The sequence below is a fragment of the Nannobrachium achirus genome, assembly GCF_963921795.1.
Source record: "Nannobrachium achirus genome assembly, chromosome: 5".
Lineage (NCBI taxonomy): Eukaryota > Metazoa > Chordata > Actinopteri > Myctophiformes > Myctophidae > Nannobrachium > Nannobrachium achirus.
The window spans coordinates 13,562,894-13,631,300 of NC_137814.1; the positions used below are offsets into that span (position 1 = coordinate 13,562,894).

At 42.6% G+C, this 68,407-nt stretch overlaps 2 protein-coding genes across 9 annotated transcripts in view; both read right to left on the minus strand.

The window, feature by feature from the left end:
* The window catches only part of armc6 (armadillo repeat containing 6), a 12,928-nt gene extending 9,875 nt beyond the window's left edge, over positions 1-3,053 (minus strand). Inside the window, exons 1-5 of the mRNA XM_080726479.1 lie at positions 2,857-3,053; positions 2,631-2,760; positions 2,371-2,459; positions 1,706-2,113; positions 881-1,040 (exon numbers count right to left, since the gene is read on the minus strand). Coding sequence (XP_080582605.1) covers positions 881-1,040; positions 1,706-2,113; positions 2,371-2,459; positions 2,631-2,751 — 778 coding nt within the window. The 5' untranslated portion in view covers positions 2,752-2,760; positions 2,857-3,053. The remainder of the gene's footprint in view (positions 1-880; positions 1,041-1,705; positions 2,114-2,370; positions 2,460-2,630; positions 2,761-2,856) is intronic.
* A 7,781-nt stretch (positions 3,054-10,834) lies between these two features.
* Positions 10,835-56,371, minus strand: LOC308285630 (transcriptional repressor p66-alpha-like). Of its 8 annotated transcripts, none has more exons than XM_080726453.1 (11): positions 55,858-56,018; positions 42,643-43,226; positions 37,920-38,052; positions 34,634-34,762; positions 31,868-31,945; positions 30,382-30,501; positions 29,362-29,550; positions 22,051-22,333; positions 16,118-16,557; positions 13,870-14,134; positions 10,835-12,081 (listed from the first exon to the last, which is right to left on the minus strand). In XM_080726453.1, the coding sequence occupies exons 1-11, from the start codon at positions 55,873-55,875 to the stop codon at positions 11,945-11,947; spliced, it is 2,376 nt and encodes a 791-aa protein (XP_080582579.1). In that variant the 5' UTR covers positions 55,876-56,018; the 3' UTR covers positions 10,835-11,944. The 8 variants fall into 8 exon arrangements, with proteins under 8 accessions (XP_080582579.1, XP_080582578.1, XP_080582574.1 ...); XM_080726452.1 differs by having other exon boundaries at positions 10,836-12,081; positions 29,362-29,553; XM_080726448.1 differs by having other exon boundaries at positions 10,836-12,081; positions 29,362-29,574.
* Positions 56,372-68,407: the final 12,036 nt, after the last annotated feature.

Below are 68,407 nucleotides of genomic sequence, written 5' to 3' on the forward strand. Positions count from 1 at the left end.
CAAAGGCCCAGACAGCTGACTCCAATCTAACAAAAGAATGGCCTGTCGATGCCCCGCTGGGACGACACCCTGCATGCCTGTGGGCATGGGGGAGGTAGGCACAGTTTATGACCTATTCCTTGGTTCACTATTTTTAACTCCAAGCAAATGTAATGTAAATGTCTCTTAACATAATGTCTACTTTAATATTCAATGTGTATATGTCTCACGTATATAAACCAAAACCCTTAAAACCATGTGTTTGCGTCTTACAATTTAAAGAGTGTAAACCTTAAATGCTAAAGGTACTACAGTTTAAGAATTACTGTATGTCAAGAAGACAAGATCAGCATGTATAGTCTCTCTTGAATGTCACAGAATCATCACCGATAGGATATGATTAACTCAACTGTGTGTTTAACCACATTTCACCAACTTATCGATTATTTAACTAGTATAAGGTTACCCTGTATTTTGAAATGTGTTCCCAGATAAGACAAGACAAGCTTTTAACAGCTGCTCTGTTGACGCCCTTATCAACATATATCCTGGGGTCTCACTGTCTTTTATGACTTTAGGGTCCACAGGTGGCCATTTAAACAAAGAGCAGGATTTAGAACTCAGTTGAAACACAAACAAGCCTAATCTGGTCTCGTCTTGCCTTGGTAGAGGTTTGGACTAGAGGCTGTCTTAAACAGCCATTTGCTCCAATTCCACACTATTATAATAGTTGATATTATTCTGAATTATTATGCGTTATTGTCTGATCAGATATACTTCACCACCTCTGCTGAAGCCTCGGCTTGTGTCGGCTACAATGCTCTCTCTAAGCAGATGTGAGAGGTGAGCCATGAAAGCCTGCACTACGGCCCTGTTGTACATATTTTCCCTTGTGTCTTACCTTTGGCAGCCTCGATGATGACCTTCAGTCCATTCTGTTCCATTACGATGAGCTTGGCGTGGTCGTGAGCGTGTCCGAACGGAACTCTGACGTCATCATCGAAGGTCATGACCCTGAGAGTTGCACTGGCCTCCTTTACCAGCTCTGCGCTTCCGATGTGCTGCGTGATTCAAAGATTCAACATGTTTTATTTGTCACTCATTATTATGCAGTGAAATATGAGTGGCATGCTATTAATGCAGTGTCAATAAGATCATAATAAATAAAATAAAAGGATAATAAAATAATAAATAAATACCAAGTAATAATAATAATAAACTACTCGTCCTGTGCACGGGGAGGGGAGGGGGGTGCACAGGGGTGTGCACAGTATCTGAGGGATTGAATGTAGAAGTCTCAGAAGTAATGTTGGAGTGTCCGACTGCCTTGGGCAGATCCTTATGCCCATATATGGTGTTCCATGTTGGAGTGCCAGTTGGGCAGATCTTTATGCCCATACATTGTGTTCAGTGTCCAGGCCAGTCTGTGAAGTCAGTACTATGACGTCAGAGTATGACGTCACATGATGTCAGCATGCTGACAGACGGTTACCATGGCGGCGAAACTATGTAGTATCAGTCATGTCAGCATGAGGACAGACGGTTACCATGGCGGCAAAACTGTGTAGTATCAGTCATGTCAGCATGCAGATGGTCAGACAGACATTCAATAAAATTAATAGCTAGATGCATACTATGAGTAAAAACTAAGCATCAATAAATAAGGTAAAAATGTATCAAGTGTATATAGTGTGTCAGGTCCAAGGTGTAGAAAGTTCGAAATAACCTTAGTGATGGCACCCGTCATCAGTGGCAGAACGCGTGCTTTGACCAAGTCCTGTCGGTTCTGCTCATGCTTCAAACAGCAGTGGCGCACGGTGCGAAAGCCTACACGTGTCACAGCAGGGTCTTCCCTGTACTTGTTTAGGATAGTCAAGAGGAGGCTCACGCCCTCACTGTCTAACAAGTCCGGCTGTCCATCTGTCAACATGGCCAGGGCAGCGAGAGCCACCAACAGATCTCCTTGCTCCTCCAAGCTCCTTCTGCAGCAGGAAAGAACGACGGGGTAGGCACCTTTCTGGCCCGCCAGGTACCTCTGTGCAAATCCCACGGAGCACTGCTCAGTGAAGCGTTTGAGGTCCGCCGTCATGTCGGGATTGTCAGAGTCTTGTCCGAGTCGAAGGGACTCCAAGGCCTGTCAGCGGAGAAACAAATAACTGGGATTATTTGGGATGGGATCTACTAGACCCGTAGTTCCTCGAGGGGGTTCCAAATGGACCTTTACAGGTCTGTAACTCTGAGAGTATACAAATGGAACCAAATGCACCCTTACGGGTCCATTCAGTTTCATTTGTAAACTCTCAAGAGTTATGGGGGTCCCTGAAATGAATACGGTTGAGAAACACTTATTTAGACAAATCTGTGGGGGATCGTTTCCCCCCCAACTCTCACCTGCAAGACCTCATGAGTTTGTCCCTCTTGTGTGTCATCATTAGATGATATTGTTGGTACGGCCTTCACTATAAAGCTTAGGTCCACACCTGACAAAACAGGCAGAAAGAACCATATGACTATGACATGTCAAATCACATCCAGTCCATTCAGTACTGTGTTTAATTCACTTTGTATTAAATAAAGATGGTCAATATTTGCATGACACTAAATCTAAGGAGGCAAACAGCAGAGCATCACTGTCCATCCATGGTGGTTACCTTGAGACTCAAACTGCTCCACAGCCTCCTTTAGTGCCTCATCTGGATCCATGTCAAACTCCTCGACGTTCTCCCTGACAACATCGTCAAAGGTCTCCTGTGTGATCCTGCGTATGGACATCTTCAATCTCTGGACAGAAGAGGTTTTATTAACACACAAAAGATGTCATTCAGTTTTTTATCGTGCATGTTATACACACAGTGGCTACAGCGTCAGCTAACTTACCAACGCTAAATGTGTTTCTGCTCCTGATAAAGATAACAGTAAAACGGTTTATATATCAAAGTATAGATAACCAACCAAACAGGGAAATTACTACAATGAGTTAGCACCGCCCAAGTGACAACAGACCTGCCAAACGGATGAGAGAACAATATTATTATTTACGCTGTTTACGTAGCAAGTTCAGTACAGAACACACGTTGTCCAGACACGCACATTTTACAGAATAGCAGACGATGTACAACGGTCCTACTCATAACTGTGCTCGTGTGTGCACAATACTATAGAACAATAGTTCCGTGGAGTAAATATGAGGATAAAACAATCATCAAACATCAGTGGTGGAAAGATTACTCACGTTTACTTTAGTAAATATACTTAGTTACTTTCCACCAGTGCTAACATCTACAAATGAGGCAGAGATACTGTACTGTGTGTGAACTACAAATCCCGCCGCATATTTCAGTCGTGTAGGAACATCAGCTATTAATAAAGCAGGGTTTTTCCAACTGATTGTTAGGGTAAGGGAGTCAGGGACCACTACCCTCAACCTCAATTTATAACAGCTAATTTATTTATTTTCATACCCCATGTCTATATAATGTGTCAATGTGGTATAAACATAGGCACCATAAGTTGCTTATAACACTAGTTTAAGAACATTGGTTCTCAACCTGTGGGTCGGGGCCCTCCAGGGGCTGACAATTATTGATGATAGTGAAGTGACAATTTAAGGACTTTTATTTCAAAACATAAAGGGGGGAGATAGAAAAGAAAAAGACCATTAGGCCTACTGCATCAAAGGTAGGCCTAATCAACAACTATATAAACTGGTCAAATATTGGCCAAATTATCAAATTATATAAGAAAGTAGACAATCTACAAGCTCACAACACTTTGGGGCGTTTTGAGCTCAATGCTATTTTCCACAATATTTATCTGTGGAACCGAAACTAAATTTAATGCCTCGCATCTTACAATTCCAAGTGCTTGTCAGGGTGCTTTATAACACGGTTACTCAATCACTGTTCATGGACATTGATTGGTAGTAGTGGTCCATGGCATAACTTGCAGGTGGTCCTTATGTTTAACCCATTTAGACCTGTGGCCGATTCTAAAAACACCTTCTAAAACCTACGCTTTCTGAATGCCTTCAAATTCTTATTCAAGGAATATAAAATTAATATGTTGCTCTATGTATATAAAATACCAGTAAGACTCCCTAATCGGGAGATAAGCGACCGTCAGGTCACATGTATACACAAAGAGGGCTGTAACTGCCATTGCTTCCTAGTTGTGTGGGCAATGTATAGTTTTGCGTGATTTTAGGGCAAAAATTGTAGGAGCAGTGTCCACAAATGTGTTTTGCAAGAATGGGCCTCATGGTGGCGCTAGAAGAGGGCCATGTGACAAATGAGGGGTGGGGTGTCCGCGTTGCCTTGGCGGACAAATAGGTACCGGCCCCGGCTCTCCCGGACGCTCCTAGCCCGAGTTACGGCATTTTATGTGAGTTGCAGTGGAGGGGGTCCTCCACTGGGGGCGTCACCACTTTTGCATCCGTTCTGGAGCACCAGGAGTGGGTGGTCCCCGGGAATTCCCAGTGAGCAGCCCCGTTGGGGTGGTCATTTGGTCATTTTTGCACATTTGGTCATTTTTTACACTTGGGGGTCCCCCAGGGAGCTGGGGGTCCCTGGAGCTCCGGGGGTCCGTGGAGGTTGTAGTTTGGCAGGTAAGGAGTGCGTGTGCAAAATGTGACATGGATGGGGGCAACGGTTGTGGAGATATGAGCAGGGCAAAAGTGTGACATGTGACGTGTGACACCTGGGGGTCCCCCAGGGACCTGGGGGTCCCTGGAGCTGCGGGGGTCCTTGGAGGTTGTAGTTTGGCAGGTAAGGAGTGTGTGTGCAAAATTTGGCATGGATGGGGGCAACGGTTGTGGAGATATGAGCAGGGCAAAAGTGTGACTGACAGACGGACAGCATGTGACGTGTGACACCTGGGGGTCCCCCAGGGACCTGGGGGTCCCTGGAGCTGCGGGGGTCCTTGGAGGTTGTAGTTTGGCAGGTAAGGAGTGTGTGTGCAAAATTTGGCATGGATGGGGGCAACGGTTGTGGAGATATGAGCAGGGCAAAAGTGTGACTGACAGACGGACAGCCGGTGGAGGTTTTGGTAGTAAATGCGACCTGACGGTCGCAACCAGTAAGACTCCCTAATCGGGAGATAAGCGACCGTAGGTGGACGAATAGGTACCGGCCCCGGCTCTCCCGGACGCTCCTAGGCCGAGTTAGGGCATTTTATGTGAGCTGCAGTGGAGGGGGTCCTCCACTGGGGGCGCCACCACTTTTGCATCCGTTCTGGAGCACCAGGAGTGGGTGGTCCCCGGGAATTCCCCGTGAGCAGCCCCGTGGGGGTGGTCATTTTTGCACATTTGGTCATTTTTTACATATGGGGGTCCCCCAGGGACCTGGGGGTCCCTGGGGCTCGGGGGGTCCTTGGAGGTTGTAGTTTGGCAGGCAAGGAGTGTGTGTGCAAAATCTGGCATGGATCGGGTCAACGGTTGCGGAGATATGAGCAGGGAAAAAGTGTGACGTGTGACCACATTTGGTCAATTTTTACATCTGGGGGTCCCCCAGGGACCTGGGGGTCCCTGGGGCTCCGGGGGTCCTTGGAGGTTGTAGTTTGGCAGTCAAGGAGTGTGTGTGCAAAATTTGGCATGGATGGGGGCAACGGTTGTGGAGATATGAGCAGGGCAAAAGTGTGACTGACAGACGGACAGCCGGTGGAGGTTTTGGTAGTAAATGCGACCTGACGGTCGCAACCAGTAAGACTCCCTAATCGGGAGATAAGCGACCGTAGGTCACTTATCTCCACAAATAGGGCAAAAATGTGTTTTGCCAAAATCTTCCTGATCCATGTTGATGACATGAGTGTAGACATACTGTGTAGTGATTTTCGTGATTTTAGGGCAAAATCTGTAGGAGCAGTGTCCAAAAATGTGTTTTTAAAAATCGGCCTGGAGGTGGCGCTATATGGGAGAGATTCATGTTGATGGGATGAGTGTAGACATACTGTGTACCGATTTGCGTGATTTTAGGGCAAAAATTGTAGGAGCAGTGTCCAAAAATGTGTTTTGCAAGAATCGGCCTCATGGTGGCGCTAGAAGAGGGCCATGTGAGAAATGAGGGGTGGGGTCTCCGCGCCGGCAAGGCGGACGAATAGGTACCGGCCCCGGCTGTCCCGGTCGCTCCTAGCCGGAGTTACGGCATTTTATTTGAGCTGCAGTGTAGGGGGTCCTCCACTGGGGGCGCCACCACTTTTGCATCCGTTCTGGAGCACCAGGAGTCGGTGGTCCCCGGGAATTCCCCGTGAGCAGCCCCGTTGGGGTGGTCATTTGGTCAGTTTAGCACATTTGGTAATTTTTTACATCTGGGGGTCCCCCAGGGACCTGGGGGTCCCTGGAGCTCCGGGGGTCCTTGGAGGTTGTAGTTTGGCAGGTAAGGAGTGTGTGTGCAAAATTTGGCATGGATCGGGGCAACGGTTGCGGAGATATGAGCAGGGCAAGAGTGTGACGTGTGAGGTGTGACAGACAGACTGACTTACACTTTGTGCAGGGTTTGATAGTAAATGCGACCTACGGTCGCAACTAATGAGACACAGAGGTGGCATCCCGTTTGAAAGGTTAAAGTCCAAAAGCTGCAACTTAAAGGGATATTCCACTTTCAACAGGGAGCAGTGGAAGGGCCTCTCTCCACGTACACACTCATTGTAACTTCAAACTCCATTTTAACCATCATAGATTCATTAAAAACACACATTATTTTTTCTGGTGACTCATACTACCCTCCTAATATGTGAGCAGGCCGTGTTTTTTCGATAACTTTTTTCATTTATTTTTAATAATTATTTGGGAAAATGGAAAAAATGAAATACAAAAAAAAATATTATTAAAAATAAATGAAAGAAGTTATCGAAGGAACACGGCCTGCTCACACATTAGGAGGGTAGTATGAGTCACCAGAAAAAATAATGGATGTTTTTAATGAATCTATCATGGCTAAAATGAAGTTCGAAGTTACAATGGGTGTGTGTGGGGAGAGGCCCTGGGCCTGGTAAGATTTACATCAAATATCTAAATATTCAATCAAGCTAATTAAAAACTGTTCAGGGTATTCATAAAAGCCTGATTAGATGATAAAATTACCAAAAGTTTTTTTGAAAGTTAAATATCCCTTTAAAGGGTGGCCCTTGAAGATTTCTTGAAGATTGCTATTGGTCCAGAGCTAAAAAAAAAAAAGGCTGAGAACAAACCACTGATCCATTCCTCTTCCTTTATCCAATATAACCTTCTTTTTGTTGAACTCATGTTATCTATAGGTTATACTGATTTGTAACAATTACGATTAAGTGAGCAGACATGCATTAAATGGGCACACCATTTTATGTCGCAGTTTAGTATGTGAAACGTGTACACCTTTTTACGGTCTATGGGTTTGCCACTCTGACTTCACTGTGATGTCAGGGGAAACACACTAACAGAATCTCTTTTATGCCAATATATGGAGTTCCCTTATGTCATCAATATTATATCTAACAGGACTTCATATGGGGAATGCCCATATATGGAGGCCACATACCACACTAACATAATCCATATATGGCCAAGAAGCCCGTGTGGCTGGTTCTACAGGCAGGGATCTCCATGTATGGGCATAAAAGGGATTGTATGTAGGATGTCAGATGTCATAGACGTCATAGGACTTTCACATAACAAATAACACGTTTGGGCTCTCACAGCATATCTCCATATACAGTAGCTACATTGATCTATATATTTGGGTAACTGGTCCGAAATACATCACTGGCCAGATGGCCAAGACATGGCGCGCAGGGGCGTCACAAGGGGTAGGAAAGTGGGACTGAGTTACCAGGGCCCAAGGTGGAGGGGCCCTAGTAACTTTGGCTATTGAAAAATAGCAGATATACAAGCTCACAGCGCGGCACCGAGTGGCGCGCTGCGAGCTTGTAGATCTGCTATTTTTGAAAAGTCGTGAAAATGTGCGCAAATCTTTGAATATATGTATTTTTTAAGTGAACATTTGTAACTCAAATGTTGCTTCTGGGGGGTCCCTGTAACTAAATATTTTGAGATGTGGGGGTCCTTCACATGAAAAAGTTTGAGCATCACTGACATGGATACATAGGTTTCTTGGCACACATTTTCACGATTTTTCAAAAATAGCAGATCTACAAGCTCGCAGCGCTGTGAGCTTGTATATCTGCTATTTTTCAATAGTTAACATTCATGACAATTAATCGTCATGTAAAATGTCATATCGTGACAGCCCTACTTCCATATATAACACTAGTTCTTAAACCTTCTCATGTCAAGGACCCCCAGATTGATGTATTTGGCCTCGGACCCCCATCTGAAAACCTTGTGCCAGGGACCCCCAGAAGAGAGAGAGAAAAGAAGAATACATTATTCAATATCCTCAATATTTTATTCAAAAATAGATACAGTACGAGCTTGCAGTGTGGCGCCAAATGACACGCTGTGAGCTTGTATGCCTAGATCTACGGTAACCAACATATAAATGGACTATAAAAGTGGTTAAAATGATTGTGATGCTATTTTAACTGATTTTTCCTACCCTGCATTTGGGAAACTTGCATGAAAAATGTATATGCACCCAGTAAGTGATCATTTTAAACTGATGCTTGTGTCTACATGCTGGTCTCATGTGTAAACAAAACAAATGCCACACAGTGATTAAAATTATTTATAGTTTGTTTATTTTATTATCTCTTTAGGAGCTAGGAAACAAAGTAAACCAAATAAATTGTAACATAACTTTGTACAATGCCAGAAGCAGCGGTTATGCAATAGTGTGACGGGAAACAAGGTACACAATGGTGTTCATGTCATCCAGGGAAGCTGTAACAAATCGCACCCGACTGTGTGGCGCGTCAGAAACGGCTGATCTACAAGCTTGCAATGCATCGTATCCGCGGCGCATCGCCAGCTTGTAGATCTGCTATTTTCGGAGTGCCGTGGTGTCGTACGATGGGAGCATAAATTAAGCATAACACTGATTCAGGGCCGGGGACACAGTGGGGACACATAAGGAGAATGGTTGATCAATATCTCAAAATATCTGTGGTTCCAGTGTGTCAGATTCAGCTCCTGCAAGTTTTTTTTTTTCTTATTTTTTCTTATTTTAAATCAGCGATGGCATAACACTCAAAATAATATTACAATGTGGACATTAATATAAAATAAGCAAAATACAGATGGTAATTACAGATGAGTAAAGAAATAACATCGTCGGGCTCTTTCTTGATAAAGGCGCACAACGAACGGAGAGATTTCAGGGTAGGCATGCTCTGTCATACAAAAAAAAAAAAAAAAGGAAAACAACAAAAAAAACAACAATGAAATAGATTAAATTGATCTTTTCCTGTTGAAACCACAAAATATTGATGGTAATTTCTTTTAAACATCAGTCAAAGTAACCAAATAATTTACTGTAAAGTACAAAGAAATCGCTTTTCGCTACTGAGGTTATGTGCTGGAAACTTTACAACTCAGTTCTGTATTCTTGTAATTTTTTACTTAAAAAAAAAAAAAAGAAAAGAAAAAGAAGAAGAAAAGAGATTTGATTTCCTCATATTGTCAACCTGATGAATTATTGAAATGTGAAGTCTGTGTTTACAGGTTAAGTGAGTAAAAGTCCAGTCCTTTTGCATCGCAATGTCCCATCGGGTTTTGTCCGTGATGATCCTTTGCTGGCCTGGGACTAAAATGAGGCAGGAGGCTCTATAGGGTAGCCAGATAAGTCGCCCTCTTTCAAAGTCGCCCCCAAACTCGTTTCCCAACGTGTCTGTGGCCTTAAGCTAGATGCAGAATAGACTAAAATCAAATATTTGCTTCTGGGGGTCCCTGGAACAAAATATTTTGTGATGGGGGTCCGTAGCCAAATACATATCATTCTGGGGTTCCTTCACACGACAAAGTTTGAGAAACACTGATGGCAACATAAGTTTTTTTCAGAAAATTGTTATGATTTAGAAGACATTTGTAGAATGTGCCTATCAGTGGTTAAGGACCCCCAAAATATGTTTTTGGCCGTGGACCCCCATCTCAAAATATTTTCTTCCACGGATGGACCCCTATTGCAAACTTTTTTGTTCCAGGGACCCCCAGAAGCACAGATTTGATTTTAGTCTAATCTGCATCTAGCTTAAGGCCACAGACCCGTTGGGAAACGAGTCTGGGGCGACTTTGAAAGAGGGCGGCTTTTCTGGTATTCCTCTATAGTATATAGACTCTAAACACCCCACAGACTGAGCAGTTCCATCGTTTTCAAATGGGAGACATTTATCCAACATACACCTCAACATTTCATTACAGCAAACATTCTCAAGCTGTCATTTAAAGAACTTGCTCACACTGCAGGGCAAAGCTCACTTGTTTCTCAAATCTGAAGTTTTAGGTCTGTCTACAACTTTGTTATTTGCCAAGACAATCGTGCGACAAAGTATGAATCCGCTGTCAGTGACCCCCCGAGAGTCCAGACTGAGCCACATATTTAGAAATCAGGATTTGAAACACATTTACAGTAAAACAACCTAGGGAATGTGGTTCAAATCTGTTCCACAAAAATCTATTTCCACGTGTGCGTTTATTTTTTTTCTGGTTATTAATAAATCAAATCTCATTCCAATCTGGTTAGGCCCCATAAGATAGTATCGGATTTGGCCTGCCAGTGTGAACCAACAGCTTTAACCCATTTAGGCCTAAAATTATTGAATGCTTTAACCAGTGAAAAATATCAGATAAAGCTCACAGCAAATCTGCTATTTTTGAAAAAGTTGTGAAAATGTGTGCAAATCTTTGAATATATTATGTATTTTCAAAGCGAACGTTTGTAACTCAAATTTTGCTTCTGGGGGGGGGGGGGGGGGGGGGGGGGGGGTCCCTGGAACTAGATATTTTGAGATGCGGGTTCATGGCCAAATAAATATCATTTTGGGGGTCCTTCACATGAAAAGGTTTGAGAACCACTGACATAGTAGTCTCTCAAGAACAGACTCACTGAGCTCCAGTTAAGTGAAAAGGACCTTTTCTTTGACGATGGCTGGCCAGATTTTCAAAAAAACCTTAGAAGGATTCAAAAGACACTTATAGAATCGGGTCAAAATTCTAATTTTCACGATTTTTCAAAAATAGCAGATCTACAAGCTTGCAGCGCGGCACTCGGTGCCGCGCTGTGAGCTTGTATATCTGCTGTTTTTCAATAGTTAAAGCAGTCAATAATCCTAGGCCTAAATGGGTTAAGCGCAATACATGCTCTTTCCGATGTCCGAATTGTATTTACTCAGAACCTTTTTTTTTTCAGACGCCAATTCTGCTCCTCCAGATATTCCAACTTTCCAGACAGTTTCGGAAAGCCTGTCCGAAATAGAACCTTTCAGAAGTCGGAAGGCACATGTATTGACCTTTACTGTCAAAGTGATTGTGGCTGACAACATTAACAAAAGGAAAGCCATTGAAATGTTTTTTTTCCCCCCTGTCTTTTTTTATTTTGTTAGTTTTTTCCAGTCAAATTGAAACAGTTTATGCAAAATGACGAGATTAATGAACACAACAATGAACAGTGATCCTCAAAAATAATAATAATGAAGAAACAGACTCAAAAATTAAAGATTGAAAATTGTAAAAGGTTAAAGAGGGAACGTGTCTTCGCTTGAAGAGAGATTGCATTTCCTTAACCACTTAAACCCTGGAGTCCCTGTTTTTTTTTTTGTCGTTATTGGCGAACATTTTCAAAACATTTAAAGATCATTTTTTAAAAAGGGGAAAGAAATAGCCAATCTACAAGCTCATTATGTGTTGCAGCGCGTTGTGAGCTTGAAGATTGTCTATTTTCACTTTTCCTCATGACAAATTATATTAGGGCTCAAGTGGTTAAAAACGAGATTGTATTTCCTTAACTGTCCACCATGGGGTGCTGTTGACTCTGTAATGGAGGGGGCTGAGGAAACGATGACATGTTGAACAAGAATGAATAGTATGACTAGATTGTTTTCATTATTTCCATGTGTTTGCCGTCTGGGAGATCGAGCGCGAGGGGATCATGTCCAGCAGGTACTCCCTCTGACGGGCATCCACGCTGCTCGAGGACTTATGGCCTGACAGGCTGGGGTTCACATAGGCCATGGTCACGCCTGTGTGACACACACACACACAAAACAAACAGGAGAGAAAGTCAGTCAGTTGACAGCAACTTGACAGTGTTTATAAGTAGGGCATGATTCAGCAAAATAACATATGGTTCCTAAACGCGAGCACGCACACGCACACACACACACACACACACACACACACACACACACACACACACACACACACACACACTTCTAAAGGCATAACGTAATGATACCAGGAGGAAACCAAACCACCAATCTAAGAGGGTCTAAAACAGGAAGATGAGGGGTCATTGGTAGCGGGGCGATATGTTGTGGGGAGCCTCGTCCGAAAACAACTTTGCCATTTCGATTCCTCCTGCCATGTGTCCTATTAGCCCCTTTTCCACAAAAACATCCAGGAACTAGACTAACTATGCACTAGGTTCCTGCTAAACATCCAGGAACTAGACGAACTATGCACTAGGTTCCTGTTAGTCTCGCACAGCCAGAAGACTGGAGATGTCTGCCTACCAAAACGTCTGATGACAATTAAATTCAATGTAGGCGCTTTAGCACAGGAGAAAAGAACCGCAGGCAAACCTGCGCCTACTGCTTTGAAAAGCAATCATGTTACTTGACCAAGTTTGAATGACTGCCTTCCAAATCTCTGCATTGGAATTGGAACTGCAATGCAGTTATTTAATAACTCTCCAAATTGTTGCCATCCAGTTTTAGCCCCTACAGTGACTTTAGATATCACTTGACATACAGTAAAGGTAGACAAAGATCTGGGATTATCTGGCTACACGTAACTGGGTTCATGTGCTGTCCATAAGAAGATAAGAGGTCCTGAGTAGGGTCTTCTTAATGAAATGATGCTCGACCAATCATTGTCACACAAATAATTGCGATTGATTGATTTAATTGTGTTTTTGGCAATGAACATTTGAACATACAAATCAAAATGACAGCTCATGCATTCTGGTTGAAAAGGGGCTACTGAAGACTGATGATCTTTATCAATCTTTTACACCTAATGTATTCACAGTGAATTGTCAAAACAGTCCCGACAACTGGGACTTCTGAAGGATAGGATTGTTTTTGGACCAGACAGAAGTTGAAAAGTAGGAAGAGGACAGACATCACGGTGCAAGTGGCCAGTGTTGCGTCAGGATCTAGTGGGACGCCACCGTTTTTAGTGCACTGATTCTCATCACCACTGTGGGTCCTTAGTGGTTTTAGTGGGACTCTTGTCTACTGGGTTTAGTGGGGAGTCATTCTACTGGGCAGGGCTGGGCAATCAAAAGCGATATTTAGAACCAATAGCAGACTGAATAATCGAGGTTGTTTATATCCAACTAAATAAATGAGTCAGATTAACCACATAATCCCGTAAAGCAGTGTTTCTCAAAGTGGATTCCAGGGACTCTGTGGGTTCCTCTAGGGGGGTCTAAATGGACCCATACAAGTCTTGAACTCTGACAACGTACAAACGGAACCAAATGGACCCGTTAATGTACACTGTCAGAGTTAAGGGGAGACCTTGACATTTAAAAGTTTGAGAAACACTGCCGTAATGTACTTTGTTATACGATGGTGGGGTACAAAAATAGTGAAAGTAGCCGATCTATTGAGCTTGTTGATCTGCCGTTTTTTAAAAATAAAATAAAAATAACAATCATAAAAATTTAAAATGTAACATTCATTCAATTGAGGCAAAAGTTTGAAATGATCACGACACTGATTTGAAGTCATATCGCCCAGCCCTACCACTGGTTTTAGTGGGAGAGAACTGTTGTTGAACTGGTTTCAGTGGGAGAGGTCTACCTGTGTTGCCCGTGCTGCTCTGCTTCCTCCATGCAGTGGCCGAGGCAATGCTGCCTCCGCTGACATTGGTGCCGCCGCCGCTCCCACCACTGCTGCTGCCCTTTGAGCTCTGGGAAGAGGGGCGGGAAACATAGGCGTGCTTACCTGGCCGGTTGACCAAGGCCGCGGCCGCCACGGCGCTCTGCAGCTGAGAGGAGGAGGAGAAGGTGTGGGGTCCGCGACTCATGGACCCCATGGATGAGGAGACACTGCGGGACAGCTGGCCCTGGAGGGGGGGGGGGGGGGGGGAGGGGTTTAATAATCGACTCAATACACACACACAGCAGGAAAATAGAGACAATTCTACACGAGAGAATCAAGAATAGTATGTGAAAAGGTGAGACAACACAAACCTGTAGTTAAAAAGGTATAGTTCACCCAAAATATAGCTTTTTTCCTAGCGTTTATTCACCCCATGGAAACTTAAATTTGTATGTTTTTGTTTCATTCCTAAGCCAATAATTTGATGACAAGTAGTGGTGCCTAGGGATGGCCAAATGGAGATTTTTTCTTAACCGATAACCGAAAGGCCTTATCAGTTAATTAACCGTTAACCGTTAAGGAAATGTCTTCAAAAATGCGTTAAGGAAATGTGTTCAAAAATGCGCTATTTTAGCGATTTAAAAAAGGAAAATACACCCGTTTTTCCCCATAATAAAGTGCCATATTTACACATTACAAACAATAAAACTAGGAGAAAGAAGAATACAAATGTTTTCTAAAAGAAATGTGTTTTTGCAAAGAAACGGTGGCATTGAAATGATCAGTCTGTAATGTGATGCGCTTTCGCCAGGCACGTGCGCACATACAGCAAAGGGGGCTGGAGCCCTTAACTTTTATCAACAGAATTGTCCACCAAAAGGCCATTCAGCCCATGCCTCTCTAACATTCTGTGCACTCTCTGGCTATTGCCTAACTAAACAGCCGCAGCGAGATGCTCGTATGTAGAACAATAACTTTCAATCGTATAACTTTTGGAATGGTTGAATCGGCTAAACGTGATGTCCATTTCATTAATTTTCTTCTCTCTCGCCCGTGTTTTGTGTGTGCTGATGCAGCGATCATTGAATTTGCGACTCTGAGCTCAGCTTTGTTATTTTCGCATATCCTACTCTGTAACCAAGACGACTTTAGCGTTCCTCACGTCATCAACATGTAACATTAGAAAGTTGTGTTTTAAGCTCTTCTTAAACGGGATTCAATGTGACGGGGTCTGTTTTGTAAAATCCAATCGACGACGGAGCATTTGTTGAATAAGTCAGCGTGTACGACTCGCGTCGCAGACTCGCAGTTGCGTGAATGCTGGATGTTACACAGATATTGGTGTCCCAGAAATGTGTGACCACAGCGCGTATAGTTGCATGGTTGATGACTTGATGTTGCGTAGATATTGGTGTACGGGGCTTTTGGTGTGACACATGGGTTGATTTCCTTTTTCTTTTCTTTTTTATCGGTCAAAATTGACCGTTAGTGCGTTGGCCATCCCTACTGCCCTATAGAGACACAGAGAGCCTTCTTTGTTCCCAATGGAGAAACAAAGAGTCTCCTCAAATTATTGGCTTAGGAATGAAAGAATATCTATGAATTTAAGTCTGCTTGGGGTGATTAACTCTGAAAAATCACACTTGTGTGAACTGAGCGGTGGAGGCAATGTGTGTGTGTGTGTGTGTGCGTGCATGCGTGCGTGCGTGCGTGCGTGTATGTGTATGTGTGAATGTGAGTGTGAGTGTGAGTGTGCCTGGCCGGCTGGCCTGAACAACAGCGCCCCTCCCTTAACATGTATGGTCAGAAAAGGTACTGCAGGCTACATACAGAGACAGACACGCACGCACGCATACACACACACACAGCCACGTATAGGAGACGGTGTAACCACCGCTCAAAAAGCTACTCCCCCAGCCAATCAGGTTTAAGAATGAACACACACACGCGCGCTGCATGTGTCGTACAAATAGCACATCTCACTAAAACACAATATCCCACACACAAAGGCACATGACGTTTTACATCGTATTATTGCACATAAAACATATGCACACATAAATGTGCACGTCATCATAAACATTGTCTATTCAATAAATTCACAAAACCCGCGTCTGCTGTGTTGTGCGCCCAAGCAAAATTAAGGGTCCATTTGGACCCCGGACCAGACGTTTGAAAACAGTGGGCTGAACTTGTGCAGAGAAGAGCAACAGTCCTCCTTCCTTACCTGTTTGATGTTGGAGGAGTGGTGGTGAACCATGCTCTGCCCCCTGCTGTGCTGGTGGTGGTGTTGCATGGAGGAAGACCTGGCCTGGGCCTGCTTCAGCTGCTGGGACACCAGTTGCTCCGCCCGCATCGCCAGCGAGGAGGAGGACGAGGAGGAGGACGTGGTGGCGGCGTGGGAGACGGGTGAGGAGGCCGCCTGCTGGAGGATGCGCTGCTCGATCTCCTGCTCCTGCTGCAGCGCCTTGACGAACGCCGCCTTCAGCCGGTTGGTGTGCTCGGCCTTCAAGGCCTTTTTCTGATTGGATGACATACAGTCCTCACAGAGGATGGTCCCGCCTTTGGCCTTGTCCTGCCTCCAGCGGCAGGTGAAGTCAGTGTTGCACTGGATGCAGGTGTAGGGCTCTCTGGCAGCAGGCTTGGACATGGACACTCCCGTCCTTCCTGTGGAAGGGATTCCAAGAGATTTTATTTGACACGTGCACATACAATACACGCATGCACAATGGAATGTTGGCTCGGCAGACTCCGTCAGAAACTGCTAACAATGTCCATCACAGTCCTTAAGCTGTACAACGAGACACATAACGGACGAGTGAAAAGGACTTCCTTCCTAACCTAGACTGACGGAACTATTGCTGTATTGACTTTGACCCCTAAGGACCTTCCAGGGAGAGTGCTCATGTGCGTCTTGCGGTGACACGCTCCCAAGTTTTTCTTCTTCTCTGAGCTGCTTTTTTTTGTTAGTTTTTTCGCACTGATTTTTGACTTTGCACTATTAGGTTGTGTTGGTAGTTTCTGAGTATTCTGCTTTGTTTAACAATGTCAGTGAGATACTTGTTGCACTAACTAGCATTGACTGTTACGGTCTCTTTTTGTAAGTCACTTTATGTATATATACTTATATATTATTCGCCCCCTCTATTGATGCACCTTTTCTTTATTGGTACTGTACTGCTCTTTTTTCTTTTACTCTTATCTATCTTTTGTCTTACTTCTCTGTAACTTTGTAAATACTGTATACTGCTATGCTACAACTGGACAACTGAATTTCCCCCTTGGGATAATAAAGGTATCTATCTATCTATCTACAGTGTATTTAGGGTGCATTCAGAGGGCTCAGAGCGCCGTGGGAGCATTCAGAGCACACACTGACCACTCCGACTGAAAAGTCTGGTTGTCCCAGCGTCCGAATGTTGGAGATAATGGCAGAGGAAGTCATAACGAAATGAAATAGTTGCAACTTGCTTTGCAATAGTTGCAACTTGTTCTGTACTCTAGATAGTATTTAACATGTATTTATGCATAACAAAACAGGTAGTAATCATTTATAGAATGAATAAAAGTTCATTTGACTTCTGACTTCTCTGTTTGTATTCTGAACCGATATCAGAGTGGCCCTTGAGTGGTGGGGGTTGTGGTTTGGCAGCCAAGGTGCAAAGTTTGGCATGGATCGGGGCAACGGTGGCGGAGATATGAGTAGGGGAAAAGTGTGACGTGACGGACAGACTGACTGACACACTGACTGACAGACAGACAGACAGACAGACAGACAGACAGACAGACAGACAGACAGCCGGTGAAGGTTTTGATAGTAACTGCGACCTGATGGTCCAATAATCTGAGTTCCCAGGCCAGAAGTTTTTTTTTTCACCACTAGGGGGCGGTTGATAACCTGATAGATATTATGTGGTGACACTGGACATCATTGTGCAGTGACAAATGGAGTGTACAAATGAAGGGTCCATAAATGTTTTATGACAGATATGAATTCTACTGTCATGCCACCAAAATGTGGAATGCCCTACAACCAGCCATCAAAAAGAGACACTCCCTACTCCTCCTTTAAAACCGCACCCGTCTGCAATCTGCAACTGGATCTGACTAGATAAGTCTTCTAGCTTGCCAAAAGAAATTACCACATTGTTTTTCGGCAAATACACGCCCCAAGTATTCATGATTTTGATGATGGTGTTCCCAACTTGGATATATAGTAGATTATTATACATTCTAAAACGGCTAGTTCCATTCCTTGATTCTGATTGGCTGGTTGCTGTGGTATACGAGACTATAACCCACACCTTGAATCGGTTTTATATCAAACCCAGGTGCGTTATTTCTTTCCACAGTGTTCCACAGTGCACCAGTTATCTGCACCTGTGTTGTTTCTGCAGCCTGGCCAGGAACTACTTTCTTGTAGCTGGGGACTACTTTCTTGCAGAGCAGACCTTATTGTGTATTATTAGTGAAATAGAACAGTTTTAATTCGTACATGTCTATGATTTTTCATGTTGCCATATTGTAACCGTTTTATAAAAGCAATAAGCCACACGAGGCTTGTGGTTACCTGTATTTTACACCGGCTGAGAGGGTTGGAGACACTCGGCTGCGCTTCGTGTCTCCCTACGCCTCTCAGCCAGTGTAAAATACAGGTAACCACTCGCCTCTTGTGGCTTATTGCTTCAATTTAGAATATAGAAACAAACAGATGGTTAACCTTCTGCAGCCTCAAAGATTATAGTGTAGTATATCCTTTTAGGATATAAACGTCTTGATAGAAGAGAAGTTAGACCAATTAAAGGACAACTTTGTTTTCTTTTACAACAAGGGTTCATATTTTAGATTGTAATTAGAGAAAAGATGTGTTAAAATGTTTTAATTTACTGCTTTCTATTGTTTTAGCGATTTTAATGATTCCGATTTAAGTGGGTGGGGGTATGCGCACAAGTAGCTAAATATGTATTTTTAGACACAATAAGCCCATTCCCAAGAAGCACCGCAATCTTTCATCAGCAGATGTGACTTATGGGGGCTAGTAGTGTTACTGTAAATAGTAATCGCCGGCTTATCGTGTCTAGAAAGACTATTTAGCCACTTGTACGCTGCCCCCACCCACTGAAATCAAAATCGCTAAACTTGCTAAAACAATAGAACACAGTAAATGAAAACATTTCAACACTCATCTTTTCTTTTCTCTAATTACAATCTAAAATATGAACCCTTGTTGTAAAAAAACAAAGTTGTCCTTTAAAACAACGGCAGTTTTGTTAGTTATATCTATACTATAATTTTGCGAATGTCTGAGTGAGTGTCTGTCTGTCTGTCTGTCACAGCGTTTCTCCTCAGTGGCTGGAGCAATTGATCTGAAATCGCATCACAATTAGCATATGAACACACCTAACATAACTGTGAAGCCCGTTTGTCACTTTCACAAATCGTATGCTGTATATTAGCATTTCTATGGTGTATCTATATCTATTTCGCCTACAGTACCTTTTGTGACCACACATGTTAAGGGAGGGGCGCTGTTGTTCAGGCCATGCACAATCACACACACACACACACACACACACACACACACACACACGGGGGGGGGAGTGTGTGTGTGTGCGCAGGCAGGCGGGCGGGCGGGCGGGGGGGGTGGGGGGTTCTGGCCCTGTTACAGATGTTGTCCAAAAATCATGCAGATCGGTACACAGTATCTCTGTAGCCGTTACATGGAACGGGTATTTCTTACATTGATGCTCCTACATATTAGCATGCAAGCACCAGTTAAAGTTACTTTCCATCCCTCATATACTGTGTGCACAGTGCACATCCCATAACCCACACACTGCACATCATTTCGGAGCTCATATCTTTGAACGGGTAAGGGCTAGTAGTATTAACAATTGAGGAGGCAGACCAATGTATGTGCAAAATGATAGTTTGAATGCCTTCAGACAGCTTATTCCCAGGCATTTCTGCCTGAGAAGGAGTTATTGAAACGTGTTGCTGAGTAGTATGTCAGATTTTAAGTAGGGCTGGGGATTGATTAAAATATTTAATCGAATTAATCGCACGATTGTCCATAATTAATCACGATTAATCGCAAATTAATCGCATATTTTTTATCTGTTCTAAAACTACCTTAAACAGATATATAATACTCATATCAACATGGGAGGTAGACAAATACCTAGTTTATTCAAATTCTATATGACAAATAGGCTTACTGTCCAGAATATTTGAGAACATGTTTCCATTAGGACAGATTTAAATGAACTTTTATACATTTAATCACTTTAACCACAGCATCCCTATTCTGGGGGGAACATTCACCAAAAATAGCTGATCTACAAGCTCACAATAAGATGCGTTGTGAATTTTTTTTTGTATGGAAAAATTACTGAAGTACAGTGCAGCGTTTTACAAAGCATAGAGGCTCTAGGCTTAACTGAAGTATTGATAGGCTACATTTTAAATATTATCAAAGTATTCTGGGGCAAAATTTGCGTTTCCATTAGGACAGATTAGAAATAAATTAACTTTTTACTTGGCATTTAATCACTTTAACCACAGCATCCCTATTCTGGGTGGAACATTCACCAAAAATAGCCGATCTACAAGCTCACATAAGATGCGTTGTGAGCTTGTAATTTTTATTTTGTGAAGAGTTTGTGTATGGAAAAATTACTCAAGTACAGTGCAGCCTTTTACAAAGCATAGAGGCTCTAGGTTTAACTGAAGTAATATTGATAGGCTACATTTGAAACATTATCAAAGTATTCTGAGGTACCGCACCCTGGACTGGTGTTACGATTATGGCACCCCTAGTTCACTTTGATAAACCCTGTTATTATGTAGACACTGTGATGGCTCGTTGGTAGCCTTAGATTAACAATACATTAACATTAACGTGACGACCCCACAAATTGCGGTGGTATTGCTTGGAGATTATAGGCTATAGCTCGCTGAAGATGTGTGGCACAAGGCATTATGCCCATCCAGTTCCCTGGCCCCTGCGATCATGTTGTGTGCACTGTCGGTGATCAGCAGTTTGCTGACTTTATTTTCAATGATACACTCTCCGCCTACACGCATGGTGGAGGCTTTGGGGCAGACAAGCACAGACAAGTTCCAGGGCTAGTAGGCTACGTCTGAAGCTAACGTGAAGCTAACGTCTTCATAACAGTCAGCCCATGCAATAGAAGCCTCCACTCCCCGTCAAAATAATGCGCTGTGTCTCGAGAGAACTGTGATTACTGAGTGAAGTCTAATAGTCTCTCCAATGAGTGCAACCGTGGTCTGTCTGCCCCTGCTGCCTGTGTCCCAAAACCTCCACCGCTCTGACTGTCTGTGTGACTGCCTTGTTTACTACTGCGTGTCTCTGCAGGCTGCATTCGCTTCCTGGCTACGGGGTGCACCGAGGCTCAAAACTCACTGCACCGGGGGTGCAAAAATCACCGCGTTAATCGCGCATTAAAAATATTATCGCCGATAATAGGATTTTGCGTTAATTAGTTAATATCGCGTTAACTTCCCCACCCTTAATTTTAAGACAATGGTTTGTTCATTTGCCAAAACAAAAATATGTAAACATAGCTGTCTGAAGTCATTAAAACTGTTCTTTTTGCATTGTACAGTGGTCGTAACTCTCAATGGTTTTTGCTTTGGATTTGTGCCTTCGTCCTTGGGAACCCGAGGACTCTCCACATTGTTGTGGAGTATTAACATATTCTACCATACAGATTGATCAAAATAGGCTATATTGCACAGCAGTCATTTTGGAGAGAAGTTGGATCTCTTATCACTTAATTCCTTCACAGGTGTTACCAATAATACTAATGAAGGCTCTGTTACATTCTGATCAAACAGAGTCGGGGTGCTGCTGATATTGTGCATGTTAGCTCACTGGAAAGACTCTGCTACACCAGTGGGTCTCAAAGTGTGGTCCAGGGACCCTCATGGTTCTTTGGGGGTTCCAAATGACCCCTTAAATGTGTGTAACTCTGAGAGTGTACAAATGGAACCAAATGGGTCCATTTGTACACACTCAGGGTTATGGGGGTCCTTGAAATAAAAGGTTTGAGAACCACTGTGCTACATGAAATGAAACAGAGCCTTCATTAGTATCACTGTTAATGCAAGTCTAAAGACCATGTAACTTGTATATACCTCTGTGGATGTTGTCCAGTAGGTTCTGGACCACCTCCTCCAGTCCCACCAGGTAGATGAACTCATTGTTGGCGGCAGAGGGCAGGAAGTTGAACTCGGGGGCGGGGGGCTTGGGCGGGGGGATCTCCAGCAGGGTCTTCTCCAGCTGCTTCCTCAGGGCCAGCTTGGCGGCGGCCTGTCGGGCGGCGGGGGTGTCGTTCACGTTGACCACCGATACGCCGCCGCCGCCGCCCGACTGGGAGGTCAGGCTGGACGAGACCTTCAGGCCACCGCTGGCTGAGGCCTGGCGGAAAGATACAAGTAGCCTATATTAGGGCTGTTATACGATTATGACATTTTACATAGCGATTAATTGCCACTCAAAATAATTGCGATTAACAACTTCATTGTGTTTTTGTGGACAACTTTAGAGCCGATCTACAAGCTCGTAGATATGCTATTTCCACTATTTTTGAAATGTTTGAAAATATATGAACATTTTTCAACATGGAAACGATAAGAAAAGAATTGCGATTATGTCAGACAATTGCGATTAGACGATTATGTTATAATGGTGACAGGCCTACCCTATATGATAGTTCAATCTACTGTCATGCCACCAAAATACGGAACACCCTACAACCAGCCATTAAAAAGTGTGACTCCCTAGTCGTCCTTCAAAACCGCCATAAAAGAGCACCTGTCTGCAATGTGCAACTGGACCTAGCTTGCTCTTCTGGCTTGCCAAAGGAAATTACCTCATTGTTATACTTTCACTGCCCCAAGTATTGATGATTGTATAGCTTACAGTTAATACAGTATATGTCTTAATGAATTGAATACATAAACCCACAGTCGAAACAAACCCTCAGGGTTTTTTGTGTTATCTTTTAGCACGATTGTATAACAACTGTACCTCTGTACTTTTCGCAAACTGTTAATAAAGTATTCAATGGATCAATCAATAAAAACTAATGACACAGAGTTGTCAGCATGCAAGACACAATGTTATTTCCCATAAATGAGGCCATATTTATTTCAGTCTCAACTCTTTTAATTTGTCAAAGTATACCCTTTTCCCCTCTTTCTTTTTTCTATGAAACCCCAATCTATAGACTGAATCATCATGACATCTCTCCACAACCAAACATGTGTTTCCGGGGAGATAACACCAGCAGTGTCTTCGAGCTTTATTCATGTGTCATACAGTATATGGAAGACACTTATGACATTGAATTATTGACTATTAGAAGAAAAGGTCCCTTTTTTCCTTTTCCTACAATGTTTTTTTGTTGTTTTGTTTTAAAAAAAATAAGAGAAAAATAATAATTCAATACATACAATAATAATAGTGGTCTATATTTACTGTATATCCACAGGTTGACAAACTAGACACTTTATTTGATATTGTGAAAACGTCCATAGACGTGCGTTTGTTTACAAACATTGTGATCTAGTGTTAAGAACCGTAAAGAAATGGGAGTAGGCCTATGGGACGCTTATACGGGTCCATTTGGTTAGTTAGTTAGTTAGTTATTAGGCTAGTTAGTCGGTATTTTAATTTCGAATGACACAATCAATCAATCGATAATGCTGAGAAATTCTCAACGTTCTCAGAATACGTTATCGTCATCGTCAGTAGTGCTTACAAACGTGTCGCGATGCGACGTGTTGTGATCTTGTAGATCTGTTACATTTTGTACTTTTTTGTTTGTTTTGATGGTGCTTTGAGAAGTTTGAGTACATTTTGATGCCATTACTGTAGTAGGCCTACTTTTGAGCACCTTTTTAATTCCGGACTTTTACATGTAGGCCTAACAGACAGAGTTTGCAGTGTCGATACTTTTTTTTTTTTTAAATAAACATTTTTCCCAACACTGGTTATTGATTGATTGATCTCAAATTGAGATCGCTGCAGACGAGAACATGTCCCATCTTGTTTCATAATTCTTAAGTAACCTGCCTCCCCGCACTGCTCCTCAACGCAGGATGCAGGGCACGTGTCGGCCCGCAACAAGTTGATTGAACTCGCATAATTGCAACTACAACACTACGCTTCCAGTAACACATTTTCAATACACATACGTACCGTAACCCTTTGACCATCTTTTCTGCGAAAGAAATTAGTGATAGGCAGTTGCCAGGCCATTTTTTACTCGGATCGGACGTCAGAAGAAGAAGCACGAAAAGTGTTAACGACGTTACGCCAGTATTAGTGACCAGACCAAAAGCAAAACATTCGGCAGCACGAGTGCACGTGTGTTTTGAAATAGGAAGCGCTGTATTGGGCGTAACACCGGGACCCGCCCCCCCCATATGACTGCCAGATCCGTCATATCAAACTTGTGCCGCAGCCTATGCGAATGCAAACCAGATAACACGGAGCTTATAAACGTGGCGTGGGACACAATCACACAAATTCTGAACCTAACCCTTACCCTAAACCTAACCCTAACAAATGTAGGACTAATGAGATGTCGGACTTATGGGCAGTCCACAGAAGGATCACATTCACATAGAATTTATGTAATCACACGATTCACACTAAACAGTCACTTAACCTAAACCTAACCATTTGTAACAGTGCTTAATTATGAAACCATTAATTTGAATTATTAAATTAGTCAAATTGATTAACATCACACAAAATGTAGGCCTTATGTCTTAAGTGACTATTAATTAACAGTGCCTATTAATTAACATAAGCCTACACAAAATGAATGCCTCAACATAACCATAGGTTATGTAACAGAACCATAACTAGAACAGAACCTAAACTTAATTAACATCACATCAGACCCTTGCCTAAACATAATATCACATCGCTTACTGCTGCACATTGCATGCACAATGCATGTAGATCCTATGAACACAAGAACGGTCTGCCCAAATCACGGTCGCCCTGGGGCAGATCCGGGCGATGTCTGAAAGGTCGCCATAGACCAGTGGTTCCCAATTTTTTTTTGCTCAAGACCCAAAAGACAAATTAGACCTTTTCCCAGGACACAAACCAATGAAAATAGCAGATCCACAAGCTCACAGTGTGGTGCGATCGACTATCTTCACTACTTTAGAATTATTATTATTTTTTAATTCATGGCATGTCTTAGATGTGTTTGTTTGTGTGTTTTAAAATGTATTAAAACATATTTACAAAAATAAATAAAAATCATTTGAAATATATATTTTTTCAATGTAGAAAAAGAAAATGGGATTTTTACTTGAGTTTGACCAATAAAAATAGTCAGATTCAGATGGTTCACACCACCGTCAAAACAGTTTTTTGCTGTACTTCTCAACTTAATGTTGGGCTGTAGCAATGAGGTTCTGGCTGTAGTCTGTTCTCACCAAGCATAGGGCGAGCGTTCCGCCCCGGTGGGTGAGTGTTCCGGGCGGGGCGAGCGTTCGGCACCTGGGGGCGAGTGGTCCACCGCCAGGGGTGAGCGGTCCACTCAAAAAAAGTATCGTTGCAATCTGGGATACCCAAAGGTTCCCAGTTTCAAGTGTCCTTGGGCAAGACTGATTGAAGGCCTAAACTGCGGTCTGCCACCGATAAGCAAGTTGGTGCTTTGCATGGTTGTCTCCACATCGTTGTGCATAATGTTAACGCACATTGAAAAGCTCTCTGGATAAAGGCGCTATAGAAATGCATGCACATTTAACCTTTTAGACAAGGGCTCCCTGGACCCCACCAAGCCCAGTCAAAAAATAGTAATCCTTAAAGACCCAATGAAATGATTATTTGGGGTATTTTATTTTGAAGTTTCAGTTTGAAAAGGAAGCCTGTGTATTTCTGAACCAATCCGAGTGGACCAGCCCTTCAGGCGACGGGATTTAAAATCTGAGTAATGGGAGCCAGCAATGGGAAACAAACAGGTAAATGTAATCAAAGGTTCATTTATATGCAAGCGGACCTGTCTATGTCATCACTTTTCGAATTTCTGTTCACAGGAAGTAATTAAGAATGGCCTATTTAGGGACCTTTGATATAAATATACAGAAAATGTGTTTATTTTCTATTTTTTTGGCATCTAGTGTTAGGTATGGCCATATTATCACTACAGATATGCTCTAAAAGTGTGAAAAACATGTTTTTGATTTCACCCTGTCTTTAAGCATTTTCAATCAGAGAGAAAAACGCTTTTGGAGAGAAAGACGCTTTTGGAGAGAAACAAGTCACTTTTAGAGCACTGCAGCTGTGTGTATGTCTGTATCCAGCTGATGTTAGCTAGTTAGTTGACGGCCGCTTGTCAACCAATGCATCAAAGGAAGGCAATTATGTCTCTGCACTGTCAAGTAGCTGCTGTTATACAGAGGCATACTTTTCAAGCAGACTGGTTGGTTCTTAACTTACTTTGTTTCAACTTTAAGGAGTGCATTTTCTCCTTGTGTGACACTCAACACAGGATTTAAGAATCCCAGGGCTAAATTATTAGTACCACAACCAATAGTAATTATAATAATGGTTGTATAAGAGCGGCAACAACAATAGTATATCTGAACTGTCGCTGGAGTAGCGGGAACGCCGCCGTCGCCCCCCTGCAATGTTGTAGTCCTCAGCTTGGTACCCTAGACATAATTCGGCACTTGGGGAAAACTAATTGGGGAACCTTGTTTTAGACCATTCACTGTACACTGCAATGAAGAGAGTCCGCAGCAATCAAAGTGTATCTGATGAAAGGCAAAAGACCCCCTTGTGGAAACTGATCATGATTAATTCCCTAGCGGTTCTGCAACAGCATTTTAAAAGTAAGCCTATAAAAGTCAAGGGTTCCAAAACATTTCAGGCTGTGGACTCCCTAAAATAATCAGATGTGAACTTGGGACCCCCCCACCCTGACAAGCTCTTGGAAAGGAGTTGAGGCATTTACATTTGATTCTCAAACTTTTTCATGTCAAGGACCTCCAAATTAATAATGTATTTTTGGCCACAAAAATATTCAAAAAGACTTTTGAAAATAACATATCTTCAAGCTGGGGGTCTCAGTGTGGGAGAACCACACTGGCCTAGTCAGCCCTAGCCTGGCCTAGCCAGACTATATACTAATGCAATGCAGATAACTAACTGCAGTATATATCCCACCGTGTGTTAACATGGGTGGATTGTTTAGCTGTGCTAGGCCAAGTAGCCAACGTGGCTGCAGTGGATCTTCTGCACCTGCTGCAATGTCCTCCGATCTGCTCTAGCACTGACAGACTGCAGTGTCTGAGCCATGTTCCCTTCCCTCTACCACTCGCCCTTGCTTGGAGGCACAGAAGACATTGCCATAATACTGTAAACGCTCCCTCTATCATTTGTAAACTTCACCCCAGTTGGTGTTGTACTTGGTCTGTTCTCCCCCTCTAGTCCACTGTTTCCCAAACACTGGGTCGGGAACCATTTGTGGGTCGCAGACACATTTTTATGGGTCTCTTAATTTTTTGTTTCCTACATTTTTTTTGTATTATTATTATTATTATTTCAAAACATTTTCAAAATACATTCTCCAAAAAGCAAAATGTCATTAATACATAAAATTAAAAATCTAAGAAATTCCATGAATTAGGAAGCAAATGTTTAAGAAGTAGTGATTTTCTTCACTATTTTCACTCGTTTTGGTGCTGGGAAAATGTCTAATCTCTCTTTTGGGTCACGGGCTAAAAGGTTTGGGAACCACTGCTCTTGTCTACACCTAATATCTTTGCAGAAAATAGACAATCTAAGTGCTCACAACATGGTGCAACACACTTGTGAGCTTGTTGTAGATCAGCTATTTTCTGCAAAATGTTCCCTCCAGAATAGGGATGATCGGGTTCATAACTTAAACTACACGAAACATAGCATCCCAATTCTGGCCATGTCATAAGCGAACAATTGGCAAAAATAAAAGTCTACAGGCTCAAACAGCATTGTGAGCTTTTAGATCTGTTATTTCCTCTGTAGTTCTCCTCTGTAAACTGGCAGGCGGGAATGATATAATATGCAAGTAGTAAAGCAGGAAAAGTAAGAGTTGCTTCTGATGCTGTACACTTTGTGCTTTTATAATCTGGGCTTAAGGGACATTCATAAGTCATGTGGCTCAAGTCAATAACTAGACAATGTGGTAGTGAATGTTGAAACCCGGCCGGGTCATGTCAGTGTTTTACAGTCGGGACTCAGGACACACAGCTTGAAAACGGACTATCCCTAACAAACCTAGACATTTGGTAACCCAAAAACAGCTGCTAGCGAACACCATATGACTGCCCACAATCAACTAACCACTTGAACCCCAGCATCCCTATTCTGGGGGGAATACTTGCCCAAATTAGCCGATCTACAAGCTTACAACTCGTTATGGTATAGACTGAAATAATTAGTTATTATAACTTAATAAATAAGGTCCGTTTTACTAGGAATAGAGGGATTAAGTGTTTAAATGGCTCAACATAAACTAACAAACAACAATACTGAAACCATGTTTACAACGGACAATGATGTTATTGTCAACATACATTTGCAAAACAGTCATACAGAAACTTGCTAGCCTCCAGCAGAGCCACGCCATAAAAATCTCTCCCATGCAGGAATATCTTATGTTTTTACACAACTGGACCACAGAACATAATATTCCCAACAAGTAATCTATCCTGGAACAATGCCATTTACACATCGTTGCTGTCTGGCAGAAGCCTCTAAACTCTATATTTATTTTTAGTAGTGTTGTAGTACTCGAGTCAATGACTCGTCTAGACTAGAGGTTTCAAGTCCGAATTTCCATTGACTTGGTCCCTTCTTACTCGGTCTTGACTCGGTCTTGGACTCTTCCCCCACCGAGTCCACTCGAGTCAAGAGTCACAACAATGCAATGAAATAATTGTATTATACCCATATTATGAAGTATAATAAATAATAATAATTGTATTATACCCATATTATGAAGTATAATAAATAATAATAATTGTATTATACCCATATTATGAAGTATAATAAATAATAATAATTGTATTATACCCATATTATGAAGTATAATAAATAATAATAATTGTATTACACCCATATTATGAAGAGCAAATTCACATTAACATTGTAAGAGAGCTGTCTGGAGCTTTTAATTAACGAACGAATTACGAATTAACGATGATGTGTGTAAATGGTTTAGTAAGTAAACCCATAGTCTGGAAAATGTGTCAATCTTGTGCAAATAATAGCAGCAACTATAAACTTCTCAAGATGTTAAATGATGTCCTGAGAACCCCATAACATTATACATTTCTTTGTTTTGCTCTCAAAGTGAACCAGAGTAACACCTTTAACTTACAAATGCAAAGAAAAGGGAAAATACCCACTGACTGCAAGGTCTAACACCTCACCTGTGTGATGTTGACCAGCAGGCTGGCGTTTCCGACGCTGCCGACCCGGATGAGCCCCGACTGGATCAGGCCCCTCTGGTTCTGCCCGCCGGGCGCCGAGGCCCGGGGGGCCAGCAGCAGAGGAGGGGGACCCCCCGAGTCCCCGGACGCAGCCAACTGCTGCTGCTGCTGCTGACGGAGGGCCTGGATCTGCTGCGGAGACACAGAGATGGGCTAAAACCGCCACGGACCAGGGAGGAGGGAGGGAAGGAAGGCCGGGGACGGTTCAAGGGTGGACACACATACAGCCGCAGAGGAGCGCAAGCGGCACCGCAGCGATGGACAGATACCAAGAGAGGAGAGAGACAGAGAAACCCAAATTAGCCTCCAGCGTTGTACAGTATACTGCAATGTACAGTAGTGCATCGCTGCACGCAGTTAAGTCCTGAGTGTTAGTCTAACTCAGAGAGTGTATCAATGTGTCACATTTGTACGAGTTACAAATGGATAAATGAACACACAAATGGATAAATTAACACCAACATTGTGATATTAGACCGCAATTATGAAATCATGAAACGCAATTCATTCAAACATCTTATTTTTGTCCATTCTTACCGAGGCACAATCATAACAAAATATATAATAATAAAAGCCACATAGCCCATTACACACCATTTGCAGCACTGGTAACCATTGCTAGTTTTTGTTCAGAAAAAGCGGTCTCCGTCTCTCCAGCTCATTATTAAACAAAAAATGCATTTCAGGTTGGGATACCATTTAAAGCCAATCAGAAGAGAGAACAGAACAGGACCAGGATAAAACTGGAACACTGAAGGTGATACATGATGATCTTTGTGGGGTTCTGTCTCGTCTGCTGGTTGGACTTGAATTGCTATCCCGGCCTGAAAATGTATTTTGCGTTTACTAAAGAGCACTTACACCCCTAAGCGATCAGGATAATCCTTTTAGCCAGGATGGCACAGCTCTATAACATGGCAACAACAATGTCAAGGGTATACAGATCACACAGTGGCTCACCTGTGACCCTCTGACCAGAGGAGGCATGAGGATCTGGGAGCCATGTTTGGACGAAAGCTGCTGGCCACCTCGCACCAGGGGAGGAGGGATGACGGTGCCTGAACTCCTGCCTGTCACCATCTGCTACACAAGTAATATTATCACTGTTAATGTATGTGTACAAGTCACAGTTAACTTGATAGTTCACGCCCAAAATGACATTTCTTCTATCGATTACTCACCACATGGAGACTTGAATTCATGGAGTTTTGTTTTTGCCACGTTCCTAATTAAGCCAATAATTTGAGAAGACTCTTTGTCTCCATAGGGAACCACTGCTGGTCATCAAATTATTGGCTTAGGAATGCGACAAAAACTAAAAAAATATCCATGAATTTAAGTCTGCATGGTGTGAGTAATCGATTAAAAAAAAGTTATTTATTGGTTGAACTATCCCTTCAACTTTCAGTTACGCTTTTTCAGTTTGCAAAAAACAAGATGGTGACTCATAATGGCATGGATTCATGTGTATCTCGGTCTCTGAGTTCATGTGGCCAGACTTCAGTATGATGTCAGTGGTAGGGCTGTCACGATATTATAATCTCATGTACACTTGACACAACATGCTACCCACATTTTCACAACATTGCAAAAGTGGCATACTTTTCATGTAAAAGTGCCTAATTTCTGTGCATCAACTATAAATATGCTTTGTTGTTTAGAACATAGCCTAGCTACATCACACTTTGGGCTTTGATGCCATAGAATAGATGTTGACCTATTTGAAAGTGAAGAAACATAATTGCCTTCTCTGATGCATTAACGAGCATCAACTAGCATCACCTGGTCACAGACACAAACACCTCCACTCTGTAGTGAAGTGACTGGAGTCTCTCTCTCCCCAAAAGCTATTGAATGTGATGGAATTACTGTGATTATGGTAATCTCACATTTCACGTCACACTCATCATAATTCACTTGATTTTTTTTTGAGGGCCACTCCAACTTTGTTGGTGGGCCAGATTTGGCCCGCAGGCCGCCAGTAGACTCTAGAATCTAAAGGGCTTTTCCTCCTACAGAGCCACACCGTAAAAAGGTCAGGTCAAGATAATCCTGTATAATTTACAATGTAGGCAATTAGGAGATTCTCTTGACCAGAGTGGCAAGGTAAACAAACACGTACGGTATGTAAAATGCAGAGGGACTGTGTAGTGCCTCACTAAACTATAGGCGTACCAGTAAACCAAGAACCTGGCATCAGTCAGTCATCAATCTGTACATTTAAACTATAGGATACCAGGTAAACAATGGACTTAGCATCCATCTAAACAACCTGCCATGTGCTCGAGGAAAAATGAGAAATGACCACGGTAAGTCTGCATGGTAGTCATAACTAGGTCAAGTGCTACGGGCTACGGTGGAGTTTGATGACGCCAATGTATTCATGAGAGTGTATGTGTGTGTGTGTGTGCATGTGTGAGTGCACGTGTGACATGTATCCACTGACCTGCTGGGAACCTTTGTTACCGGTGATGGTTCCCCTGATCAGAGGAGGCGGAGCCACTGAGCCAGACATGCCTGAGGGCTGGGTGGCAAAAAAAAAAAAAGGAAATGTTCAATTAGGGTTGTCACGATCATCACATTTTACTTGGCGGCAGCGGATCAGGAGGTAGAGTCGATTGGGAACGGGAGGGTTCCCAGCTCGATCCCGGGCTCCCCAAGAATGTGGAAGTGTCTTTGAGCAAGACTCTGAACCAGAGTCCTGCAACGGTCCACCCGCGTTTGACGGGCTAAAATGGGCGTAAAATAACAGGCGGTACGGGACTAAACGTGGCCGGGTGACATTTTATTGTGAAAATCAGAGAGCACTGTTTCTTCCCAAACGCCACCTCACAGTAGCGCACACAGTGAGCAGCAGGACGCACACAACACACAATCACAGCATGCATATAAACAAAGTAATACGGATGTTCTTCACTGCTGCATGAATTGCGTTAGCCCATGTTCTCATCATAGCAAGGGTGGTTTAAAAAGGCAGCGGCTATCTAAAAGAACCAAGAGTGGCAGCCGATCTGGCGTTTATGTAAATATATATTGCGTCGCAAACACTAAAATGCAGGGATGATCAAGTGCAATGCAATTTGGACGCATGCACACACGTCTGTAGGCTATTTACTTTACTGCATGTAATCGCTGGTAGCGGGGCGGGCAACGGTTCCGTTTTTTGACGGGCAGAGGTCGTCTGATTTAGACTTATATAATCGCGGCTAGTGGGTCTGTCCACAGATCTGATTAACCCTTTGAAGGTCGCACCAAGAAAGAAGCTGTCAAAAAAAATAAATCTTTGCATTTTCTATTCCCTTTAGGCATAACAAGAATCAATTTGTTTTTTTACAATACACCCCCCAAAATATAAGCCTAGACATGTCCTTAATGTTAAAGGTGCATTTAATAGGGTAACATTTTTAACTGATAGCTATAAAAATGAAACTTCTCCAGTTGATTACTTACATTAAAACAAACAAAAATGTATTACAAGTTTTCTGAAACTTGATTTTTAAATATGCAAATTATGCATTATATGCGCAGAAATGCATAATTTTCATGTATTTTGGGGACATATATCTGAAGATTGGATAATGGCAAATTGAAAAATATTGTTTCATTTTCTTGACATATTAGTGACAAAACAAATATCAGATGATGAACTTTAGATAATATTTTGAACTTTGATAAGTAGGGTTGAATAGGTGAACAGGTGTACTGTGTATGTTGATTGGACACTACTCTTTTACCACTAACAGACATCTCAACCTTTTGGTAGAGCATATTTAATAAACAAGAATAAAATCTTACTTTTAGAACTATTTCAGCATGTATTATAATGACAAAACATTCAATGTATCATAATAACAACAATGAATGAGTAGAAGTTGTAATTATTCATAGTAAATAGTATGTTTTTAATACTTTAGTTTTACTTGCACTACATTTACCATCAACTGACACATCTACCGTTTGGTAAAGCATGTTTTCAAAAAAATATTTTACCATTATTAGATTTATTTTTATTGCATGTTCAGTAACATCTCTGAGATGATATTATGTAAAAAGAATCCTCCTAGCTTTGAAATTCCTGCAGGAGAGAGCCAAGCTGTCAGGATTCCTCTGTGTCACATGACTTGGAAAGCATGGTGTGTGAAGTCACTGCACCCTCAGGTGGATATTATTGGCCATCAAACACCTCAACCAAATGGTAGAGATGGCTGAATGAGGTCGAGTTAATTTCAGCATTGAGAAATATGGACTTAAAATGTGCTCTACCATTTGGTTGAGAAAACCATCAAATGGGCGGGGCAGACGCGGGTTGTCAAAATTGGACCCGTTCAGGAATCTGCTCTGAACCCCTAATCGCTCCCAATGAGCAGGTTGGTTTTCTCCGCCAACGGTGTATGAATGTGTGTGTGAATGGTTGAATGTAACGCACAATCATTGTAAAGCGCCTTGGACAAAGGCGTTATATAAATGCACCTTTTATATACCATTTACTTGACGATTAACTGTCACACAAATAATTGCGTTAAACAATTTAATTTTGTTGTTTGGCAGTGAACATTGGAACATAATTATGAATAATAAACACATTTATGTTTGTATTTTAGGCTTCGTAAAAACAAATGTTACCCAGGGCAGATATGACAATTATTTTACATATAAAAAGAAAAGGACTGACATATTTAATAACAGTATACCTTCAAAAATATATTGATATAGTGGCCATATAGCCAAACTCAATGCATTGTGAGCCTGTAGATATGTCATTTCTGCTACACGGAATAGATTAAGACGATTATGCAAAAACAATTGCAATTATCTCAAATAAGGAATTTATGTGTGACAGGCCTACGCTTAACATGCCATTGTATAGGCCTACATGAATAATAATGTCTCTGTCAAATGCTGTTGTTTTTCGTACCAGGGGACCTTTGCACCTGATGGGTGGGCCGCGAACACATTCAAGATGTTCAAGTGGGTTCAGAAAAGTCTTTAACAGACTGCAGGTAGATCATGACTGTTTTTTGTTTTTGTGTCATGTTTATATTTCTATTTTTTAAGATGCCCCCAGGGCAGGTCCTCACTGGGACACGCCTATAAATTAGGCCCACTCGGTGTCTCTTTGTTTCACTGCTACACCCTGAAGAAGATGCAAGCCACACACGGTGTATCATTAGGTTCAGAAAAGGTTGGGAGGTGCTGTTGTGCGATTGGTTACCTTCTGTAGAGTGTCTTTCTGGATCTGGCTCTGACGGAGCTTCTTCAACAGCACCAGTTTGGCCTCCTCCAACCTCAGCTCCTCCTTCAGCTGCTTGATGATCCGCTCCCGCTCCTCCTGAGTGCTCCTCTGCACGCACACGCACGCACACACACACACACACACACACACACACACACACGCACACACACACACACACACACACACACACACACAGTCAACGGAAAGGGCTGACAGACATGACACTATGTCTTGACATCAGGATGTTGCTGTTGTGCATGTCCAATATTTCATTTCCAATTCTTTTCCTATTCTTTCCTATTTTATGCTTTGTCGCATGACAGCGTCACACAAAAAAATAAGTGAAAATAGCTTACCTACAAGCTGCCGTTGCAACACATGAGCTTGTAGGTCGTAAGTTAGCGGTTTTGGACATACAATGTTGCCGCTCGAGAGCGGCGATATATACTACATCAGTCGTTCTCAATCTTTTCCATGCCAAGGACCCACACATTAATACATACAGTATTTGGCCGCTGAGCCTCATCTGAAAATGTTTTGTGTTGTACCAGCAGTGCGGCACTAAGTGACACGCTGTGAGCTTGTAGATCTGCTATTTTTGAATAGCCAATGATAAAGTGGTTAAGATTATTGTGATGCTGCATCAACCAATTTTGCTGGGGACCCCCTGGAACCCCCCCACCCCCAAGGACCCCACTTTGAGAACCACTGTACAACATAGCTAACTGTGTAGGTGTGTGTTCCCGTTATTTTTTGCTAAAGAAACCGTCCCACACCCTTGGGTTCACCTCTGCACAAATGTGATGTGTCAGCAATTCTAAACAAATAAATAAATAAAACTGATAACAGAGGTGACTTTTTATGGGTGCGTTTGGATATGCGCACCGGGAGCGCACTCACGTATCGGTTGGAATTGGCCAGTGCACTCACTGCTCTATATCCGAATGCACCCAATGTGTACACTTTCTTCTTCTTGTACCAATACGGTTCAAAGATGGCTTTGCACTGCTCTTAAAAAGGACACCATCAGTGGTGCAAAAACATATATATGTATATTTATTACAGGATATTTCACCTTCAAATAAAATAAACATTAAGGCAGTGATTTTTCCATAACTTTTTCCCTTTAAGAGGGTAGTTAAGTAATATTTCTTGGTTAAGACAAATGTTTTATTTTTTTGTTGTTAAGTTGCAGTGATTTTTTCTCTTCAATGTCCCGCGATGCCATGGTCTCCATAGACTTCCATGTAATTTATAGTGCACGGATCGTGCACACCCATGCCTAGATGATGCACCACGTGTGTGCACACTGTTCAAAGCTTTCAAACAAAAAAATCCGCTTGGAAATCCGTTCAGGCATTCATGATTTATCAGCCATTATGTTTTCTTCAGATGTAAACAAACATGGCTGCCGTGTTTGAAAGAATGGGTTGGTATGGGGGTTAAACATGCAATTTCGCGATCGCGATCATGCCTAATACATTTCTGGAGGTCCAAAAAAAGAAAATGAAAAAAAAAAAATATATATATATATATATTTATTTTATTATTATTATTTTTTCTTCAAAAACTGCCCAAACTCGGGAAACTCTGGGTTGGCACAGGGGTGGTACCTTTTCAAACTCGGGAAACTCGGGGTTGGCACCAGATGTGTTAAAAGGTTACAAGCTCTATATTGTGATAGTAATAACCAGTAAGGCTCCCTAATCGGGAGATAAGCGACCGTAGGTCACTTATCTCCACAAATAGGGCAAAAATGTGTTTTGCCAAAATCTTCCTGATCCATGTTGATGACATGAGTGTAGACATACTGTGTAGTGATTTTCGTGATTTTAGGGCAAAATCTGTAGGAGCAGTGTCCAAAAATGTGTTTTTAAAAATCGGCCTGGAGGTGGCGCTATATGGGAGAGATTCATGTTGATGGGATGAGTGTAGACATACTGTGTACCGATTTGCGTGATTTTAGGGCAAAAATTGTGGGAGCATTGTCCAAAAATGTGTTTTGCAAGAATCGGCCTCATGGTGGCGCTAGAAGAGGGCCATGTGAGAAATGAGGGGTGGGGTCTCCGCGCTGGCAAGGCGGACGAATAGGTACCGGCCCCGGCTGTCCCGGTCGCTCCTAGCCGGGGTTACGGCATTTTATGTGAGCTGCAGTGTAGGGGGTCCTCCACTGGGGGCGCCACCACTTTTGCATCCGTTCTGGAGCACCAGGAGTCGGTGGTCCCCGGGAATTCCCCGTGAGCAGCCCCGTTGGGGTGGTCATTTGGTCAGTTTAGCACATTTGGTCATTTTTTACATCTTACATTTTTTACATCTGGGGCTCCAGGGACCTGGGGGTCCCTGGAGCTCCGGGGGTCCTTGGAGGTTGTAGTTTGGCAGGTAAGGAACGTGTGTGCAAAATTTGGCATGGATCGGGGCAACGGTTGCGGAGATATGAGCAGGGCAAGAGTGTGACGTGTGAGGTGTGACAGACAGACTGACGGACTCACTCACACTTTGTGCAGGGTTTGATAGTAAATGCGACCTACGGTCGCAATCATAGCTATAGAGTGTTTGTTCAATAACCTGTGTCTCCAGCTCTTTAATAAACATAAAATAACTTTTTCAGATGGGTTGCAACATTTCAGCCAATCAAGAAAGAGTTTCATTCTTATAGTGTTACAGTTCTAATTTTGTCAGCCAATTTCTTTGTGTGATCATTTCTGATTTCACTCACTTAATCTGTATCCTGTCCCGAGTTCTCTATCATGATTGGATAAAAGTGGCATCCTGAAAATACATTTCCTGTTTAATAAAGAGCTGGAGAGACTCCCGTTACTAAACAAACACTCTATAGCAATGATTACTATTAGAACATAGGGATATTTAACACTTATTTTAACCAAAGAAAATCACTTAACCTAACCAAGTAAAAGTACTCATTCATACTCAATTTGTACTCAATGTTTTTAGTGTCCCCCCCCCCCCCCCCCGATGCAGCACATTGTGAGCTTGTACATTGTCTATAGAGTGTATAATAGGGTAATTAATTGGTTAATGTAAGTTTGGTCATAGTAATCTACAAAGTAGCTTGTAAATAAACTCTTGAATAAATATTAAATACATATATACTGTAAATATATAAAATATAATAGCAATAATTGCTATTTGCTATTGGAATATAGAGCCATTTTATCAAAACAAAGATAACTTACACCACCTTTCAAGTAGTATGGCAAAGTCGATAGGCATGTTATTGTCACAGGTGTGTGAATGTTGGTCTTACCATGAGCAAGTCCGTATCCAGCTCCCTGAAGTGGCTTAAGCCGTTCATGGGTGGACTAGGGGAGGAGTCATTATCAGATAGGATGATTACATCATCATCAGGGGACGGCGGACGCTTCTCCCTCTTCACGCTACTGGACACAGGACAGACACGGACATATCACATTCTGATGAATTTCACCGCCATTCCCTCCCACAAGTCTACAGCGCTTAGCCTATGTGGAAAATGACTTGAACTAGGGCTGTCACAATTATTACATAATCGTCTAATCGCGATTATTTGACATAATCGTGATTATTTTTCATAATCGTTTCCATGTTGAAACATTTTCAAATATATATTTTTTAAGTCAGAAATAGCATATCTACAAGCTCACAACATGTCGCATCGCGACGCGTTGTGAGCTTGTAGATCGGCTATTTCCCCTATCAATGTTCTTTTTTAAGTATAGAGTTGTCAAAATATATCAGTAATTTCTTTGTATATTTAGGTTATGTGTCATATCTACCATGTGCAACTTCAAAGCCTAAAAGCAAACAGAAATGTAACTGTCAACGACAAAAACACAATTAAATCGTTAATCGCAATTATTTGAGTGACAATTAATCGTCATGTAAAATGTCATAATAGTGACAGCCCTAACTTGAACTGAATCTTGACCATCAGGTCAAACTTTGTGTCATATCCTGCGTGTCTAGGTGAGACATGACCTTTGACATGATCTCTAAGTGTCTCAATTAGCCCAATTCACGGCCCGCCCACTAAGCATCCCACGGGTGCTGAAGTCACATTTTGAAGGGGTAAATCCTACCATAGCCTATGGAGTTAGCACAGAAATCGCAAATTTAATGCAATTTCCGAATAGTAAAGTATAAAATACGGCTAGCATGATCAAGAACACAAGATACTAAACGGCACAAAGCATTATAATTTACTTTACTGTTAGAAATAATGATTTGTTGGCTTTAAGTCCAGTATAGTTTCCCCTTCTAAATTGAAGTCAGCACCCGGGGAAAACTGAGAAACGGAAGTAGGTGGGCGGGCCGTGAATAAGGCTAATAGAAGAGCAGGGAGAAAACATACAACCATCCCAAATGCATAAGTTAGCCTATATTGTATTAAGATAAGATAGATACCTATTTTCTTCCGCGAGGGAAATTCAGTATTTTCAGCCCAACAACCCAGCTGATTAGCTGCCCACAAGGAGCGGGTGAGCAATTAGGGGTTAAGAGTCTTGCTCAGGGGACACAAATCGACATTGCTGCCCTGGCCAGGAATCGAACCTGGGACAACCAGGGACTAACATACTCTACCATATAGATAGGACACATGTACATTTTATTCATTAAAATAATTTACATTGTGAGGCAAGACAAGCTGTCAAATACGAGCTCACAAAAAGAGATTCGGTATGTTTGAAAACGTATGAAAACGCCATTCGGTCACGAGTTTGACCAGAAGCTGGACAATTTGTCTCTCTCTCTCTAGCTTCCATATCTCTCTTTCCCTTTGAAACAATAAATAAATAAACAAAAACATTGTAGTAAAATATAAGGCCTAATCCATACCTGAACAATCCCCGGGGATTTCTGACTTCGTTTTGAAACCTATACGCCTCCACACGGCCCCGTGTAGAAAAAACATCTCTGCCCACATGAAAACGCAAAACGCTATAAATCCCTGTCTGCGCGTCACCGAAGCGGGTGGCCCGCCGCGGGCTAATCTCGATATTCCGAGGGCCTGGGACTTTTACTTGGGACCCATACAAATTGGGTCCCGAGTCCCGACCCAGTGTTTGGGAAACAGGCTTGACAGGCTGATCACATAAAGTCCAAGATGAACACATTCATTTTTTTTCCCCCGGGGCTTTTTATGCCTTTATTGATAGGACAGACGACCGACAGGAAACGGGGGAGTGACAAGCAGCAAGGGACGCCCCATCCACATTCAATCTTGACTGCACTTTGACCTAAAATGCAAACTCTGGCATGAAAAGGGCATGATTAACCTATTTAGACCGGTTACACCCATACGTTGTTATACCTTTCTAGCTGGGAACGCCTCCGTGTCATTTTAGTTGTTGCTACATATCGCTCTTATCTTACCTCTTATCTCCATATTTTACTTTTTTAACGTTTTTTTTTCCGTAGGCCTAAATTAACACCCTACTTGGTCATACTATAGCGTCACACAAAAGTATCAACAGTTGCAGATCCACAAGCTCGAAACACGGTGCGAAGTGACACGTTTTGAGCTTGTAGATCTGTTACATTCTGTGAAATCCTGAAAAGTAACTGTTTTGGACATTTGAGTTATTTTTTTTTTTTTTTTAAGAAAACTAGGGTAGGATTTAGAAGGCGTTTTTAGAATCGGCTACAGGTCTAAATGGGTCAATCATGCTAACCGTCAAATCCTCAAGTCCATTTGGTTCCACTTGTACTCTCTCAAAGAGTTGCAGATGGACACATAAACACAGATTAATTGACTGTGTGTAACAACCGCCAAGCTATCCAAGAAGACGGTTCAAATTCTCATCGTGAACATGTGGGACGCACATCACCCGAGGTTTGTGGTAAAGACGAGGCATCCGGAAATGCAACAACGGGCCACCAACGAAGGGTAACCGTCCGATTCGCCGCTACGACGAGAACGAGACACGGAAGACAGACAGCCACCGTCATCGTTACGCTACAGCACTACTCTGGGCTGATGGTGGAACGCATAAAATATGCATATTAAGTCATATTTCCAGAGGGGGGAGGGGGGGAGGGGGTAGCGTAAGGGAGACACATTAACAGAAAACGTTCCTTATGTCTCTGTTATTACACGGTACACCGGTCAGCACGAACACCGTCCCTCTTATCTATAATGTACGTTGACACGAGAGGGCTGTTGGGATTACGTCCGTTAAGGAAGGATGTAGTACTGTATTGTACACACTATGATAAGTAGGTGTTTGCTGAAGAGAGCTGCACCGTTTCCACCTGCAGAGAACGGACAATTTTCACAACACAGGCGAGAAAACTAACGTAGACATTGATAATGAATTCATATTAACATTAAGCAGCGGTAATGGAAACTGCATGCTGGGTGACTGGAAAAGTGAGGCCCGTCTCTCATCCACCCTTGCGTGCGTGCGTGCCTGTGTGTGTGTGTGTGTGTGTGTGTGTGTGTGTGTGTGTGTGTGTGTGTGTGTGTGTGTGTGTGTGTGTGTGTGTGTGTGTGTGTGTGTGTGTGTGTGTGTCTCCCTCTCTCTCCTCAGGGCTTAGCGTCATCATCACTTCCTGTGGATTAATCACTACTCTTCCAAAGAGGTCACATGACCTCAAAGTCATTATCACGTGACACCCCCCCCCCTCACTTTGTCTCCCTCCTCCCCTCCCCGTTCCTTCCAACTGGTGGTAACCATGGCAACAGCCGGTTAGAACCAGTTTTTGTGACACACGGACGGGCTACATTTTGTGTGAGGGAGTTTTTTTTTTTCTTCTTTTTTTTTTTTAGGGTTCAGGTGCTGGAGTGGGGAAAATGGAGGGACAGTTATTGTGTGAGGATAAACTTTAGGAGGTTAGGAGGCCGTTTGGAAGATCAGACACCCCCCCCCCCCCCCCCCCACCCCACCCCTCCACCTCACTTTCCAATCCACAGACTGGGCTGCACTCTACGCAGTGGGGTGACCTTTTACTTTAGGCCAGGGGTCTTCAACGTTTTCAGGCCAAGGACCCCTTAGTTGAGAGAGAGATGAAGCACCACAACCTTTTCGTAGATTCCATAATAGTTTCATCGTTTGACAGCACAATCATCAGTCTATTTTGTCAATTAGTATTTTCAGATATTTAACCACTTGAACCGTCAATGCTTAATAAACTTGACCTTTCACTATGTACTTGGTCTGCTCTTTTTCCCCTCTACACCAAACCTCTTTGCCGAAAATAGACAATCTACAAGCTCACAACGCCTCGCGCTGCGCTGCGAGGCGTTGTGAGCTTGTAGATCTGCTATCTTTGGCTCAAGTTCTCAGAATATGGACGCTAGGGTTCAAGTGCATGCATATAAAAAAGGAGAAAAAAAGTTTCTATCACAAAAAGTTTTGGAGGACCCCCTGTAGTAACTCTGAGGACCCCCTAGAGGTCCGGGACCCCCTGTTGAAGACCTTTGCTTTAGGCACCTTCAACCTGGCATCCGTATTTTGGGTATGTCATTAAAAGCGTTTCAAGTTTTTTCCAAAATGGCTAAAATGTTGTTTAAAATAAGTCATATTGTATAGCAATTAAGATTTTTGGCGTGAATTCTGGGGATGTACGATATGGACATACCTCAATATTTATAAGTAAAGTAAAAAGTGTTAATTGTGGTGATCATCACTCGAGAGTATTTCTTTCTTCTTTCAGTATTATCACTTGGCATTAGATTAGAGCAATTACAGATGGTTATATTGCCCCAAGGAAACATTTAGGCACATAAAATGTAGAATCTGTGTAAAAGATTTCCTACTTGCTAATGGCATTAACTCCTTCAGCCAGATATGATTCTATCTATTTTTTATTTATTTACTTTTTTTACATTTACTGATTTGGACAGCAAATCAGTAAATGAAAAAATATAAATATTCCTGGCATTATAAGCGCACAAGCAAATTGTAAGTTGGCTGAGAATGAGTTTTAAGAGCTGAACAACAACTCAAACGTTTGCCGGCGAGTGTTTCTTTTTTGAAGCCGTTCCTCACCCTTTGGCGTGACTACTCATGTCCACCGGCTGCTCTCCCGTCTGGACCTCCACTTTGATGGTGGCCTTCACCTCTCCCGCGGCCAGCATGCCACTGGACACCCTCGGCTCCGGCGGTCGCAGTCGGCTCCTCGCGTCCGTGGCCGGCAGTGGCTCCATCTTCACCGACCTGCTGGCCCGGTCATTACGTTCAGTCCGATTGTCTGGGCCAGGTTCGGCCTGCGGCTGCGGTCTCGGGTGCCGCTCTGGTTCTTTTATCAGCTGGGGTATGGGTAACAATAAAGGGGGTGGAAGTGGAAGTGGAAGTGGGGGCAGCGGCAGCGGGCCCTGGTCGGGGCCAGGCGGCTGCTCCCGCTCAGTCTCGGGTCCCGTCCTAGTCCGTTTCTGGCCATCCTGGGCCAGTGTTGGGGTTTCGGGTTGTGTTGGCGGCAGGTCCGGGGGCGACGGCGGCGGGTCGGCGTGGAGCTTGGGCTTCTTGCAGTCCGACTCGGCAGCGGAGGGCTCCGTGGTCGGGGGAAGAGGCGCGTCCCTCTCCAGCGCCCTCTTCTGGCTGCGCGTCTGGCGAACAGCCTCTTCAGACATCCCCTGAACAGACAAGAAGGGAGATACACATGTTAGCCTATAATCATGTCTCGTATTTGTACGTTTTAGAATCTGCAGCTGTATAACTTAAACCCTATATACTTCATTTGACTGGGATTCCCCAGGGTTTACCCTAGGCCCCCTCCATTTGCCCCTCTACAATAAATCTTGTCACCGAAAATAGCCTAGTATACGAGCTCACAAATCTTTGCCCCAGAACAAGAACACTAGGGTTCATGTGGTTAAAAGTCTCTTTTGTTATGAGCTGGTTGGGTTTATGCCTACGCAGTACTTGTGCTAACTGGCTCACCAGTCACCAGTACATAGGGCTGTCACGATTATTACATGATCGTCTAATAGTGATTATTTGACATTATCGCAATTATTTTGTCATAATCGTCATAATCGTGAATGTTGAAAAATGACAGAAATAGTGGAAATAGCAGATCTACAAGCTCACAACGCGTCGACGCGTTGCTTGTAGATCGGCTATTTCCACTATCAAAGTTATTTTTTAAGTAGTAAGTTGTCAAATATGTCAGTAATTTATTTGTGTATTTAGGTTATGTGTCATATCTACCATGTACAACTTCAAAGCCTAAAAGCCAAACAGAAATGTAATTATCAACAACAAAAAAAATTAAATCGTTAATCGCCAATTATTTGAGTGACAATTAATCGTCATGTAAAATGTCATATCGTGACAGCCCTACCAGTACATGCTGTACCACCCTCAAAATCTAAACTAAATGTTAAAATACACAATCTATCAAGGCCATGGGGTCTGAATGGGGGTTCACAGAACAGTCATTTCAGTGACATCTATTCATGGCCACCAGGGTTATATGACCCTGACTAAGGCCCCCATTCACCCAAAACAGTGTTTTTGCTCCTAGTAAAAAACGACCATGTAGCAATAGCATGGTCCCCGGGCTGACCCCTGTCAAAGTAGTAGTATATAGGGTTTATGTGGTTAAAGAAAATCTACAGCAAATTGCACAATGAGCAGCAGCCTCAAATGCAATACAGCTGCAGCGTAGGAAGGGAGACATCTATCTATGGGTAGAGATCTCTTATATTCAGGGGCGTCACACCAAATTCTGGGCCCTGGGTACAAGGATTCACTGCGGGCCCCCCATGAATGTTAACTATTGAAAAATAGCAGATATACAAGCTCACAGCGCGGCACTCGGTGCCGCGCTGTGAGTTTGTAGATCTGCTATTTTTGAAAAATCGTGAAAATGTGTGCAAGAAACCTATGTCAAGGACCCCCAAGATGATATGTATTTGGCCACGGACCCCGATCTCAAAATATTTCGTTCCAGGGACCCCCAGAAGCAAAATTTGAGTTAGAAATGTTCGCTTAAGAAATACATATATTCAAAGATTTGCACACATTTTCACAACTTTTGGAGCTGTGTGCAGCTCCCTATACGTGGCTGTGTGGGTCTGTGTGTCTGTCTGTGTGTCTGTGTGTATGTAGCCTGACTTCGGCGCGTAACTAGTGCCGCACCATTTACGCCACTCGCGCAATATATACATCAAAATGTGCGGCTCGGCCGGGAATGGTGTTCTATTACCTTTCGTTCCGATCCGCCTTACCATGCCGACGTAATCGGCAAAAAACGACGCTTAATTGTCCCCATTGACTTATAATGGGACAATGCAAGAAATCACTTTCAAGTATTTTTCTCTCGTAAACCATAGGAGCTACAGTTTCAAACCTCGGAGAGGAGATTCATAATGATTTTAAGAATGAATCGAAAAATAATTACATCACTCGGCCTCATGGTGGCGCTATAACGGCCCACTTTACGTTTTGCCCCGTAACTCTTGAACCGTAGATCGGAAAATTAAAATTCTTTTTTCCCTGGATTCCTTGGGTCAAGACGCATCTCCCCATATAGGCCACGCCCATTTGCGCCAGGATAGATTTTCCGCCATCTTGAATGGCGGAAAATTGAAAACACACTTTTTGCTCCTTTTCCTACATATTTTCTTCAAATGTCACAAAAATCGGTACACATGATCCACACGCACACACACACACACACACACACACACACACACACACACACACACACACACACACACACACACACACACACACACACACACACACACACACACACACACACACACACACACACACACACACACACACACACACGTGTGATTTTTCAAAAATAGCAGATCTACAAGCTCGCAGCGCGGCACTCGGTGCCGCGCTGTGAGCTTGTATATCTGCTATTTTTCAATAGATAAAGTTATTAGGGCCCCTCCACCTTGGGCCCTAGTAACTCAGTCCCACTTTCCTACCCCTTGTGCTTACCCTTCCTACCCCTTACCCTGCTTACATTTGTCAGTCCTCCACAAAACTGTGGCCACGTGTTGTTGTGGCAGCAACAGGCTGAGATAATTGGTGCTCAGCAGCGATGGACACTAGACAGTAACTAAGTACATTTACTTGAGTACTGCAAATTCTTTTGTTGTTTATTTTTATTTTTGTCTTTTTGGAGAGATGACAACTTTTAAGCCCTTTGCACACAGGCGCGTTTAACCGCACGGATAAAACGGACAATATCATTTTTTGAAAAGAAAACAATGATTCTCTACGACCTCATGCACACCGGATCCAAATTAGCCGTGCGACCAGTGGCTGCCGCCGTGCGTTTTTTTCTCTCGATCGAACCCAGTTCGATTTGTGCGTCTTGTCGCGTGCGGTAAAAAACTCATCACTCCTTAGGAATTACCCACTTAAGCTCCATTAAAAAAAAAAGTACTTTGCAATTTGTGCTTTCGAATACTAGACTCTAGACTAGAATATATACTCTGTCAACCATTGGTTTCAGTGAGTTCTAAGTGTTCCCTCACTATTAGGCTGCCAGTGTCCGCCAGGGCCATATCAGGGCCCTTAATCAAACCCTCTCTCAGGTAAGAATAAAGCACATTCTTAACTGGTAGCCTACAGTACGCAGCTTTATATGCAGTTGTGAGATTTATTTTTTTAAACCACTGAAGCCCTATACGCTTATGCAGTAATTTAGTAAATCAAACAATAATAAAGTCTTCATCCTTAAGCCCTTTGCACACAGGACAGTTGCGTTTTTTTTTCGTTTGCTGCATGAATAAAACGCATTGGATTTGGTGTGCAATGCTGTGCGGAATCGGCGCTGCGGTTCCCAAAAGGAGTCATAAAAGGAGTGATGAGTTTTTCACCGCATGCGACAAGACGCACAAATCGAACTGGGTTCGATCGAGAAAAAAACGCACGGCCGCAGCCACTCGTCGCACGGCTAATTCGGATCCGGTGTGCATGAGGTCGTAGAGAATCATTGTTTTCTTTAAAAAAAATGAATTGTCCGTTTTATCCGTGCGGATAAACGCGCCTGTGTGCAAAGGGCTTTACTGTAGCCTACTGTGTAGTGTGTATATTCAGTATAGGCCCAAGACACTGCTTTCACGTCTGGCCAGGGGGCCGAAAACAGAACCATGTTCCACCCTAGGGTGCCGTGGTGCTAGTCCAGGGGTGCCGCAGAATGCTTTGATAATATTTGGAATTCATCTATTCTATATCACTTCAGTTGAACCACTTAAACCCTCTATACTTAGTTAGACGGACCACCAAATCTCTTTGCCAAAAATAGCCGATCTACAAGGTCACACCGCCTCACAAGGTGGCGTGTTGTCTGCCATTTCTGGTGAAAGTTATTTTCAATCTGTCGTAATGGAAACTACTATTCCCTCAAGTTTTCCTCTTTACACATATTGCATTTTGGGGAAAAATTTACTTATTTACATATGGTAATATGACATAAATGTGAGGTTCTATAAAGTGCCTTGGACGGAAAACAGGGGTGACCTGAGACAAATATGTTTGAGAACCATTGCCACTAGAGGGTGCTATCTCCCTGGGTCACGGCGTCTTTTATATATTTTTTCCATTGAAAATACCATAGGGTATCATGGCATAAATAAAAACTGTAGTCCATTAAGTAAACAAATGATCTCTGTGATTTTACACATATGGATGATTATGAAGCATCAACCGACGGTGAAAAAAGTACTTATTAATCCAAAGAGTAAGAACATAAATCAGTTTTCTCAAAACACGGACGACGGATGTTATCAAATGTTAACTCAATATCATTACTTTCTATACGACGCGATGCCGAGATGACCCTATGGTATAAGGTCAATTGAAAAAACGACTTGAGCCAGGGGATAATGGAGTGGACGTCAGGACTTTGATACTCTATTACAGGGGTCTTCAAAGTGTTTCAGGACAAGGACCCCTTAGCTGAGATACAGATGAAGCAGGGACCCCCACTACCTATATAACATTGTGCTGCAGATTAAACGTGAATAGATTTCATACATAGATGGCTACATGGACTTAACAGCGCTATCATTGGTGTATGTTTGACTCATGTCAATGTGTATTTTCAGACATCTTAGACCCTCAATAGCCTCAGTCCACTTGACCTCTCACTTTGTACTTGGTCTGTTCCCCCCCCCCCCCTCTTTGCCGAAAATAGCCACAAGTGAGATTGTAGATCTGTCATTTTTGGCTAAAGTTCTCCTTAGAATAGGGATGCTAGGGTTCAAGTGGTTATTCTGTTAATATCACGCAAATATTTGGTGGACCCCCTGTAGTTACTCTGAGGACCCCCTAGGAATCTCGGACCCCCTGTTGAATACCACTACCAATACCCGAGACCTGAGCTAAAAGGTTTGACAACCTGTCCGTTGGCCCACACAGCATGGGTCTTGTTCCATGTACGCATCCAAAACCTTGGTGGATTGAACGAATGGCCTTAAATGTAGGTTGCAACAGCGGAACAGCCGACATATTACTCTGATCAGAAATACTGTAATACACACATACGGCTGATTTTTAAACACAAGCAACAACAACAAAAAAGATAGCCTGAGAGATGGAGTCATGTAAAGGTTGCCGTTAAAGTGAAAGTAAAACCAATATTATATAGCAGTATGAAGTGAAGTCCTTTAACATATATAAAGGGTCACTAATTTACCAGTGTTTAATGGGAGGAAGACGTTCATGCATTTTAAGTACAGTAGGCTGGCAGCCTTTGAGGATCATGAGAGGGAGTGAATGATAATGGCTGGTTTATACTACTTTACAGTGTTGCACACTGAAAATAGCTGATCTACAAGCTCACAGTGCTTGTAGATCATTGTGCTTGGTAGGACAGCTATTTTTGTTGGGTGCCTCCCACATGCTACTAAGTATAACTCCAGGTTTGGCTTGGTAAAAATATGCTTCTTGGGGTGAATATAAAAAGTTCAGACGAATTACAATTTATGTATACACATAGCAAACACAGACATCATGTAATAATACTCAAACCATATCAGTAGCCAGCCGTGTCACACAACAACACTACATTGAGTTGGAGGACAATATTCAAATCCCACCAGATGTTGACATATCAACATTAGTGGAGGCTTGTGTGGCTCACTCACTCAGATGGTTGAGGGATTGACACTGAAAAGAATGGTTGCACTTGCGCACGCACGTATACATAACCATCTTGATTCCTGCCAGCTACCCAGATGCTGTCTGGTCCTAATCCCTGCGAGCCTCCCAAAACCACACACAGATCAACACAGTCTCATCCATAAAGCCAAAAAGGTAGACCAGACACTGGACAGGGGGTCTAAAGCTCAAAGCTCCACAGTTGACAGAGTGGAAGCAAGTTCAACACTTCATACTGAACTGAAGAATCGATAAGAATCGAGTGACACCAGGTCCAGAACTTGGCAAATTCTTTTGGGATCCTATAGTGATCCTGATTCCATTTCCAGAGAGTATTAGACCACCGATCACATATATGTTTTGATTGATATTTTGTTAAAGTAATGAAGTAAAAAAGAAGAAATCTATAAGAAAATACTTTTTATTCAAGTTTTTCAAAAATAGAAAATTCTAAAACATCCGACCCACAAGCTCAAAACCCGCCGTGGCCTGGTAGAAGGACTAGGCCTACTTTTGAAAACTTTTGAAAGCTTGCTTTGAACATTCTTCACCAACAGTGACAATGCCCCGAAATCGGGACCCCAAGTCGAAATTGGGACACGACGGCGGCTGCATAATTTTTCCGACGTCGTCAAGAACAGACGATAACAATAATGGCCGACATGTCGGTCTGGCACTATACTGCTATTGAGGGACGTCGGACGGATGAAGACTGTGCTCAGTCACAATGCGTCCTGTGTGTGTCATATTCATACAGGCCACAGTCTGGGGCCCTCCATGAATAAACACTCCCTCCTCGCTTCGCTCTGGCCTCCAGTCTGCCCAGCGACGCACCACAGGAAGCCATGTTTTTTTTTTTTTTTTAAGAGGAGAAAAAAAAATAGACCATCATTAACCCTTTCAACCTGGGATACTTTTCAGTGACACACAGACGCCATACACTTTTCTCCACAACCCCCAACCACCAGAACGGTTATGGCGGCAAGCATAAGGAACACGCATGCAACCATATTGTACCTGTACAACACGCACGCGCACACACACACACACACACACACACACACACACACACACACACACACACACACACACACACACACACACACACACACACACACACACACACACACACACACACACACACACACACACACAGATAACAGAAAGCTGACTAAGTTCTTTTTTCTTTTTCTTTTTTGTCAAACACACTGTGACATCACTGAGACACACATGACATGACCCTTCCCAGCATTCAGTGGGACACACAAAGCACTTTTCCAGGGAACCGGTTTAAACCGGTTGGCTAGTGTGTGTGTGTGTGTGTGTGTGTGTTAGAGAGAGGCTGAAGCAGGTTTTAACCCTTTAGGTGCTGGCATCTACAATGACAGACATAATAATACAGTGTGTGTGTGTGTGTGTGTGTGTGTGTGTGTGGGGGGGGTGAACGTAGCAGAGCTGGATCGGCGACACATGGCGTTTTGGGATGGGAGGTGGGGTGGGGTGGGTGGGGGGGGGGGTTGTGATAGGAGGGGTCATGAGAGTAAGGGGGGGGGGGGGGGGGTGCATAGTTGTGGCTGTGATGTTGAAGAGTGATACTTATCCTGACGTGGATCACTCTGGATTCTCAGACGACGCGAAACTCGGGGACGATCACCCTGCTGCCACCCCTCCCCCCCTCCCCTGCCCCGCTTCCTCCCCTCCTCACCGTATCCCCCCCCCCCCCCCTCGCGACCCCTGATGGACGTTGACCCCTACGCTCCTGTAGGAGAGAGTACTTTATCTTTCCAACAGGGGAGACCCGGACCTGAATGGCTGACAGCTATCAGGTTTCATCTCCATGGCAGCTCCCATACATCTCCTTCTACTCAACCTGCCACGCGCACACGCACACACACACACACACACACACACACACACACACACACACACACACACACACACACACACACACACACACACACACACACACACACACACACACACACACACACCAAGATGGCGGAGGAACACCCCGAAGAAGAACTTCACAACTATATACATCACCACACCGTATACACATTATTGGCTATTTGAAAATGGCTGATCTACAAACTTCCATGAGTTGTGATGCCTTGCGTTGTGAACTTATAGATCTGCTATTTTCAAAAGATGTTGGACAATGTGAAACAACACAAACCCTTGTATGGCGATTGGGGGTCCCTGGCCCAAAAGGTTTTCAGATGGGGGTCCATGGCCAAATACATATATATATTTTTTGGGAGGTCCTTGACATGAAAACGTTTGAGAACCACAGCTTTAAATTACACAACATTCAAATGAGTCCAACACAACTTACTTGAATGTCTGTACCCTACTACTTCCCAGGTTGAGAAATATAGCACAGAAACTCAAGAGAGAGAGAGAGACCCGCGTAATATGGTTTCTGAAACAATGTGGTCGCTGTCTTAGCACTCAGAGCCAATTGTGTGACTTTTGAGCGCATGCATCAGTGCATGTATCTGTGCACGTATCTGTGCACAGCCAAACAACAGAAGTGGTGTTGCCTAGAAGTAGTTGTTCATTTTTGTTTTGTTGTAAAGCGACTTTGGGTACAGAGAAGAGCGCTATATAAAGTCCATGTATTATTATTATTATTACTACATCTATATAACAGTGATTCATGTCAACCTTTTTCATTTCAGGGGTCCCAGTTTGAGGCCACGGCAAGGACCCCCATTTGATGTAACCTACTGTGCACTGTGAAACCCTCAGTCCCAGCACATCACATGAAGCCTGAGGCCATGGCTACAGCCGCTACACGGAGAGCTGGATATTTCATATATCCCGGTTTTTCAGATATCCACATAGAAAAATATCTAGGTCCACACGACAAAGATATCTAGGTCTAACAAGCACAAACACAGTAAAGTCTTCAGAGATATCCGGGTTCCATGTCTACACGGATCCAGTGAATCGGATATTTTTCAGTGTCTCCACTTATTTATCCGGATTGAAAAATATCCAGATTCACGGCCAAAATATCCAGCTTTTTGTGGCTGCAAGCCCCAACAGCACCAAAAAATGTCTAGATTTACAAATATCCAGCTCCGTGTAGCCATGGCCTGAGTTATACTTGGTTGTGTGCCATGTCACACAGCAGATCTTGCACGCTGTGAGCTTGTATATCGGGTATTTTACAGTATGTGACACTAGCACTCAACTAAGTACAGTATAAGTCATTAAGACTGACCACTCTGTGACCATTGTATGCAGTCATTCATTAGCGGTCTTCATTACTGATCCAGTCTGTGAAAGTTAAGTACCAGCAGCACTATTTTTAATATTGCCATTATTCGCTGGGATGCACCAACCTCACCAAGGCAAATTCCTCGTATGTGCAAACATACCTGGCAAATAAAAGTACTCCGGCGCTGGAATGTATCACCCAAGCATCACCTGAAATAATATTTGTGAGTCATTCAGCTATCACTATTACAGTAAAACTACAGTCCAAGGACTTAATGTAAACAAATAAAACATTATTTTAAGAAATCAGTATGGAAGAGCTCAATTCACTATAACTAATACAACTGCAGTAGTTGGAGGTGGTCTCCCTAAGCTATTGAGACAATTACACGGATGGTGTCTGGTAGGACATCTACTGATTGACAATGTCAATGAAGTTATTTGAAGAAGACAGCGCGCATTGGACAGTGACACTAGATTGCGTAGAATCTTGATGTACATTGCTACAATTGCCTAATTTTGACGGGAGAGCGAGACAACGGATATAAAATGTACGGATTGTAGCTTTTAAAACTTATCAGAATGCTAGTTTCATACTTGTCAGCACGCTGTTTGCTCAATGAACGACCTTCACCCTGTGAAGGGATATTTCTGCACTGTACAGGGCTCTCCTAAAACTGTATTCCAGTGATACTGCATTAGGGGTGCAATACTAATATAATATATATACCAGCAATCTACTGTATGTATATTAGAGAACAGTTAGCCTATGGTTTTACTATTATGTTGACTTAACAGTTTTTTAGGGGGAATTCTGGAATGAGCAACTGAAAAACCTTTAACCAAAAAAGGGAGCGGTTATTAACCGATTATTAGATTAGGCCTATAATTATTGATTATATGGTATAACCTATCAAATTGATTAGTTCAATTAATTGTTATGCGAGTAATGCGACCGTGTTAACGTGACCGCACTATGATAACTTTTATAATGTTATTATTAATAATGACAACTTTCAACATCGCCAACTGGCTGTGCAATAGAGGCAGGTAAATACAATTATTTACCAAACTGTAGCTCAGGGGTCTTCACCGTTTTCAGGCCAAGGACCCCTTAGTTGAGAGAGAGATGAAGCAGGGACCCCCACAACCTTTTCATAGATTCCATTTTTTCATCGTTTGACAGCACAATTATCAGTATATTTTGGATTCATGTTAAAGGAGCTATAGTCAACTTTTTCATTGTAGGGCCGACACTTTGTTTACATCCTAGTCTATAGACTAGAATGTAAACAAAGTGTCAGTCTGACAATGGCCAAAATGATTATTTTATCATTATTTTACGCTTTTTGTGGTAATTTTTTAATAGAAACACATATATGAAGCTTATTTTTTTATAAAATATTTTCGAAACATTATTTTTATTTTAGCATCCGTTTTTCAAGAAAAAGTTGACTATTTGACTATAGCTCCTTTAATGTGGGTTTTCAGATATTTAACCACTTGAACCGTCAATACTTAATAAATTGACCTTTCACTCTGTACTTAGTCTGCACTTTTCCCCCTCCGAAGCTCTTTGCCAAAAATAGCCGATCTACAAGCTCACAACGCCTCGCGCTGCGAGGCGTTGTGAGCTTGTAGATCTGCTATTTTTGGCTAAAGTTCACAGAATATGGACGTTAGGGTTCAAGTGGTTAAGAATATCTATCTCACAAAGATTTGGAGGACCCCCTGTAGTAACTCTGAGGACCCCCCAGGGGTCCCGGACCCCCTGTTGAAGACCCCTGCTGTAGCTTGTATGTTTGATGCAGTCATGGAGGGGTTATCAAACTAGTGACCTATGACCCCTGGCTACAGCAGCTTACTGCCTGGCCAACCACTGCCCGACCCATTCCAGAACAGTGGCTTATTGCACAACTACTCTGAGTCTGGAACACTCTTGGTATGTAATCATTGGACGCTACAAATACAATAATTATACAGTGTACCCAACTGCCTGTTGAGTCAGACAAGAAGAGTTAGTTCAACCTACCTTAGGTGTAACCACAGAGGTAGACAACTCAAGTCTCCTTGTGATGCTAATGGAGGTATAGCCTATTTATTAACATGTATAATTCATTAATTGGCATCTAATTCTACGAGAATGAAAGTAAAAGTGAAGGGATAGTCCTCTTAACTAAGGACAGCCAGGATCCTGTTCACAATACCCAAGTGACAGCAAGCATCAATGCAACCATGTGACTTATTGTCATGAGGAAAATAATACCATGTCAACCATGTCATTGTTTAGATCAACAACTGCTTGCTCATTCCAGAATTCCCCCTAAAAAAAACTGTTAAGTCAACTTATAGTAAAACCATTATGACGCTACTGTTCTCTAATCAACATGGATTGCACTATAGCTTTATTTCAAGCCACGTACTCTCCCATATCACACTCACTATACAGTCAGGTCAGCCCTCACACAAATACAACTGTAACAATGCACAATGTCCTGCTCATTCATAAAGTGAAAACAAACTTAATTTATTACATTATTTCTTCCTGTATTTTGTCTGATGAGGAAAAAACTCCGAACAAAACAACAGACTTCTGGTCCACTGAGAAAGAATAAATAGCTTTGCCAGATTTAATCAAAAACAACACTTCACTTAACATCTAAATAATTAAACAAACAAACAAACAGTAAGCATAGCTTTTAAATTGTTCACGTGTGGATGTGGACAACATTCGTCTTCATAAAAAACTAAAAAAAGCCTATCCTCGTATTCTTCCAATAACGTCAGAATGTCTTCCTAAATGATATTCTGGTCGTCCTATTTTTTACTACAATTACAAGACAATTACACATTGATAACGCACATCAATCTAAACTAATAACAGCATCAGCGACGTAATTCCATTGTTGTTTTATCTCAAGGAGACGCGGCGTTGAAAACTCGCTGTCACTGTACCGTGGCGTGCAGTAGTAGAAGAGGGGAAATAAAGTGTGTGTGTGTGTGTGTGTGTGCGTACGTGTGTGTGCGCGTCCGTATGAGTGTGTGCGGGCGGGCGCGCGCGTCTGGGTTGAGAGAGGAGGAAGAGTTTGTGAGTGTGAGTGTGTGTGTTCAGCTTTAAGAGGAGGAAGACTAGGGTTTGTCACAGTGAAGTAGGAAGATTAGCTACCAGATAGCAGAACCAACAGTGGTGCCACGGGGCTTAACGCACACAGTCCACCATTAAAAAGAAACACCATCCATCCAACACACACATCCAAAACTAAACTCCCCCCCCTTTAAAAGAAATGAAAACAACCATAAACCCAACCCACATACACACACAGCAGCAGCATGTGCAACCAGCCGGCTTCTCCATTATTGAGACCTCCTCACAAGATATAACAAGCATGTTGTTTATTAGCCGGGGAAAGCTAGCAGTTAGCTGAATGATCCAAAAACAAAAACAACAAGAACACATCAACCCTCGATCCCTCTCTTCTTCTTCATCACACGACCCCCCCCCCCTTCCTGGTCGCTGGCACCGGGTCAAAGTCCAACACTAAAGCCCCCAGACAGAAGCATCTCTGGTAGTAGGAATAGGATGATGATGGTCTACTACAGCAGTACTACAGACAGAACCACCAGCAAGAACCGAGTCCCGGGGGGATCTGCATTTAAATGCCGAGGAGCGGATCAGTACTTGGTCAGGTCGAGGGAGGGGAACAAACTTTCAACATACTGTCCCAAACTCCTCCATTTAATGTCGATTATGTTTACCTGGACTCATTCACTCTCAAAGCAGAAAGCGGCTCCCGGGCGCACCGTCGGAACTCATAATAACATTTCAACTATACCGACTTAATAATAATCCTCCACGACAAGCAACCGAGCAAGCCGATGGCGATGTGCCGATGAAACAATCCTTACCTCATTCAACGAACTCATTCAAAAAAAAAAAAAAAAACACCGAATCCCAGCCGTGAACCCCAAGTAGTTCCGAAATAACAGCACATTTATGCAAACATCATGAGGAGGAGGTTGAAAAAACGGGAGATTTGTTAGTGTGGCCCAGGAGGAGAAGCCACCCCTCCCAGAGCTCAACCTTTGGCTGTGCGGGGCTGAAGTGTTACTTTTCAACAGCCCATCAGCTTCTTTATCGTCACACAGAGAGAGGTGGAGGAGAACCTGGCTGGCTCCTCTCACGACGAGTCCGATCACCCCCCCCCCCCCCTCTCTTAAAAAAAAACCCCGACGATCCACGGCAACGAAAACAACTTGGCTTTAACACCTCCGTCAACTTACTCGGTCGATCCGTCGCCCGATCCTCGTATTCCGGTGGTCGACCAAGGAATGTTTCCCTCTGATTAACCTCGATAAATCGTTGCTTTTTTTGAAATCCTGGGGATATCCTCTTTTTTACGGCCCTCCCCGCTGCCGCTTCTGTTGCCAAATAATGCGCCCCGACACACATGGAGCCGCTGCGTCCTCGTAGTGGGCATGCGCGCCTCCGACATACCAGGGCAACCTAGGGAACATCATGTAACCGCGCTGACCACCAAGGGGCCAACGCTCAACGCTGCTCCCCACGCACACGATGCCAGAGGGGGCTCCGGGCTCCAAGGGGCTCTATGATTCAGGGTTGTCCCCCCTTAACTCATAGTCGATGATATGCTGTGCACGATGAGGGTCCCAGGACTGGGGGGTCCTTGGTTAAGAGCTGTGTGCCAGCCAGGCAGCCACTTGATTGGCAGGCCAGTGTATTCTTTTTGAGCGGTGGTAAACCGCTCCTAAGAGTGGCTGTGCGTGTGTCTGTAGCCACTTTTCCTCAGCGTTTTGCCATAGCAATGTGTTTTCCTCAGCGTTTTGCCATAGCAATATGTGTGTGTGCGTAGCCATATCACATCACATTACATCACCAATTATCTGTAGCCACCTTTCCTCAGCGTTTTGCCATAGTGTTTTCCTCAGCGTTTTGCCATAGCAATATGTGAGTGTGTGTAGCCATATTACATCACCAATTATCTGTAGCCACTATCTGTAGCCACTTTTCCTCAGTGTTTTGCCATAGCAATGTATTTCCTCAGCGTTTTGCCATAGCAATGTGTGTGTGTGTGTAGCCATATTACATCACCAATTACATCCTAGACCTATATCCTAGTCTTTTTCCTCAGCGTTTTGCCATAGCAATGTGTGTGTGTAGCCTGTATTACATCACCAATTACCGATTGAAGACGTTATGCAAGCACGACCACCGCTCACTTCACATTGGGTGTGATTTTTAAATTTATATCAAGGACCCCCAGTTTGATATGCATGATGATTAGTACTAGGCCTACACATATAGCCTACCCCTATTGATATAGGCTAGGTTAACGTTTGTCATGGGACCCTACACTAACATCCTCTGTGTTATTTTTAAATGAGACTCTCAGACAGAGTTATGGACCAGTAAGGGTCCATTTAATCTGAGTTCCCATAAGTTCTTGCATACAAACAGGACGGGTGAGGTTCCATAGCAGTGGTTCTCAACCTGTGGGTCGGGACCACCAGGGGGGTCCCTAAATTATTCTGGGGGGTCCCCAGATGATTAACTTAATGTGAAACATTGTTTTCTCACTCAACATTGACCAAACCAACATAACGTTTAAGTGTATTGAGGTTATCTGCACATTTCTAAAGTGACAATTTAAGGACTTTTTAATACATGTAAAATGACAAATTAAACATTGGCCAACATTGGCCAAATATTAGAGGCTGAAATTGTGAAAATAGCCGATCTATGCTCACAACGCCTCGCAACGTGAGGCGTTGTGAGCATGTAGATGTGCTATTTTCACAATAGAACCATGTTATACAAAATGTATTGCCTCAACTCTTAGTGCTCGTCGGGGTGGGGGGGTTCCCAGTTAAAATATGATTATTTTGGGGTTCGCGGCCTGAAAAGGTTGAGAACCACTGCCATATAGGACCCCATGGTTGCCCCCAGACCTGACATTAATTAAGAAACAGTGCAGGGCATACCAATTAATCCCCCAGTCAACCACCCAGCCCAAACAAGTAACTCACATAAGAATGTTTTGAGGAACAAAAACAAACAAACAAGACACATCAACATTTTCATTTGGAGATGCAAGAAAGCCACAGTTGCTCTCCACGAGGGAGGGAGATGTGGGTTGGGGCCAATAGTCTAACAGGTGGGGGAGAAAATACATTAAAAAAGAAGCCTGGGTGCTTTGTCAGCAGGGGCGTCACACCAAATTCTGGGCCCTGGGTACAAGGATTCACTGCGGGCCCCCCATGAATGTTAACTATTGAAAAATAGCAGATATACAAGCTCACAGCGCGCTGCGAGCTTGTAGATCTGCTATTTTTGAAAAATCGTGAAAATGTGTGCCAAGAAACCTATGTTTCCATGTCAGTGATGCTCAAACTTTTTCATGTGAAGGACCCCCACATCTCAAAATATTTAGTTCCAGGGACCCCCCCAGAAGCAAAATTTGAGTTACAAATGTTCACTTAAAAAATACATATATTCAAAGATTTGCGCACATTTTCACGACTTTTCAAAAATAGCAGATCTACAAGCTCGCAGCGCGGCACTTGGTGCCGCGCTGTGAGCTTGTATATCTGCTATTTTTCAATAGCTAAAGTTACTAGGGCCCCTCCACCTTGGGCCCCGGTAACTCAGTCCCACTTTCCTACCCCTTGTGACGCCCCTGTTTGTCAGTCTCATCCTTCTGTTCTCTAGATGACACAAAGAAGATGTTGCTGTGTCATCGAAAGCGATTGTTCTCTCATCTCCATGTAGGCTGGCTGGTCCCCTACCTTCACTCAGCCTTGTACCAGAACAATATCAATGCTGTCGGCCAGAAACCTATTTTTTTCTCTTTAACTTGTAAATTACTGCCCCACTTGGATCATACTGTGTCACACAAAAGTATTAAAATGAGCAGATCTTCAAACTTGAAATGTCACATTTTGAGCTTGTCGTTCTGCTATTAAAAAAAGAAAAAAGAAAAAAAAAAAAAATCTGAAAAGTTTTGGACATTATGAAGTGTCCACCCGACAGAGACGATCATATCATCTCATATATCATATCATATTGGACCAGGGGCGGACTGACCACGTGGCCCAGTTCCCCCAAGGGCCCCTGAGAGCCAAGGGCCCCTGGCCCCACCGGCGCTACGACTAATCCAGCCCTAAAGGACATTTCATGATTATTTGGTGTGCTTCCCATTAAGGCTTATTATATAAACACCCATTTTTTATACAGCTATTTGGAAAAAAATTAAATAATAATAATAATAATAAATAAACCTAATGTGATGTGTGCGATGCTATTTATGAGTTCATTTCATCAAGCGTCCCGCTATAGCCACAGCACGTCCTGTGAAGCTTGGCCAACGGGACCTCGGGGCATACAACAAACTTTGAGACGTTTGTGCCAAGATGTAGGCCATATCTAGGCCAGATGTAGGCCACGCTTCAGTTTACTTAAGCGCCGGACATTTGGGAGTACCACAAACCTTGAGCCATTTGTGCCAAGATGTAGGCCTAGCCTGGGCCATATATCTAGGACAGATGCAGGCCACGCTTCAGTTTACTGAAGCCCCGGATAAGCCCCAAGATGTTGGGGTTTGTTTGTTGTTCCAGCTATGGAGCACTGCTCAAAACAATAAAAGAAATTGAATACATTAAATGACAAAAAATAAATGAATAAAATCTAGACTTTCTCTATCAACACATCAGACTCAATCAGTGGGAATTGGACATGACCATATTATGTTGGCTGAGGGGTGGCTGGTCAGATTGGAGCCTGTGTGTGTGTGTGTGTGTGTGTGTGTGTGTGTGTGTGTGTGTGTGTGTGTGTGTGTGTGCGCGTGCGTGCGTGCGTGCGTGTGTGTGTGCGTGCGTGTGTGTGTGGCTTATGTGTGTGTGTGGGGTATAATGGCCGCCCGGCTGCAAAAAAACATGACAGCGTCAACTTGATCTTCATTAAGTACTGTAACAATGTAACAATGCAGGAAGTAGCTGCTGCGCCGACGATTAGACTGGCTCACTATTTGGCAGGAAACGACTCCTCTCGGCGGCGTCCGACCGAGACACAAAATGTATCCTATTAAAAACTTTTCACTTACTTAATACTTTATCTCTTCTTTCTCACTGTCATTATACCCAACTGTCTGCGGGAGTTGAGATTTAGGAGGAGGACACGAGGAGAAATGGAGAGAATTCCGATGGTTGTTTGTTTCTGCCTCAACACGCCACGGGCAGTGGTGGAAAGTAACTGAGTACTTTTACTCAAGTACTGTACTTGAGTACTTTTTCAAGTATTTGTACTTTTACTTGTGTATCTCCATTGTCTGCCATTTTACACGTTTTACTGCAACATTACAGAGGGTTTTATTGTAGCCTATTAATTTCTTCATTCACTAGGCCTAATTTATTTTGCATCTTGACTCTGGAGAGTTTTTATTTAGATACAAATATATTTAGAATACAAATATGATGATACCAATTTACAAGCTGGGTAGCTTGTGAAAACAAATAAATAAATAGGCTACATTTATTTTATATCACTCACTCATGCACGCACATGCACACACAGACGCGCACGCACGCACGCGCACACACACACACACACACACACACACACACACACACACACACACACACACACACATTCGTTATGTATGATAGACATCATGAATGAATCAATAATCATAATTCAGTAATAACATATTTGTGAATAACCATTCTGCATAACAAGTTGCTACTCACACTTGTGTTACTTTAATGATAGTTTTGCTTTTGCAAATGTATGGACCTATATGTTTTTTGAGGCCAATTAAGGACCCCTTAGAGAGAGAGAGAGATGAAGCAGGGACCCCCACTTCTACAAGATTGTATAGGCTACACAGATTAAACTTTTTTATAGATCCTAGATTTAATAATAATAATAATAATAATAATAATCCTATCACACAGATTTTCCGGCCCCCCTTTGGTAACTCTCAGGACCCCCTATATAAGGGATATTTCCATTAACCATCATCAAAAACCTCCGTCCTTCGTTCTGGTGACTCATAATGTCCACAGGCCGTGTGTTTTCAATTACTTTTTTTTTTTTCATTTTATTTTTGTATTTCTTTATTTAATTTTCCATTTTTTTTTTAATTAAAAAAACAAAAAAAAAAAACAAAAAAAAAAACCGTCCTGCTCATGTATTAGGAGGACATAGGCCTATGGACGGGTGTTTTTGATGAATCATGTTAAAATGGAGTTTGTGCAGATACCCAGTATACATATGTGTTGGTTTGTCTACTGTTGAGTGGGAAAACAATGTTGCACATTAAAGGGATAGTTCACCCCAAATTTCTTTCTATCAATTACTCACCCAACAGTGCATCTGGAACTCCATATATGGAGTTAAGCGCATCTGTCTGGAACTATACGGAGATAAGCACTTCTGGAATTCCATATATGGACACGTACATGTATGGACATGCGTACATGTGTGAGGATTCCATAGACCCCACCTCCATATATGGAGATAAACGCATCTGGAACTCCATTATGGAGATAAGGACGTAGGCCTATACGTGTCAGGAATCCATTCCATAGACCCCACCATGTCACACAAGACCGGCATCATAGAGGGTCCGCAGAGACTGACATCTGATGTCAGGGACAGAACGGCCCAAACAGGGAGATATGCACGTGTTTCACGGTTTACACCTTTCCTGACCTGCAAAATGGATGTGTCGACAAAGACAACCTTCTTAAAGGCACTGTATACACTCCTCTGAACAACATCATCCGAGAAATCAACAAACACTGCTTGGCTGACTTCCCTGAAGAAGAGTGTTCTTTTCAGCTGACTCCATACAGGAGGACAATCACAAGGACTCCATGCCTCCTATGAAAGGATACCTCACATGACAGAAGTGATGAGCTTCCCCTTCACCTTTATTAGACAACAGTTTCCCTATCTGTTACCATCAATAAAGGTCACGGCCAAGAGAATGAACGAGTTGGCATCTACCTGCCTCAGCATGTGTTCACTCATGGCCAACTCTGCACAGCCTTCTCCAGGTGAAAGAGGGCCAGCAACGTCAAAGTATTCATTTGAGGGTAATGACAAGGGAACAACTGAAAACATTGTTTATACCGAACTCCTTTAATTACATACCTGATCATTCAAGCAATATATTTTCCGACAGTTCCACTCGGAAATTCACAGTAGCCTACTTCCCTTTGAAACAATAAAGTGTCTCAGCTTAAAGGGATCTTTCACTTTCAAAAAAACCTTTGGTAATTTTATCATCTAATCAGGCTTTTATGAATACCCTGAACAGTTTTTAATTAGTTTGTATTTCATGTATTTGACATTTGTATTTCATTTTTTTCATTTTCCCAAATAATTATTAAAAATAAATGAAAAAAGTTATCGAAAAAACATGGCCTGCTCACGTATTAGGAGGGTATTATGAGTCACCAGAAAAAATAATGGGTGTTTTTAATGAATCTATCATGGTTAAAATGGAGTTTGAAGTTACAATGGGTGTGTATGTGGAGAGAGGCCCTTCCACTGCTCCCTGTTGAAAGTGGAATATCCCTTTAATATGTTTCTCCAGGAACAGATCTCCATATAATATGGCCATATCAGTGTGCGATTAATTCAAGTTTCCATGGGGTAAGTAATCGATAGAATTGTTTTTGGGGACCCCCAAAATCATTTGGGAACCCAACCCACAGTTTGAGAACCAATCCTGTGCTGTGTTGTCCTACACCTGATTAACTGCTACAAATCCACTTATTACTCAGTGATCCACAATGTGCACCGGCAGTTTCAATGTATTGTAGCCTATACCAATGTTAGAAAAAATATATTTCATCCAGTATGTAAAATTGTTGCAGTCCAGTCATGCAGTCCAATGGAATACTTTAGGTAATAGGCTAAGTGATGTAATTTAAGTCAACTAATAACAAAATGGGTCTATGTTCTGATAGTTACTGTATAGAGTCTTTGGTCCATATTTGGACTTCAGCCTTATCTCCTGTGAGGAGAAAAAGCAGTTTTAGTTGCTCCACCAAAACTGTTGGCTGTCAGGTTTTTGCGCCAGGTCGCAGTTACTATCAAAACCGCCACCGGTTGTCTGTCAGTCTGTCCGTCAAGTCACACTTTTGCCCTACTAATATCTCCGCCACCGTTGCCCCGATCCATGACAAACTTTGCACACACACACTCCTTAGCTGCCAAACCACAACCCCCCTTCGCACATGCCCCTCTTCTAGCGCCACCATGAAGCAGATTCTTTCAAAACACAATTTTGGACACTGCTCCTACAGATTTTGTCCTAAAATCACTCAAAGCGGTACACAGTATAGTCTAGAGACCTGTCATCAACATGGATCTGTCCCATTTAGCACCACCATCAGGACGATTTTTTTAAACACATTTTTGGACACTGCTCCTACAGATTTTGCCCTAAAGTCACGCAAAGCGGTACACACAGTATCTCTAAAGTCATGTCATCAACATGGATCTGCCCCATTTCCCATATTCCTTCCTGATTGGCTACCATTGCCTTCCAAAGTGTGTGTGTGCAACCTGACGGTCGCTTATCTCCCGCTTAGGAAGTCTTACTGGTCCTCCCATCAGGATAGTGGAGAGAGTGTTTTCTGCTGGTGATTCAGTCAGAGTGTATCAAAGGGTGCGTTCGTAAATGCGCACCGGGTGTGGTAGAGCGCTCGTTTTATGGTTAGATGTCACAGTTATTGTCCACGACATTGCAAGCGGCGCGAAGGCCAGCGGAGCGCGGGCCAGGGCCGCGCGAGTTACGAAGCCATGGTGAATGCAATCGTTATATTTATGCCCAGGCCGTAAGGCCTGGGCAAGCCCACGATAAACGCCCGCGCAGTCCAAGTGACCACAGCCGAGCGCTCCAGACCTCTGCTCCAGCCAATCACAAGCCGCGCCTTCTAATTTATGTAACCCCGTCTCCTACGGTAGGAATACTCGCCACCCGGTGCGCATTTCCGAACGCACCCTTTGATACACTCGGACTGAAACACCAGAGGAAAACACCATCCCCAGGATAGTGGGGCCTTCCTCCAATCATGGTCAAGTGGGGGCCTACGTGCACCAAGGCCCGCCCCCCACTTGATCATGATTGGAGGAAGGCCCCTGCCTGTCACCTAAATGAAAACTGAAACTTAAAGCTATACTGTGTAAGTTGCTCAACTAGTGGTCTGTAGCAGTATAGCAAACTGCGGTCGCGTCTGCTTTTTTCGGCCGTTTTTCAGACCACCGCGTCCGCCTCGCCTCGCCGAGACGCATCTATAGAGGTCTCTCGTGTTCCTCTACGAGCAGCGGTTGGGGAGTTACATGCTAGACTTCTAGACCAGCGTAAACAAAGCTGTTGAAGCAAGCTATTTCCTGAAAAGACGCAAGATGCATTGTAATTGGCCGGTAGTGTATCATGTGTGTATGATCTGCGATGTGATTGGCCAACGTATACACAACGTATACAGATGATGCAGATTACGCCATTTTGCCGCGAAATTCAACCACCCTCACGGCTCATAGAAAACATATAAAGAGAAGGCTTCAGAAGCTGAAAATAACGGAGTGGGTGTTCTAAAACTTTAGCGATTTAACAGTTAGGACAATTTTAAGATTTGTTTTATAAAAAAAGTTACATGGTATAACTTTAAGTGAAATCACTTACCCTACCTTTAAGTTCAATAAAGTAATTGGACTTAGATCCAGGTCAAGACTCATGACACTTAAGAGATATTTCACTTTAATACATGTTTGGGGTCATTTTAATGTCTACTCAGGCTTTTGGGAAGACATCAGACAATTGCTTGATTCAGTATTTAGATATTTGATATTAATTTGATCAGACACGCCCCTTCCTATATAAACTCCTTTTTCCACGATAGATTAATCGGAAAAAACTGTCCTTGGTTCTGGTGAGAGGTGACAGATAATTGTCCTTCTAATAATACGTGATTTGGTGTTTTTTCAATTACTTTTTTCATGTGTTCTATTTTTTATCAAAAAATAATACTGAATCAAACAACTTAAAATCTGTCTGGGCTGATCTCAAAGGCCTGAGTAGAGTTAAAGGACAAGTCCAGACTAAATATATAGGCTAATGTCCCTACTTATATAGAAATGCCAGTTTCCCCAGCAGCCCTCATAGCTTGGAGCCCATAAGCCTATCGCTTTTACACTATTTGTTGCGGTCAAAAGTTTTTTTTTAATCAATCTGTTATTAGTTGTCATTGCACACGCATTGTTGTCCCACACAGCCAGTACAGTCACTTTGACTGGCAGTTGTGCCGAATGCTCACCCCAAAACATAATTTATGAGACTGCATGGCGGCTCACGTGGTACAACCAAGGCATGATGTGTTTGTATAAAAACAACAACAAATAGTATAAAAATGATAGGTTTAAAGGCACTCTAAGCTATGAGAGCTGCTGGAGAACTATAGCCTGGGGCCAGCCTACTGTATATACTAATGCAGCTAACTAACTGCAGTATAGCATCCCCTCCTTGTTTTAACATGGGTCGGGATGTCTAGCTGGCTAGGCTAGGAGAACTAGACAACAGGGGCATTTCTGCCTAATTAGCCAGTAGCTATGCCCCTCCCATAAAAGCTTTTGTCCAATGCTAGCTTAGCAACCGGCAGCTTGCCAAGGCTGTTGCCGAGGCAAACCTTGGCAAGCAGGAAGTTATTCCAAGCTAGCATTGGACAAAATCTTTTTGGGAGGGGCATAGCTACTGGCTAATTGACCCCATGGACAGTCACAATAGTGCAGAGTTGTCCTTTAAAATGCCCCCAAACACATTGGAAAATGAAATATCCCCTTGTAAGCTCAACTTCGGTCAAATTCTTAGTGTAAAAGGTGCTGTGACATTTCTTTGTTAAACTATGAGGTAAATATAGCTCTATGTGCATATAGCCGTTGCTAATGAGTGTTTGTTTAGTAACAGGGGAGTCCATGTCTCTCCAGGTTTTCAGTGAAAATAAAATACAAGTGATGAAACAAAACAATTAGGAGATAAAATTGAAACTGATAAATGGGTTCTCTTGATTGAATGCAATTGGTAACCCACCTGCTAATGTGCTTTCTGTTTACTGAAGCGCTGCATGGTGAGATAGGAAGACCCATTACCGCACAAACTCCCAATGATTACTCATTGTTATACTAGGGTCCATCTGGTTAGATGTGTACACTCTTAGGAGTTAAATTACATTCTTTGCATTTAATACACACGATAAAGTAGTGATAATATACCTAAATAACAAAACAATTGTAATTTTGAAATTTTATTGTATAAGAAATGTAGCATTGGATGTAAAGGCAATTAAAATGTTAAAATACCTTGACAATAAACACATTGCATTCGGTTTTAATACACACTAATCAATAAAATAACCGCTCAAAATAACTAGGAAATCTAACGGTCTCCCATTTTCTGCGACAGCCTTATAAAACAAAGTTTCCGCCGGAGTATTAATGGGATAAAACCTTAAAAGGATGTAATAAATGTGCTGCTTAGGAAAGTTCTCTCAATTTGTTTATGGCTCTCAGACTCAGACCAAGTCTGCACTGTACAAAAAAGAAAAATAACACCAATTAAAAGAGAAAATCAAAAAGAAGAATAAAATAATAATGGTAGAATACAGCTCCATAGCACCCCCACCTGGTTGGAAAAAGTAACTTATGTTCTCTGGCTGGTGTTAATTGCCAGGGAGTATTCATGGAAAGCCAAAACGGTTATTAACAGTGACAACATATTTAAATAAAGGGGTTTCATCATATGAAACAACATATGTGCAAACATTCAATCATCCTATTTAGCAGAAATAGTGGTTTCTAGTTCACTGGAAGAATCCAAAAGGAAATACACACAGCATAATATTCACTAAAGCACACTGGAAATGAATACGGTCAAAAAGGCTGGAAATGGGAAGCAAATGAAAGTCAAACCTACTCAAAGGTTACAATGCTGCTTTTACTGTAAAAAAATAAGAATCCATTGTTATAGTTGATAAATATGATTTGAAGTCAAGCAAGCGAGTGTCTGTATTTATGTATAAAAAATGTAGTCCTGGGGTCATTAAATCCAGTAGAGATAAATGTCCTTGACACCCCCCCCATTAACTAGATACCAAATTCAAAAACAAAACTCAAGACTTAATATCATCACTGTCGGACAGAAACCTTGATTCTCCATATTGCCCTTTTTATGCGGTTCATAAATGAATGCCCTATTTCATACTCGTCACTCTTGTTACGTGTTGATAGCTTGTAGATCTGCTATTTCAACTCTTTTTGAAAGATGTATGACATTTCCCAAAATAGAAATGCCAGGTAGAAAGGGGTTATGAATATCAAAGTATTAACAAGTGCTTGTGACGAAAATAATAACTACACTGGATCCATTGTAACACAGTTTATGTTTTCCATTTCCTGAAAAGTAACAGTTTTGGACAAACAAGGGTTTCGCCCCCGACAGCAACGATATGCATCTTAACTTCTACCATTTAACCGGTGTGGCTGCGAATGCGATATAGCAGCAGTGATGCTGGCCAATTACAATTCAGGCAGATATACTGTTTATTAACCACTTGAACCCCAGCATCCCTCGGGGGTAACGTTAACGTAACCAAAAATAGACTATCTACAAGCTCCAAGTAGATCCATTTTTTCTGGTGATCTGGTACAGAGGGGGGGTAGAGAAGAGTGTAACTCATAGAAGCTTTAAGTGGTTAATGGGCAGGCTATAATGTAAGCACATTCACCTCAGTCCACGTGACCAGTGCTTTTGGACATCAATGCTAATTCAACCATGTGATCAAAGACTTTTCTTCACGTTCTTGTACTTTCACACTTTTGTTTTTAAGTTGGCAAAGTGTCACGAGCAATGCCTAGCGAAAGACAACACTCAGTGAGAAGTACAGAATAGGGTAGCCAGCCATAACCACTTAGTCCACATTACAATTATTGTATTTTCTCAAAATAGCCCATCTACAAGCAAACAATGCATCGCTGTGAGCTTGTAGATCTGCATTTTTTCCTTCCTTTTTTTTTTTCAATGTTGTTTTGCTTTTCTTTTTTATATTTGCCTGTAATGACAAATAGGAAGGGACTATCTTCAGAAATAGTGTCATATCCTGGAATAAATTCCTTACCAAAAAAAAAATCACCAATGTAAAGGTGTCTAGTAACACATCTCACAAAGACTGAAATTCAGTTTCCCTAGGAGAATCCGTGACAGCTGCTGAAAGTTGGGGTCCCATTAAATTAACTATACAGGAAAAAAACACACCAAAATAAATATGCTTTAAGTAGCATGTGAGGGGTCAAACTAGGTTTTTTTTCATGATTCTGAATCCATTGCAAGCATTTGTTTTGCACGAAAAACATTCCTTATACAAAAAATGGCCAGAC

Bases quoted from the DNA above. Each gene is read 5' to 3' on its own strand.
- LOC308285630 (XM_080726447.1), bottom strand. The intron at 34,763-37,919 runs GTAAGACCAACA...GTGTGCGTGCAG, and splicing joins TGGATACGGACTTGCTCATG to AGGAGCACTCAGGAGGAGCG. The intron at 12,082-13,869 runs GTAGACCTCTCC...TGTGTCACACAG, and splicing joins GAGCAGCACGGGCAACACAG to GCGTGACCATGGCCTATGTG.